This window comes from Nothobranchius furzeri, chromosome 10 (assembly GCF_043380555.1).
Source record: "Nothobranchius furzeri strain GRZ-AD chromosome 10, NfurGRZ-RIMD1, whole genome shotgun sequence".
Lineage (NCBI taxonomy): Eukaryota > Metazoa > Chordata > Actinopteri > Cyprinodontiformes > Nothobranchiidae > Nothobranchius > Nothobranchius furzeri.
The window spans coordinates 55,514,750-55,586,838 of NC_091750.1; the positions used below are offsets into that span (position 1 = coordinate 55,514,750).

The following is a 72,089-nucleotide window of genomic DNA, read 5'->3' on the forward strand; positions in this document are numbered from 1 at the left end:
GTGCAGAGCTAAAGATAATATCTTAAGCCATACTGAACAAAACATTTGATAATCATAGGGTTGCAAAAAATAATTTTATGTCGGGTAAAGAGAAAGGGAAACAATACTTGTATAAAAAGTTGATAAATTTTGTTCGTTCCTTCACATTTTTATAACAATAGGTTTTTCCATTGTTGAAACTTCAGAGTAACTTCTAGGAAGGGGAAATTGACCGGCAGATAAGATGTCCCGGTCCTCTCAGATGTTGTGTCTCCATAGAAATTCAGCTCTTTCAGGACTTTGAGCAGACATCAGCATATCTCGACTACTTCGGCAGTGAGTGATATCACTGATCAGTGCCAAAATGCATCCACAGAAACGTTAATAACATTAATTATTACATTAATTCTGTAGAAGTATGGCACAATTTAATCCGTGATGTAAAATGTGGCCTTCAATGACCACAAAAAGCTGAGTTTTTTATGGTGCCGTGTTTTTTGGGGTTGAGAGTTTAGCAACGGCAATTTTAAGGCCATGCTATGTAACATTTTCATACTTGTGAAATAATTTTCTTGAGCCAGTATGTGCTAAAATGACCCTTTACAGAGTTATTGAAATGTCACTCAGACCCCTACTCAGCCCTCTGTGGCCAGAATGTCGCACTTGCAACTTCGGAGTGCCGATCTAGACCTTGTTGGACTTAGAAAAGGTGGAGCTGACATACATGGCACTGCAGTCTGCATCCAGCACATTTTAGATCATAAACACAGCTGATTTGTATGATTTAGTGATAAATCCTGCCTGTAGAAACTCATGAAGGCTGAGGAGATATTTCAGCTGTTAGATTAAACTGTTAACCCTTTAAGCGCCAAAGTCGCAGAATTGCAACAAGCAGCAGTGTTGGATTTAATAAGCCACAGCAACTGAAATGAGCCCTCATGCAGTTAATACATTACACAGCGGTGTGGCAGAGACCTGTAACTTCAATCCAAGCAGCATTTGTGGGTGTGTTACTATTGAAACTTTTGGAGTATTTAGATCTTGAACCCCGCCCACCAGTCGCACATTCGCGGGGGTTGTCCGAGCAGTCAGATCGAGTGAGAGCGAGCGAGTGGTAGAGGAAAAAAAACACAATGCCGAGAGGAATGTTCAGTGCTGACGAAGCTCCTTGTCTAGTACTGGCAGATTCGGATTCGAAGGAAGAATATTTCCTTTCCGAGGATGATCTGCGGTCTTCTAGCGAGACGGAAAGTGTGGCTTGGCTTCAGCGCGCAGCAACAGTTAGTCAGACGACGCGGTTACACAAGCAGCCCATCCAGCCCTTACCTTGTCCGATGTTCCGTGTCACCGTGTCCGTGGTCGGGGAAAGAGACGTGGCGGGGGGCTCGAGCAGCTCGTCCCGGGTCTGATCCTTTGCTCCACCATGGCGGGGGGGCATGTGGTGGCGGTGATGGGCCACTGAAAACTCCGCTGGTGATCGATTCAGCCCCGAGGGTGTAAACTGTGGGAATTGCAGCAGGAGGGGGAGGAACCGCGGGAAGAAAATCCCTGCTAGCAGGGGGTTGGCCCAACACAGCTTCAGTGACAATACTAATGATGATGGCTGGGTTAGTTTGGGAGAAGAGGAACAGTATTCCACGCGGATAAGGCATTTTGATGAGCCAGTTGGATACTGTGGAGACAGGGATCTGTCAAATTCAGAACACATTGATTTTCTGTCACTTTGTTTGGATGAGGAATCCTGGACCCTCATCACAACTGAAACTAACCGACATGCTCATCAGTATTTAGAGAGGGAGGACCTGAAATCTAGCTCCAGATATAATGACTGGTACGATGTAACTGTCCCAGAAATGAAAGCGTTCATTGCCATTCAGTTCTGCATGGGGCTTGTGGAAAAGCCTGAGATTGAGGATTACACACACACACACACACACACACACACACACACACACACACACATACACATACAAACAAACAAACAAAGAAAACATACATAATTTTTTAAAAAGTACCACAAACAGAAAAAATACATATCATCCCATCTGTGTTTGAAAAGGAGTAGGCTGAAGTGGAAACTTATATATCCCTACCCCTTTATACAAGTCATTTTTACTTGTTTACTTAAATCTAACACAAAACCTACATTAAAACAAACAAAATGGTACAAGTCACCAAAAAAACACCAAATTATATGGAAAAAAAACAAAAAAAGAAAAAAAAACATCTTTTTACCATTGATACAATTTACTTTTCCTTGGAATAAAGGACACCCACATAAATCATCTATTTTCCACTATATACTTGTTCAGAATATGTTTTTTATAATTCATTTTAAACACATTTATATTTGTACTTACTTTGATTTCTTCTTCTAAATTGTTCCATAATTTAACCCCTATTATTGTGATACACATCTGTTTTAATGTTGTTCTAAACTTATGTATCTTTAAGTTTAGTGTCCCTCTCAGGTTATATCCTCCTTCTCTCTCTGTGAACAGTTTCTGCATTTTATCAGGCATTAATTTATTTCTTACTTTATACATTATTTGTGCTGTTTTGTATTTAACCAAGCCCTGGAACTTCATTGTCCGTGTTTTAATAAAAAGTTCATTTGTGTGATCCAAATATCCTGCATTTGTTATTAATCTGATAGCCCTTTTCTGCATTGTCATTATTGTTTGTAAATTACTTTTGTACGTGTTTCCCCAGACCTCTACACAATAGCTCAAATATGGCAGTAGCATCGTATTGTATAATATATAAAGTGCTTTCTGATTAAAAATATACTTAGCTTTCCCCAATATAGCAATGCCCCGTGCAAGCTTCCCCCTAACATATTTGATGTGTGGCTTCCAACAGATCCTGCTGTCTATGACCACCCCAAGAAATTTTATTTCATATACTCTCTCAATTTTTACATTATTAATTACTATATCTAATTCATTGTATCTACTTTCATTACCAAACAACATAAATTTTGTTTTCTCTAAATTTAGTGACAGTTTATTTAGATCAAACCAATTTTTTAATTTATTTATTTCCTGTGTGACCACATCCAGGACCTGTTGCAATTCCACACCCGAGCAAAAAACATTTGTGTCATCTGCAAACAATACAAACTTCAATACTTGTGAAACCCTACAAATGTCATTTATGTACATTATGAATAGTTTAGGTCCTAAGACTGATCCTTGAGGTACCCCACATTGTATCTCTCTTAGTCCTGATTTATGTTGATTTATTTGCACATATTGTTGTCTATTTGATAAATAACTTTTTATCCAGTCCAATACTATACCCCTGAAACCATATTTTTCCATTTTTCTCATCAATACATCATGGTTTACTGTATCGAAAGCTTTCTTCAGATCTAAAAACAACCCTATTGCATGCTTCTTTTTGTCAATGCATTCTGTTATTTCCTCATTAAGATCAATCAGTGCCTGGACTGTCGACCTGTTATTCCTGAAGCCATACTGGCATTCCGTCAGCAACTCACATTGATCAACAAAATTATCGAATCTTTTAACAAACAGCTTTTCTAATATTTTGGAAAATTGTGATAGTATTGACACAGGTCTATAATTTGTAAATTGATGCTTATCTCCTGTCTTGTAAATAGGAATTACCCTTGCTACTTTCATGTGATTCGGAAAAAACCCCTTTTGAAAAGAAAGATTACAAATGTGTGTTAATGGTTTTACAATGCCCTCAATCACACATTTCAGTGTTTTCATATCAATATCGTTCCAGTCTGTACTGGTTTTATTCTTCATATTTCTAACTATCTCATAAATCTCCTTCTCATCAACTGCTCTTAAAAAAACAGAATTTTTATTTCTTTCAACATACTCTGTGGCATCCGTTTGTATCTCATCAACTATTATTTTTTCCTCCAATTTACATCCTATGCTTACAAAATATTTGTTGAATTCATCCACTGCTTCATTCATGTTTGTAATATTATTTTTTCTCTCTATAAAATGTTGTGGATAGTTATTATTCCCTGTCTCTTTCCTAATTACGCCATTTAATACTTTCCAGATGCCTTTTATGTTGTTTCTATTGTGCTCTAACTTTTTAATAAAATATTCACGTTTACACCTTCTCATTATATTTATAAGTTTGTTTTTATATCTTTTGTACTTTTGTTCTGCTTCTGTCGTTCAGTTTTTTATAAATTCTCGGTAAAGTGTGTTTTTTTTATTGCATGCATTTTGTAGTCCTTTTGTCATCCACGGTTTTTCTTTATACTTATTCCTCTGAATATTTTTGATAACTGGACAGTTTCTGTCAAATTGACTTTTAAATATATTTAAAAAGGTATCATATGCTTGGTCTACTTCATTTTTTTCATAAACAATATTCCAATCTTGTTCTAATAAATCATTTTTAAGACTATTTAACCTCTGGTCAGTTTTCATTCTTTTATACATATAGTTAGTTTCTTCTGTTTCATTTTTATAATGACAGTCATAAGAAGCAAAAACTGGTAGATGGTCACTCATATCGCTTATTAATAACCCACTTTCCACCTTTTCTTCCATTATATTAGTGAATATATTATCTATTAAAGTAGTGCAGTGTAATGTTATTCTAGTCGGTCTGGTTATCAATGGAAATAAACCTAGACTGGACATTATATCAGTAAATTCCTCTGTACTTTTGTTTTTATTTGGATTTAGTAAGTCTATATTGAAATCTCCACAAATAAACACTCCCTTCTGGTACAAATTTGTAAACATCTCCTCCATTTTATTCTTAAATGTTTCAATCTTAGAGCCTGGTGTTCTATATATACAGCTTACTAATATGTTCTTCTTCTTTTTCATGCTTACACATACACATACACACACACACACACACACACACACACACACACACACACACACACACACACACATATATATATGAACAATTATAAACAAAATAAACCAAAGAAGGGATGAGTGAAATGTGTTCATGACACTGAAGCACCAAAAACAGTGTTCTTGATTGATATGCAGTAAACATAACAAAATACCAAGAAAAGTAACAAATATTATATATATAAATACATATTTATATATGTCTACATAGGAATATGTATATATGTATCATAAACAATAACAACACTAAGAAAATAAGACAAAAACATAAAAAACAACAAAAATCTGCAAATGTGTTTAAATTCAATATGGCTGCCACCTGATGACATCATAATATGCAAATTATGTGAGTGAATTTGTTCCTATCACAAAATTTGGCTCAAACTGAAGATTTTTCTAATTTACAATATTCCTCTATCTCTAACCAGCTTTAAGCTACAAGCTCTTTAAAAAGTGATATAAAAAATTCATATTTTACTGAAAAAACTATGGCGCGTAAACTGTTAAAAATACGACAAACAGACAGCAAGGAAATAGGTGTAACTTTTGGTTCTACTTAACAGACACTAAGAAGTGCTAAAAGCAAGCCAACCTGTCAAGTATACTTTAAAGCAACATGATCTTTGCTTATTTTCATTTGCTTCCATTCTACTTCACAAGCAACTGTTCTAATTTTACTAATGCTGGCTCTTTTGAAGAGCATCTGCTGATGTCATTTCCTACAGAGTTACAACCAACCAGAGTCAGTTATCCAAAAATTCCGCTCAGCAACTCCACTGGGCCATTCTGAGTATCTACCCATCTTCAGGAATTCCAAGAGTTTCAACAGCGATCGAGCGCATGCCCAAAGGTTGCTGCTCTCTGTTTGATGTTCGTGCTTATGTTTGAGGTGGGTTTTTTTTTGCATAGCAAAGCTACCCCCTCATGTTCTGCATCTGGCGTCCTCCTCATGTGTCTCCTATCACTACCTGTTCTGCGTCCTGCATCCTCCTCGTGTCTGCTATCACTCCTTGTTAGTCCCTACTTGATTTTATATTAGTTCTCCTCATCCCTCTAGTTATTAGTTGTTTATATTTGCCCTCAGTTTCTACATTTAGTATCTGTGTTTAACAGGTTAAGGTTTATCTGCCCTCCTGCTTGTTTCTTCCCCCATTTAGATTATTGTATGCACCTGCCTTCCCTCCAGCTCTCACTACTCACACCTGTCACCTGTTTCCCTGATTAGTTCCCTCAGAATCAGAATCAGAATGAATTTTATTGCCAGCACTCCAGCGATCCAGAGCATAGGAACTTGACTCCACAGTTCAGCCTGACCAAGATTACACACACACATATAGAGAGGACAGATCCAGGCAGACCACGAGAGCAGCCATGACGGTGCTCATTTCAATAGATGAAGAGGGGATTACATGAGGAGAGTTCGGGGAGGGAGAAAAAGGCATTAACAGAGTTACACTGGCAGGGTGTAGCTCTACTATGCAAAATAACACCTCTACATATAAGCACGAACGTCACAGTTCACAACGTGAGACCCGGTAGGTAGGGGGGAGGGGCTGGGACCTTGGTTTCCTCAGTGGAAGCTGCCTGTGTGGTGCTCGGCCAACTGAATCCACAGGTGGGTGGGAGGTCATGGGAAAGCACAGAGCACAGTGAGTGCCTTCAACTTGATGACCTTGATGCAGAGACCACAATCTGAAGGCCGGGGGGGGGGGGGGGGGGGGTATATATGGGTCACAGCATTTGTCTGCATTCCTTCCATCATGGTTTTTTTTTTGCATGCAACTCCAAGGCTGCTTATGGCGTTAGATTGGATAACAGAACTTTGTTTGGGTCAGGCAGAGATAATTTTCTTCTCTGCCTTAAAGTCTGTATTGATCATTCAAATCCTCCAGTGACGCCAATTTGGTCGTTAAACATCTCCACACCGTCCGGTGACCCTCTACGAGATGACATCCAATTTGCGCACTAACACTGGTAACGCAGCTAAGACATTGTTCAGCTTGCGATTCACCTCGAGTAACTTCCCAGTTGGTGAGGTCTCCGCCTGGACGATGTCGTCCATGGGTGCGGGTCGCCCTCCAATCGCTCCAGTCATCCCAATTTTTCGGAAAACCAGATATCCTCCCACTCCAATCAGAAGAAATCCAGTGATCATCAGGCCAAATAACCACACATCTTCGACGTCCTCAATGGACAGCTGAGAGAGACAGATGACATTCCACTTCTTCTAGGAATCGAGCATATATCCCGCTGCATGTGTCCCGTGAGGGCAAGCGCGAGCCCCCTCCTCCGTTCTCTGTATATAACCCTGTCTGTGACTTTCAGTGTGGTTTGATCATTGTAATTGTCTGCGTGTTCTATCCTCCTCTAGTTACCCTAGTTTGTGCTCATGAGTGAGCTTCTGTTTGTTTCTTCATTCAGTAAGTTTGATATTAAGTCGGGTTTGTTTTTGTGCCTCTGGACTTAGGCGCATCCGCCTTTAAAATAAAGGAAGTATTCTCTTAAATCTCTCCTGCCTTGAGTCGTTCTGGGGATTCTGCATCTTGGGTCCTAACCTCCTGCTCTAACCGTGACACCCCCTGTCGGAAGAAACTATGATTTGCCGTTTTCCCTCCCCCCTCTTATCCTCATGTAACCTTTTTCTATCTAACTGCAAATTAGTACCTTGATGGCCGCTCTCGTGGTTTGCCTGTATCTATTTTGTTCTAAAATTTTTTGTGTGTAACCTTGGCAGATTGTACTGCGAAGACAAATTTCGATGCTTCAGGATGCTGGGGCATTGAAAAAAAGTTTATTCTGATTCTGATTCTAAAAATGGCCCGTTGAGCTGGGAAGCGCTTGCTGGGAAATTCAGGTAAAATTACCCTAAAGTTCTGGAAGTAGAAACATGCCAAACGAGAATAACAAAACCAACACAGGAAAACAATAAATAGATAAAAGCATGACTGGAACCTTTTCAAAAAAATGACCCTTTAGACAAAAACAAAGGAGCATGTAGAATCAGTCCAGACTCAACATGTAATTTAATTCAATTCAATTTTATTTATATAGCGCCAAATAACGAAGTGTCATCTCAAGGCACTTCACATAATACACATTCAAATCCAGGTCAGTTCATTAAGCTAATCAGAAAAAATGTTTCCTTTATAAGGAACCCAGCAAATTGCATCAAGTAGTCAGTGACTTTACAGCAATCCTCATACTAAGCAAGCATATAGCGACAGTGGAGAGGAAAACTCCCTTTTAACAGGAAGACACCTCCAAAGGATCCTGGCTCAGTTTAAGCAGCCATCCACCACGACTCATGGGGATCGAGAAGACAGAGCAGACACACACACACACACACACACATGCACACACACACACACACACACACACACACACACACACACACACACACACACACACACACACACACACACACGTTTCATATTTCCACTGGCAAAATAGCATTTGCATTTGAAGTTGAAATTCATTTTTCATCTGTAGAATGAGAGAAGTCAAATGATTATTTGCTCTAAAGCCATTGTATAGAAGTAACAGGTCCTTTAATTTGTTGAAGAATTAATGGCAGCTGAATAGGAACCCCCTACACATACTATAGTATAATGTTTAGAATTACCTGAGATAGCATTAAAATACACATACTATAGTATAATGTTTAGAATGACCTGAAAAAGTATTAAAATACACACACTATAGTATATTGTTTTGATTTACCTGAAATAGCATTAAAATACACATACTATAGTATAATGTTTAGAATGAACAGATTTAGTTTTAAAATACACATACTATAGTATAATGTTTAGAATGACCAGATTTAGTATTAAAATACACACACTATGGTATAATGTTTAGAAAGACCAGATTTGGCATTAAAATACACATACTATAGTATAATGTTTACAATGACCAGATTTAGTATTAAAATACACATACTATAGTATAATGTTCAGAATGACCTCACATAGCATTAAAATACACACACTATAGTATATTATTTAGAATTACCTGAAATAGCATTAAAATACACATACTATAGTATAATGTTTAGAATGACCTGAAAAAGTATTAAAATACACAAACTGTAGTATATTGTTTAGAATTACCTGAAATAGCATTAAAATACACGTATTATAGTATAAAGTTTAGAATGACTAGATATAGTATTAAAATACACAAACTATAGTATAATGTTTAGAATGACCTGAAATTCTCTTCTTCCGATTCTTGGAGGGTGCAGACGCTTTTCTTCTCCTTTTCTCCATGTCTTATCCTCAAGGCCTTTGTCTGTGTGTGCTGGGTGCACAGCTGGTTCTGCATTTTTTCTGGAAACTGAAATTCACTTAAATGGATCTTGTCAGTTGGTCACTCAACACGGTTGATGAAATTTTTTCAACAATGAGAACGGAAGAAGGGGCTCTCGGATGCCCCTCCAGGACAGACCAGCTGTCTGTGGAGGACTCTGAAGATGTGTGGATATTCGTGGTGTTGGTGTCGGGTTTCCTGCCGATCGGCCTTGGAGGCTTCCTGTCTTCCTGGAAAATTAACGAGCTGTAGAGGAATATTGGCCTGATCTCCGAAGTCAGAGATGGCTTGCACTGCGCTGTGATTTAAGAGACTCACATAATTGTCGAGATGAATCATAAGCTTGGAACTTTGGCCGAGATTCATTCATTGGCACAGAAGATGGATGCCATGAAGGATAGAGTGGACGAATCAGCACGGATTGGGATAATTTAATGTTCATTATTGGGATTTTGAGAGGTTGAGGACCAACAAACTGTAAGACAGAGAGGAAATTATCTCTGTCTGGCCCCAAAACAATTTCTAATCAGAATCTGGCGCTTTTGAGTCTGCAAGGCTAAAACAAAAACTCCCCCCTCAGAAGATATGTGGAATGTGCCGTCGCTATGGCAACTCAACTCTATCTCCTATCCCAGTATACTATAGTATGTTTAGAATGACCTGAAAAAGAATTTAAATAAACATACTCTAGTATAATGTTTAGAATGACCACAAATAGTTTTAAAATACACATACTATAGTAGTTTCTTGTCCGGGGATTGGACCGCCAAGGCTCCCGCCTTGGTCTGCCACCCGATTCACATTGCACCGGACCCTTCATGTTCCTCCTGCGGGTGGTGGGTCCACAGTTGGACGAGCCCATGTATCCGGTTCGGGCTGGGCCCGGCCGGGCCCCATGGGCGAAAGCCCGGCCACCAGGCGCTCGCTCACGGGCCCCAACCCCAGGCCTGGCTCCAGGGTGGGACCCCGGTAACCCTCCGGGCCGGGTACTCCGACTCTTCGTTTTAACCGCCATGAAAGATCCTTCGAACCGTTCTTTGTCTCACCCTTCACCTAAGACCAATTTGTCATGGGAGACCCTACCAGGGGCACTAAGTGCCCCAGACAACATAGCTCCTAGGATCATTAGGGCACTCAAACTCCTCCACCACGATAAGGTGACGGTTCAAGGAGGCTCTCGATTTACCGGTCGATCTACGTCCCAATCCTCACCTATGGTCATGAGCTTTGGGTAATGACCGAAAGAACGAGATCGCGGATACAAGCGGCCGAAATGAGTTTCCTCCGTAGGGTGGCCGGGCTCAGCCTTAGAGATAGGGTGAGGAGCTCGGACATTCGGGAGGGACTCTGAGTAGAACCGCTGCTCCTCCGGATTGAAAGGAGCCAGTTGAGGTGGTTTGGGCATCTGGTCAGGATGCCTCCTGGACGCCTCCCCGGGGAGGTGTTTCGGGCATGTCCGGCCGGCAGAAGGCCCCCGGGTCGACCCAGGACACGTTGGAGAGGTTACATCTCCAATCTGGTCCGGGAACGCCTTGGGGTCCTGCCGGAGGAGCTGGTGGACAAGGCCGGGGAGAGGACAGCCTGGAGCTCCCTAGTTGGGATGCTGCCCCCGCGACCCGGACCCGGATAAGCGGAGGAAGACGAGACGAGACATACTATAGTAAAACATTTAGAATGACTAGAAAAAGTTTTAAAATACACATACTATAGTATAATGTTTAGAATGACCTAAAATGGTTTTAAAATACACATACTAAAGTGTAATGTTTAGAATAACCTGAGATAGTTTTAAAATAAACATACTATAGTATGTTTTTAGAATGACCTGATATATTAAAATACACATACTATAGAATGTTTAGAATGACCTGAAGGCTAGTTTGTGTTGGTTTGATTTATGGACAGGAATTGTCCAGAATCCAGACGCAATGTCAAGGGTGGAGAAGTATTTAGCGTATTTCACTTTTGGGAGTTCTTGTTCCAGGCGCACCATCGGCTACCTAGAAGACGGAACCTGTTTGTTGAGTTGCCTGTAGTCAATGGTTAGTCGCCACTTACCATTAGGCTTCTTTACTGGCCACAATGGAGCCGAGTAGGTGCTGTTGCAGGCTCGGATGATCTCTTTAGCCAAGAGGCTTTCAATGACTTCCTGGACTGGCCCGTTGGATGCCAGGTGAATCTTGTATGGACGCACAAAAGTCGGCGCAGCATGTGGCAGTGTAGGAATCCTGACCTCATGGATAGTGGTTTGACCACAGTCCAGGGAGTCGAGTGAAAGAAAATCTTTGTATTTTAACAAAAGTTGTCACAGTTTGTCTCGCTCGACATCGTTGGTAAGAGCATCTGCTTGGTCCACGACCTGTTCAATCTGAGAGAAAACATCAAAGTGAGTCTCTGATGGCTTTGAGCTAGGCAGTGAGTATGCGGTTCCCCCATGCTCAGAATCACCTACCGCAAGGCAGCGTGAGTCGGGGAAAAAAGGTGGAGTGAACGGCAGAGGTTTTGTAACACCTGCCTTCAGTTGCCCTTCTCCAATATTGATAAAAGCTTCAAAGTGCTTCAAAACATCTATGCCAATGAGCAGTGGCATGGTTCCACTCTCACAGATGTACACGGGGTGTGTCAAGCTCATGGGACCAATCGTGAATTGGAGCAGAGTCTTAGAAGAGCACTGTAGAATCAGAGAAAACATGGATAGTTAATGCACAGGGAATCAGTTCTGGAGGACGTACGCCTCCCCCTACATCCAAGCAGACGCCGTCGAAATAAGAACTTCTCATGATTGTAAAATCTGATCCCGTATCTAAAAGTGTGTTGCAGGGATGCCCCTGTTCAATATGACAGATACTGTGGGCTTACCACCCAGTAGCAGGAGAGGTCCCAACAGTAGTTTGTCAGGCTCAACGCCAGGGGGCGCCGGGCCACTATCCATGGAGATTTCACTTATCAATGTGGACGGAGCGATATGGGACATGTTGTCTGTTTCCTGTAGTTCAGAGCCAATCAGTACATCCGGTTGCAGCGTTTCCATCTTATCTGGAGGAAACTCAGCAGAGCACAGGGCTTGAGCCCCTCCCACCTGGGAGTCATCTCCAATGGCTTGGACTTTTGTGACTTCCTGTTGCAGATTGAAAAGTTGCATCTGCATGTTTTTCATTTCAGCAAGCTGCATATAGCTGGGTCTGCTTTTCATATTTCCACTGGCAAAATAGCATTTGCATTTGAAGTTGAAATTCATTTTTCATCTGTAGAACGAGAGAAGTCAAATGATTATTTGCTCTAAAGCCATTGTATAGAAGTAAGAGGTCCTTTAATTTTTTGAAAAATTAATGGAGGCTGAAAAGGAAACCCGTACACATACTATAATATAATGTTTCAAATTACCTGAAATAGCATTAAAATACACATACTATAGTATAATGTTTACAATGACCAGATTTAGTATTAAAATACACATACTATAGTATAATGTTCAGAATGACCTCACATAGCATTAAAATACACACACTATAGTATATTGTTTAGAATTACCTGAAATAGCATTAAAATACACACACAATAGTATAATGTTTAGAATGACCTGAAATAGTATTGAAATACACATACTATAGTATAATGTTTAGAATGACCTGAAAAAGTATTAAAATACACACACTGTAGTATATTGTTTAGAATTACCTGAAATAGCATTAAAATACACATAATATAGTATAAAGTTTAGAATGACCAGATATAGTATTAAAATACACATACTATAGTATAATGTTTAGAATGACCTGAAATTCTCTTCTTCCGGCTCTTGGAGGGTGCGGACGCTTTTCTTCTCCTCTCCTCCATGTCTTATCCTCAAGGCTTTTGTCTGTCTTTGTGTGCTGGGTGCACGGCTGCTTCTGCATTTTTTTTGGAAACTGAAATTAACTTAAATAGATCTCGTCAGTTGGTCACTCAAAGCGGTTGATTAAATTTTTTCAACGATGAGAATGGGAGAAGGGCTCTCGGATGCCCCTCCGGGACAGACCAGCTGTCTGTGGAGGACTCTGAAGATGTGTGGATATTCGTGGTGTTGGTGTCAGGTTTCCTGCCGATCGGCCTTGGAGGCTTCCTGTCTTCCCGGAAAATTAACGAGCTGTAGAGGAATATTGGCCTGATCCCCAAACTCAGAGATGGCTTGCACCGCGCTGTGAATTCAGACTCACATAATTGTCGAGATGAATCATAAGCTTGGAACTTTGGCTGAGATTCATTCATTGGCACAGAAGATGGATGCCATGAAGGATAGAGTGGACGAATCAGCACGGATTGGGATAGTTTAATGTCCATTATTGGGATTTTGAGAGGTTGAGGACCAACAAAATGTAAGACAGAGAGGAAATTATCTCTGTCTGGCCCCAAAACAATTTCTAATCAGAATCTGGCGCCCTTGAGTCTGCAAGGCTACAACAAAAACTCCCCCTCATAAGATATGTGGAATGTGCCGTCGCTAGGGCAACTCAACTCTGTCTGTCCCAATATACTATAGTATGTTTAGAATGACCTAAAATATTATTTAAATACACATACTCTAGTATAATGTTTAGAATGACCACAAATAGTTTTAAAATACACTTACTATAGTAAAACTTTTAGAATGACCAGAAAAAGTTTTAAAATACACATACTATAGTATAATGTATAGAATGACCTGAAATGGTTTTAAAATACACACACTATAGTAAAATGTTTAGAATGACCTCACATAGTATTTTAATACACATACTATAGTATAATGTTTAGAATGACCTGATATATTTAAACACACATACTATATGTAACAAGTTAAAGGACCAGGTGTCCTGACTGCAACTTCACAGACAGTGAGCTATCAGAAGTAGCTTCGACTGTGGAGCCTGAGTGTGTGAATAAAACACAGGAACCCAAAATAGAGCTCAAAATATATAGATTATGCATGGTATGAAAAATATATAGACAGATGTACAAAAACCATAACCACATACAAAACAGACAAAAAAATATGGTGACAATACAAAACAGCTTATTAAATCCCCAAAGGAGGTGGGATGAGGTTTAGTCCAGTATCATTTCAACTTAGGTGCATGGGCCTGGGATAGGTCATGTGTTAACCATTTTTAGTCCAAAGGTTTGCAAATCCTACCGCAATACAGCGGTGGTCGGGTGGCTCGCCATCCTGCGCTGATCAGGGCTGATCACGGGGAAAAAAACCCTGACCTAAACAAGGTCAAAAACATAAATGATCATTCACAGAAGAAAATAAAACAGTGTTCTACTACTATGACAAATAAATTAAATAATAGATTAAATAATATTTAAATAATTGATGCCATATGTTATACAACAATCAATGAACCAATAACCAAACAAATCATATAATCTCTTATAATGACTATCATTCAAAATACCATTACAAAATAACATCATCATGGGTCCCATCAAAGTACATCAGCAATAAAGCTAATAAGTTAATCAAACATATTCTTCTCACATAATCACAGGTGTTGCGCAACAAGTTCAATTATCTAAACGGAGTTTAACTCAATGCAAAAGTCGCATTGGCCGTTTTGGCATTTAATCAGAAACGTAACCAAAACGGACCAAACTACCAAAGCTACCAAAATCAAATACCTTGTTCAACTCTTGATACGTCAATTTAACGTTCGACCAAAGTGGAATAAACAAAAACAACAAGGTTTGATGAATACAACTAGTAGGTTTAGTTACTGTTACTAGCCTAGCATTAGCTTACCAGCATTCTAGAATGCGCGACCACGGCTCCGCACTTTCATTATTTATGACCAAACAAAACAAACAAAAAAACTCACCGTTGAGTCGATTGTGAGGTGGTGTATAAATGAATGAATCGGCCGGGTTATTGCACGCTGTCAGCTAGTATGCCGTGTAAAATCTGTCAATATCTGACAAGTACGCCACCCACAGGGAAAACAGCAGCCAGGTAAACAGGGAAGAGGCAGCTGAATTACCCGGAACTTATACAGGGTTCATTCCCGCCACAATAAAAGGATTGGCGGAAATGGGGTAAGAAGTTATTGTTGTTACATATAGTATGTTTTGAATGACCTGAAATAGAATTAAAATACACATACTATAGTATAACGTTTAGAATGACCAGAAAAAGCATTAAAATACACATACTATAATATGTTTAGACTGACCTGAAATAGTTTTAAAATACACATATTATAGTATGTTTATCATTCAAGGTACGATTATGAACAAGACTGTCGTCGACATAGATGAGGGTACCTCACTCTCGAGCATCAGGCAGGCTTTGTACAAGAAGATGTTGAACTCAGCTGGTGAGTTGGAATAACCAAAAGGACACCGAGTTGATGTGTACTGGCAGTTGGCAAAGGACAAGGCTAGTTTGTGTTGGTCCGATTTATGGACAGGAATTGTCCAGAATCCAGACGCAATGTCAAGGGTGGAGAAGTATTTAGCGTATTTCACTTTTGGGAGTTCTTGTTCCAGGCGCGCCATCGGCTACCTAGAAGACGGAACCTGTTTGTTGAGTTGCCTGTAGTCAATGGTTAGTCGCCACTTACCATTAAGCTTCTGTACTGGCCACAATGGAGCCGAGTAGGTGCTGTTGCAGGGTCGGATGATCTCTTTGGCCAAGAGGCTTTCAATGATTTCCTGGACTGGCCCGTTGGATGCCAGGGGAATCTTGTATGGACTCACAAAAGTCGGCGCAGCATGTGGCAGTGTAGGAATCCTGACCTCATGGATAGTGGTTTGACCACAGTCCAGGGAGTCGAGTGAAAGAAAATCTTTGTATTTTAACAAAAGTTGTCACAGTTTGTCTCGCTCGACATCGTTGGTAAGAGCATCTGCTTGGTCCACGACCTGTTCAATCTGAGAGAAAACATCAGAGGGAGTCACTGATGGCTTTGAGCTCGGCAGTGAGCATGCAGTTCCCCCATGCTCAGAATCACCTACCGCAAGGCAGCGTGAGTCGGGGAAAGAAGGTGGAGTGAACGGCAGAGGTTTTGTAACACCTGCCTTCAGTTCCCCTTCTCCAATATTGATAAAAGCTTCAAAGTGCTTCAAAACATCGATGCCAATGAGCAAAGGCATGGTTCCACTCTCACAGATGTACACGGGGTGTGTCAAGCTCATGGGACCAATCGTGAATTGGAGCAGAGTCTTAGAAGAGCACTGTAGAATCAGAGAAAACATGGATAGTTAATGCACAGGGAATCAGTTCTGGAGGACATACACCTCCCCTTACATCCAAGCAGATGCAGTCGAAATAAGACTTGCTCATGATTGTAAAATCTGAACCCGTATCTAAAAGTGTGTTGCAGGGATGCCCCTGTTCAATATGACAGATACTGTGGGCTTACCACCCAGTAGCAGGAGGGCCCCAACAGTAGTTTGTCAGGCTCGACACCAGGGGGCGCTGGGCCACTATCCGTGGAGGTTGCACTTATCATCAATGTGGATAGAGCAATATGGGACATGTTGTGTGTTTCCTGTAGTTCAGAGCCAATCAGTACATCCGGTTGCAGCATTTCCATCTTATCTGGAGGCAAATCAGCGGAGCACAGGGTTTGAGCCCCTCCCACCTGGGAGTCATCTCCAATGGCTTGGACTTTTGTGACTTCCTGTTGCAGATTGAAAAGTTGCATCTGCATGGTTTTCATTTCAGCAAGCTGCATATAGCTGGGTCTGCTTTTCATATTTCCACTGGCAAAATAGCATTTGCATTTGAAGTTGAAATTCATTTTTCATCTGTAGAACGAGAGAAGTCAAATGATTATTTGCTCTGAAGCCATTGTATAGAAGTAAGAGGTCCTTTAATTTGTTGAAAAATTAATGGAAGCTGAAAACGAAACTCCTACACATACTATAATATAATGTTTCGAATTATATTGGCGACTGTCAAGCCTTTGAGTCGCCGAGCAGCTGAATAGGGGAATAATGTTCACGCGCCCGCTGTTCCACTCCAAAGTCAAAGTTCCAGGTTAAAAAACTCCTTTATTTGTTATCAAAGCCTTAAAATCAGTTGAAAACAGTGATAAATAAAAGAAACATTCTAAGCTTGAGCGGTCAGCAAAAAAGTTGACTTCCCCCATCACCCACTAATTCTCCCATTCCATCACCTGCACAGGTGAGAGCAATCACTATTATTATTACCGACACCATGTGACCCAAGGCAACGCCTATCCACAACATTCCGGCCCCTAATTACTACATTCTCACAGTAATAATTACACATCCGACACCATAACTCACATGCGACATCACATCACAGACACCCAGTGAGACCACATATCATACTCAAAAGACCAGCAATGTTGTTGTCTCATTTCTTCTCTTCTCTTCTTCTGTCTGCACACTGTCAGTCAGTCATAGGCCAGAGATTACCAGCACTTAGCCTAAATATAGTCAGTCTGCGACGTACGTCTCATAATGAAATCAGTTCAAAGTTAGCCATGTCACATCGTGTCAAAAGTCACCGTCATGGGTCAGAGGTCTCCTGAAGAAGGCATATCTTTGTAACGGGTCTGCGCACATGGCTGGTTGGGGTCTTAATCCAGACCTGACGCACAAGCCCCTTTTCACCTGGTACAGCGCTGGTGACCCTCCCAATGATCCAGGAACCACGAGGTGCAGAATCATCCACTATGAGGACCACATCTCCAGGAATAAAGTTACGTTTAATCCTTCCCCATTTCTGGCGCTGCTGAAGTTGTGGCAAGTATTCCTTAGTCCATCTTTTCCAAAACAGGTCAGATATATATTGAACTTGCCTCCATCGTTTACGTACGTAGAGATCGTCCCTCCGGAACAGACCAGGTGGTAAAGATGGGTTGGACTTGAGAAGATGGAGATGATTTGGTGTTAAGGCTTCCAAATCATTTGGATCAGTGGATTCCAGCGTAATGGGTCTACTGTTGAGGACTGACTCCACTTCACAAAGAGCAGTTTGGAGCCCTTCCTCGTCCAAATGCTGTGTTTGGAGAGTGGAATTAAGGACCTTTCTGACAGAATGAATCAACCGCTCCCATGCTCCGCCGTGATGAGATCCAGTTGGGGGATTGAAGATCCATTTCACTCCCTTCAAGGACAGAGCATCAGAGATCTTTTGCTGATTCTACTCTTCCATAGCTCGTCTCAGCTCGCGCTCTGCGCCCACAAAGTTAGTACCATTGTCTGAGCTCAATTCTTGTACCTGACCTCGTCTTGGAATGAAACGTCGTAAGGCGTTAATGAAAAAGTCAGTGTCAAGAGATGAGGCAACCTCAATGTGTACTGCTCTAATTGCCAAACAAGTAAAAATAAGACCATATCGCTTCACAAGACTTCTCCCACGCTTCACTTCAAATGGACCAAAATAGTCCACTCCAACAAAGTTAAATGGGGGTTTCTCAGGGGTCACTCTGCTTTCGGGCAACTCAGCCATCCGCTGCTGTCCTGCAGCTCCATGAAACTTTCTGCATGTCACACACCTCGACATGATGCTTTGAATCAGAGTATCAGCACCAGGAATCCAATATTTTTGATGCAGCTTTGAGAGCATGTGGTTCCTTCCACCATGACCCACCTCCTTATGAACATGCTGTAGAATGAGATTGGAAATGTGAAGCTCTTTAGCGATTATGACAGGATGCTTGGAGTCTTCTGACATGACAGCCTTACTGAGACGTCCGCCAACCCGCAGCACACCATCCTCCAAAACAGGATTCAACTTGTATATGTGACTGCTTTGTTTCACAGATTCTCCCCTTTGGAGACAAGAAATTTCTTCAGCGTAACTCTTCCTCTGACAGAACTTAATTATTTGCATCTCAGCATCCTCAATCTCTCCCAATGAAAGAAAGCCATGCTGGAAATCAACCTTATGTTGAGCATCTTCAGACTGAATTGGATCAGATGCAGACTGAAAACGTATCTTCCTGCGATGCAATAACAATATCTTGAACCTCAAAATCCAACCCATCACCCTGATGAGACGAATCCAGGATGAGGCACGATGGATTAAAGGGGTCAGAGGATGATCATCATCGTGCACTTGTGAGACGTTGATGGCAGCAGACACCTTAACTTCAGGATCTTCACATGGAAGTTCTTGCAAATTTTCTGGGTTAACAGGCCAATTGTTCTCTGGCTGTGTAAGAAATGCAGGGCCACATATCCATTCAGTGTCACGCAAAAAGGTCTCAGCCTTCACACCTCTGGAGGCAAGGTCCGCAGGGTTATGCGTGGTGTTCACATACCTCCATTGGGAGGCACTAGAAGCCTTGAGGATTTCTGACACTCTGTTTGCCACAAAAACACGGAACCTGGAAGAATCATTATTTATATATTTCAACACTGCAGTGCTGTCCGTCCAAAAGAAAGAGTTTAGGAGAGGTAGTCTCAACTCCCTCTTCCACGTTCTATCCATGCAAACTGCTACCACTGCTGCCGTCAATTCCATGCGAGGGATGGTGACTGGTTTTAAACGTGCCACCCTGGATTTTCCCATTATGAAGGAACTGTGCGTCTGTGAGCAACTGTTGTGCAGCAACCAGTAGGTAACAGCTCCATAGCCCTTCTCACTCGCATCTGCAAAGTGGTGCAACTGAGCAGTGGTTGTCTCTCCAAAATCAGGAGGTTTTAAACATCGTCCGATGCTGATATTGTTCAACAGATGCAATTCTTCTACCCAGCTTTTCCACTCTTCAGCAACTGCTGATGGTATAGCATCGTCCCATCCTATCCCCCTCTGGCACAGATCTTGAAGGATCCTCTTGGCTGTGAAGATAACAGGAGCAAGGAACCCCAGAGGGTCATAGAAGGAGCTTACTGTGGATAGGATGCCTCTCCGAGTCAATGGTCTGTTTGGGATGGATATGCAGAACTTAAATGCATCTGACTGCAGGCACCACTTCACTCCCAATGCCCGCTCAACAGGTAAAAAGTCACAATCCAGGTCTAGGTCCTTAACTTCATTTTCTCTTTCCTCCTCAGGTATGACTGCCAGAACGCTGCGGCTATTGCTGATCCACTTTTGTAGCATTCAGTCAATATCGAGAAGGCCGGAACTGATGGTGAATGATGATTTATTGAGCCGTCCGTATCATCAACCAACCAACGTAAGAGCTAGGCATAAACAAAAAATGAATAAATCATAAAATAAACCATAATGCATAACTGATTACATTGGTAGTCGTTTTCACAATTAATACAATCATATAGACACGTTCCGTTTTCATAACAACATTCTGAATTATAATTACAAACCTTGTTCCCCTTATCAACTGAAGCTAGACAGAAGTATTCCTCAAACTTTCTTTGTCTTCTTCTCCGTGAACCGTTAATAGCCTATCCTTTGCTCCGTCTTTACTTCTAATTGATTTCCGTTTGCTTCTTCTGTGTTGCGCCCGTTGCGCCTCCCTACTTGGCTACGGTTGCTATGACGCTATCAAAATAAAAGCCCGTATACCTTTGCCGTTGTTAAACATAAAGAAATAGTTCACCTTTACATTCACCTTTACACTCCCACCAAATTATTTACTATTGAACATATAAACACAAATAATTTTTCCATAACAATAACAGTAGCTTAACAGATACTTTGTATAAAATTCAAAAACAAAAAATAAATAAATAAAACATTTTCCAACACTTTAAAGTATCGTAGATTCAAACATTACAGTCTTCTAACAACAAGACCAACTTATGAACAGGGCGTTCTACCACAGACATTTTGCTGACACGTTGGCCCTTGTTGTTTAGATTTTTGTCTGCAGAGGCTATTTTGACCTTTCTGACAAGTTCATCAGTGTCCTGCACAGTGTCCACGATTCGACCAAGTTTCCATTGAGAGCGTGGTAGCATGTCATCTTTGTCCATCACTATGTCTCCAATTTGCATGTTTCTTTTAGGTGTGTGCCATTTTTGTCTCACTATAAGGTTCTGAAGGTACTCTTTTCTCCATCTGCTCCAGAACTGCTCAAGAAGGTACTGAACTTGGCGCCACCGCTTTCGTGCATACATGTCCTCTTTTATGAATGTTCCTGGTGGAGGCAGAGCACTTGAAGTTTTCATTGTGATGAGATGGTTTGGAGTTAGTGGCTCCAGACTGTTTGGATCGTTAAGATTGTCCGTAGTTAAAGGGCGGCTGTTTACTATTGCAGCTGCTTCATAGAGAAAAGTCCTGAGTAAAGAGTCAGTAAGCCGACCTGGAGTGAGAGCCAATGTTGCGTTGAGAACATTTTTCACAGTCCGTATTTGTCGTTCCCATACTCCACCTGCGTGACTTGCGTGAGGTGTGTTTAGAACAAAATCACATTGTTTTTCTGCAAGGAAGGCTGATAGCTTGCCAGTGTCCATTTCACTTTGTGCTGCATTGAGTTCGTTTTTGGCACCTATGAAATTAGTACCCTGATCACATTTTATTTGTCTGACAGAGCCTCTTAGAGCGATGAAGCATCTGAGTCCATTTATAAAGGTGTCCGTAGATAAGTCCTCTAACATTTCAACATGCACTGCATGTGAATAGAAGCATGTGAAAAGGAGTCCATACCTTTTCTGTTTTTTACGTGCTTGTTTGGTCAGAAATGGTCCAAAAACATCCATACCACAGTAGGTGAAGGGTGGAGATTGTTCAGTCCTCTCTGTGGGTAAATCCCTCATTTTTTGTCCTTCCACAGGCCTTCTTTGTTTACGACAGAACACACACTGCCGAATGTAGGAGGAAACCCTTTGGCTCAATTTTGGGATCCAATAGCCACTGGATCGTATCTCATTCATGGTGAAGCCTTTTCCTTGATGATTAACTCTTTCATGAGACTGTGCGATTATCAGTTTTGCAATGTGATGTTCTCCGGGAATGAGTGTTGGCTGTTTGATTGAATTGGGCAGAGATGAAAGCTGAAGCCTTCCACCAACCTTGAGCACACCGTCTTTGTTTATGAAAACATCCAAGTTGCTTATTTTGCTGTTCTTTGGGAGTTGTTTGCCTTTTTTGAGTGTGTCTATTTCATTTTGATACACTTGTCCTTGCAAATCTTTGATGATCACAGTTTCAGCTATTTTTCTTTCAGCTACAGTGGTGAGTGTCTTTGATTTGTCTTTGAGCAGACATCGTCTGAGATGTGCTACAGCACTAACTGCACGGGACCAGGAGGAGAACTTTGTGAGGTGGTCACTGAGACTTGCATGTTTTACAGCTTGAGTGTTTAGGGTCTGCACCTTTCTCACCTCTGGGTCTCCTACTGGGAGCTCGATAGTCTTTCTTGTTGGAAGCTGTATTTCTCCTTTCCACAGAAACTGAGGGCCGGTGAGCCAGTTGGATGAAAGCAGTTCCTTTACAGAAGTGCCCCTGGAAGCCATGTCGGCGGGATTTTCATCAGTAGGTACATGAAACCATTGTTGCGGTGAGGTGTGGCTCCGTATTTTCTGCACTCTATTCGCAACAAACGTGTGGAAGCGCCTCGCCTCATTATTTATGTATCCTAAAGTGACCTTTGAATCTGTCCAAAAGAACTCTTCTACATCATCGTAGAGCAGCTCCTCCTTTAGCATTTTGCTCACTGTGACTGATACTGTGGCTGCGGTGAGTTCCAACCTGGGTATAGTGGTGACCTTTGTGGGTGAGACACGTGCTTTGCCCATGACAAAGGCACAATGAACTTCTTTGTTTTTGTTTGTGAGTCTAAGATAGGTACATTGGCCGTATCCTGCGGTGCTTGCATCTGAAAAGTGATGTAATTCTCCTTTGATCACTTCTCCAAATTCTGCAGGAGCATAACATCTGTTTATCTGGACGTTCTTTAAATTTTGCAGGTCTCCTTTCCAGCACTCCCACCGTGGCCTGAGGTGGTCTGGTATTGGGTCGTCCCAGTCTGTTCCTTGACGGCACATTTCTTGGAGAATTCCCTTGCCGTTGAGCACATAAGGAGCTAAAAATCCGAGGGGATCATATATTGCTGCAACTGCTGATAGGATGCCCCGCCTGGTTGGGGGTTGGTCCTTCAGCATGATGTTGAACGTAAAGCAGTCTTTCTCTACATTCCAATAAATGCCAAGGGCTCTTTCTGTTTGTGCCTCTTTGAATGTCAAGTCCTTTGTTTTTGTATCTGTTGCCAGCTCTGATGTTGGGATGCTGTTTAAAACATCAGTGTTGTTGGATACAAACTTATGCAGCCTTAATCCACCCTTTGCACATAGCTCACGTGCTTCCTTTACTAGTTGAATAGCATCCTCAGTTTTTTGTACGCTGGTGACTCCGTCATCTACATAGAAGTCCCTGGTTATGAACTGTGAGCCTACAGGATATGCAGATCTGTTTTCCTTAGCCAGATGTTTGAGTCCATAGTTCGCACACCCTGGGGATGAAGCAGCGCCAAAAAGGTGGACTGTCATCCTGTATGCTTGTGGCTGGCTGTTAACGTCACCATCTTTCCACCATAAGAAGCGCAAATAGTTGCGATCATCTTCCTTAACCTGAAACTGGTGGAACATTTTTTCAATGTCGCACATTAGAGCGACTTTATGCTGTCTGAAGCGCACCAAAACACCAGTTAAACTGTTGATCATGTCAGGGCCATTTAGTAAATGATCATTAAGGCAGGTACCATTGTGTTTAGCTGAACAGTCAAAAACTATGCGCAACCTGTCAGGTTTCTTTGGATGATAAACACCGTGGTGAGGTATATACCATGTCTCACCAGGTGGTCCAATATCGTCAGTTTCTTCTGCATCACCTCTTTTGATCATTTCATTCATGAATTTCATGTAATCCTCCTTGTATTTTTGATCCTTCATGAGTTTGCGTTTCAGTTGACTTAGTCTGCTTTCAGCAAGTTGTCTGTTAGTTGGCATTTGTGGTCTTTTCCTGAACGGCAATGGCATTTCATAATTTCCCTTTTTCGTTTGTACTATGCCTTCCTCAAGTTTTTGGAGGAATAATAGATCCTCTTGTGACACAGTCTTTTCATTTCTTTCAGCGTCTTTAAAGTCTCTTTCCAATGCACGTATTGCGTCTGCTGGGGTGGAAGGAGGAACCTCTTTAACGGTGCATCTGTGACAAAGCCTGGTTGTCATGTCTGTTTTCTCTTCGGGGTCTGAGTTGCCAACAATGCTCCATCCCAAATCAGTCCGAAGAGCATAAGGTTCATTATCTTTTCCTAAGATTACTTGTTTAGGTGCTAGAGCTCTAGGACAAGTATAACCTATGAGGAGACTTATCTCACAACTGAGAAGTGGAGGGATTTCATCTGCAATGGGCAGCAAGTGACTCCACTGTTTGGCTGTTTCACATGTGGGTATGTGTTCTCTGTTAGCAGGGATGCAGTCCTTTGAATATGCCGTAGGAAGCTTTATGACTGTGGCTGAGTTATAGCCTCTCACCAAGAGATCAGACACCCTTTCACTGCTTACAACTGCATTTTTTCCCATCATGGTAGTCAGTTTTAGCTTTACTGGGCAAACATCTGCCTGCAGCTCATGTGTTACATCCTGATCAATGAAGACAGTATCACTCTGCGTGTCTAATAGCGCATAAACCAGTTTTTCTTTGAGTGGGTTGTTAGCAGTTGACAGCCACACTGGAACTATCATTGATGTGCTGATTGTGTGTTCAGGTCTGGTAACATTGAGTGACATAGCCGTCGCTGCTGCAGGTGAGTTAACTTGAGTTCCATTATTTACACTCACATGTGTCTCCTTTTGCAGGCTGTTCCAATAATTGTCGTCATGAAGACAGGTAGGATGCCTCTTTGAGCAGGTGTCACAACTGAAGCGGTGTTTGCAGTCTTTGGCATTGTGACCTTGTTTTAGACAACCATAACAAAGTTTATTCTCCTTCACAAACTTTCTTCTGTTTTCTAGAGACAGTTTTAAGAAGTCTGGACACTTGTGGAGTGGATGTGCAATCTGACACAGAACACATGAAAAATCCTTTGATGTTATTATTATTGACTGTGTGTTACTTTGTTCCGTTGAATTTGTCTTAAAAACACTTGCTTTGTTCCCTTTTCGTTCTTTTGTGTTTCCTTTGTCGCTGTTAGTTTCAGAGTAACGAAGGGCATGAATGGAGGTGAATGGGTTACATGCAACTTCAGCTTCAACAGAGAGAAAGGATGCAAAGTCACTAAAACTTGGAAACTCACCACCTTCCATTAAAGTCTTTGTTACCTGTCTGTTCCATCTTGCATTTATCCAGTCTGGTAGTTTGTGCAGTAATTTTTGATTTTCCTCGCAGTCGTTAAGTATTTGCAAACCCTTTACATGAGGCATAGCGAGCATGCATGCATTTAGGAAGTCCGCAAAAGTTCTTAATCCATCAGCATCTCTGGACTGCACCTTTGGCCAGTTTGATAGCTTCTCTCTGAATGATTTCTGTATAATAAAGGGCTGGCCGTATCTTTGGTTTAACTTGTCCCAAGCGTCCTTATATGCGGCTTCATCACTCCTAAAGAAAGTCCCTTCAATGCATTTGCGAGCTGACCCTGTTACATATCTCTTCAAATAGTACAGTTTATCTGCTGCTGAGATGCCCTTTTGATCAATCAGTGATGTAAATGTGGATTTCCATTCAATAAAATGCATTGGGTCGCCACTAAAAACTGTTGGTTCTGGCGTAGGAAGTTTGTTTAATCTTATGCTGTCCTGAACTGCCTGTGCTAGCTGGGTAACACTGGAGGGAGCTTCCTGCACTGCTGGTGCCAACTCAGTAACAGTAGGGAGAGCTGTCTGCACAGAACCAAAGGAGACTGCTGGTAACGGCTGTTTAGGTGTGATGTTTGGGCTCACCTTTTCATCTATAATTGACTGTACATCACCCACTTGTAGTAAATGCCTGTCATATGCTTCAAATCTGGCTCGAGCTGCTTTCACGTCCCTTTGTGCTCTCAGGCGTTCTAACTCTGCATTTTGAACTGCCACCTGTTTTTTATGCTCTTCCTCTAGAGCCCTTATTTTTTCTTGTTGTCTTTGTTCCTCCAGCGCGACCTCATACTCAACCTCCTTTGCTGCTAGTTCTGCTGCTGCTTCAGCTCGTTTTGCTGTAAGATGGGAAGCTGAGGATCGCTGGCTGCGATTTGATGCTGCAGTTGATCCATATATGGAAATGGCGTAGTCATGCTCTAAAAGTTCACGTAAACGAGCTTTTTCACGATCTGCATCAAAATCTCCATCAACACCACTTATTCTTTCCAGAATTATCCCTATGATCTCCCTAGTTACTGCTTCACATGCATCGATCTTTCTCCTTACGTCAGATGATGGTGCCATTTGGGTTCTATTTTCTGAATATAACTTTAATATATCATCTCTCCTTTCTTCTATTATGTCAGCAAGTTCTGACATCTCCTTCACTGTTATATCTTCCTTTAATTTTTCTCTTGTTTCACGTGCCTGTGCTTTCCATTGCTCATAAAGGACAAGCATTCTTTTTTCCCTTTTGATCATTTCTTCCCGTAGATATATTATCATTTTTTCTGTTTGTACTTTAACTCTTTCAGAGCGTCTTGGCAGATCTGACGTGTTTTGAATTTTATCTTGAAGTTCACTTATCATTTGTTCTTTGCATTTGATTGAATCTTTAATGTCCTGTCTCGCATTACTTTCATCCTGAAGTGAGTCCTTTAGGTCTTGAATTTCCCTTTGCAGAGTTGTCATCTGTTCAGTTAGGGCCGTTTGACTTACTGTTGCAGCCTGTAAGTCTTCCATTTTACTTTGCCTTGATCCGTTTCAATTCCTGACCAACTTCTGCCCTCTGCTGGACGTTGCGGGTACTGCCGTTGAACCGTGAAACCACACCGTTCGGCAAGAGGGGGCGGTCAAGCTCTTACTGTAGCATTCAGTCAATATCGAGAAGGCCGGAACTGATGGTGAATGATGATTTATTGAGCCGTCCGTATCATCAACCAACCAACGTAAGAGCTAGGCATAAACAAAAAATGAATAAATCATAAAATAAACCATAATGCATAACTGATTACATTGGTAGTCGTTTTCACAATTAATACAATCATATAGACACGTTCCGTTTTCATAACAACATTCTGAATTATAATTACAAACCTTGTTCCCCTTATCAACTGAAGCTAGACAGAAGTATTCCTCAAACTTTCTTTGTCTTCTTCTCCGTGAACCGTTAATAGCCTATCCTTTGCTCCGTCTTTACTTCTAATTGATTTCCGTTTGCTTCTTCTGTGTTGCGCCCGTTGCGCCTCCCTACTTGGCTACGGTTGCTATGACGCTATCAAAATAAAAGCCCGTATACCTTTGCCGTTGTTAAACATAAAGAAATAGTTCACCTTTACATTCACCTTTACAACTTTGTTAAGTGGAAACCACCCTTGGCGCAAATGTCTCTAAGGCCTGAGTAAAGATTGATGGCTTCTTCTTCAGAGCACATTGAAGCAAGGCAGTCATCCACATAAAAACTATACAGAATGGTGTCAGTCACCTACTGGCTGAAGTATGCTTTGTTGTCCTCTGCACATTTCCACAGGGCGTAGTTATCACAGCTTGGAGAAGACGTTGCCCCAAACAAATGAACACCCATTCTGTACTCTTGCATGCTCTGATTGAAGTCACCACCAGGCCACCAAAGAAACCTCAAAAGGTCAGCATCTTCTTCTGGCACATGCACCTGGTGAAACATAGCCTCGATGTCAGACATCAAAACAATTGGCTATTTTCTGAACCTCGTCAGTACGCCAACCAAGCCGTTTGTTAAGTCAGGATCACTCAAGAGCTGCACATTAAGGGAGACACCCTGGAATGATGCTGCACAGTCAAAGATGACCCGCATCATCCCCTTGGTAGGATGGTAAACTCCATGGTGAGGGATATACCAAAGCTTCCCATCGCTGCGCTCCAATTCTGCGACTGGCATTCTCTTTGCATATCCTCTAGATATGAGATCTGTCATGAAGGCAGTGTAGTCTTTGTGAAAGTCTTTATCTCTGATGAGCCTTTTTTTCAAACCTAAGGCTCGTTGCTCAGCAATTACACGGTTGTCAGGCATTCTTATGTCTCGGTCTTTCAGTGGCAGGGCAATGCTGTAGTGCCCATCCCTCAAGGTCACCGTCTTGCTGGCCAATTCCATGAACTTCATGCCTTCCTTTGACAGCCCCATCTGTTCATCATTGCTGTTCTCAGGAAAGTCCATCTTAAACTGCTGTTTCCATAGCTTGTCCAGTGTGACAGCAGAAACTCTGTTGGCAGTAACTGTTGCCAGACATCCTGGCCTTCCACAGCATTCTTGATTAAGTAGCCCATTCACTGTCCAGCCCAGCACAGTCCTAATGGCAAAAGGTCCTTCACCTACACTCCGGATGACCTCCAAAGGTTCTAGAGCTCTGGGCATATTCATGCCATTCAAAAGCTCCACATTGGCCTTAATTTCTGGCAAATGAACATGCTTCAAATGTGGCCAGTCATCCAGGTCCTGTTGATCTGGGATGTTACCAAGATCTACAGGCATTTTATGCTGAGTGAAGAGGTTAGGCATATCACAGTACATGTCACTGTCCAATCCAGCAACTTCAAGTTCAGGTACAATAAACTGTCCACCACTTTCTCCTGTCCCATGGTGCGCAGGAGAATCTTTGTCTTCCTCCCGGCAATATTCAGCTTACCCATAAGACCCACTGTGCAAAAGGATGCTGAACTCCCTTGGTCCAGAAAGGCATACGTTTCCACTATTCTTTGACCTCTCTTGGATTTTACTTTAACTGGCACAATGGCAAGCTTACAGTCTTGTTCACCGGCCCCAGTAAGGCCACTAGTCTGGATCGTAACTGGAATGTTATCTGCCTCATTACCAGGTTTAACTTCACTTTTCTCTTTATGGTTGATATGGAGTATACTTGCATGTCTAAGACCACAGATTTTACATGAAAGGCGTTTTCTGCATTCTTTGCTTATGTGCCCAGTACACAAACAGCCGAAACAGATGCTGTTCTTTTTAAGAAAAGAAATCTTCTCATTATGAGGTTTCTTATCAAGCAGAGCACATGACTCCAGTGTGTGTCCGCCTTTGCAGAAAAAACAAACCTTCAGTGCTGCGCCGATCTTTAGTCCATGTCTGACTCTGTCTCTCGACATCAGAGACTGTTGTAGCGAAAGTACTTCCTTTAGCTCTTAGGTGTGGAGAATGTTTTTGCTGCCCTTGGCTGAAAGATGTGTCGCTGGAACGTCACATAAATTTCCAAAGACAGGATCTATTGCAATTTTAACTTGACGCTCAAGGAAGGAAACAATGTCAGTGAATGCGGCTCTGCGATGTTGCCTCTCCTGAATGTCACATGCTACTGTTCGCCATTTGTCTTTTAACTTATATGGCAGTCTTCTAATCACAGCAAGCATACTGGCGGGTGTATTTAATTCAGAGAGATCGCTAATCTCTTCCATTGCATTGCAGCATCCACGTAAGAACAAACAATATGCCTGAAGAGCTTTTCCATCTTCTGATCTAAAAAGTGGCCATAAGTGAACTTTATTCAAATAAGCAGATGCAATCACATATCCATTCCCAAAGTGCTCGTACAGCAGAGTCTTTGCCTTTACATATCCAGCACTCGCAGACATATTTTGACAGCTTTTAACAAGTTCATTGGGCTGCCCTTTGGTGTACTGTGCAAGATAATGCAGGCAGTCGCCAGCATCGCCAGTCTTTGCTTCTATGACCTGTTCAAACGAGCGCATAAAGGCCTGAAAATGTAAAGGGTCACCATCAAAGGTTTGAATCTCCCTTTTGGGCAGTGAAGAAAGACTCTGCTGATGGACCAACATACAAGTCAATTCATTTTGTTTTTTCATAATGGACAAGAGATTTTCACTGGCTACTGGATGAGCAGCTTGTGGCTTAGGAAAAGGTGGAATTGATCGAAAAGCATCAGAAGGCCCCATAAGAGCGGGTGCAGGCTTTTCCCTTTTCATAGTCTGTTGCACTGTTTTTATTTGAAGCTCTGCATTTCCAGTGATTGTGTTTCCTTTTGTAAGCATCTGTGGAAAAAAAGTCTCTGCATCCGCATCAAGAATTCCATGGCTGTTTCCCTTTGTTTTAAAATATGATTCCATTCCATTAGATTTCCGTGAAGCGACGCTCCGCATAGTGGATCCAGTTCTCAGCACGTTAACCTTTGCAACAGTTGCAGCTATATCTGCTTCAAGCTGAAGTTGTTCTTTCTTTCTCCTCAATTGTTCCTCTTGCTCTTCCAAAGAGTATTTTTCTTTCAGCATATGTTGACGTGTGAGCAAGGCAGCCATTTCAGCTTCCACCCTGAGACGTGCAGATGAAGTAGATGATACTCTTGAGCTCGACCTACTGCCTTGATTCGACACGCTGTCAGATGGCAACACATCATCATTAACATCATTCTAGGGATTAAGAGATGACTGAAGTTCTTTTCCAGGGTGCTCTAACATCTCCATTTCTCCTCCCAGGGAAGTTTCCTGTGATTGTGCTTTGTCAAATGATGGCCTCCGTGAATGTTTATCAGTTTCGGAAAGCCATATCTTAACATCCTCCATAAACCCTTTATTGTATTTGGTGATGCTTGAGAACCATGTATTTTGTTTATTTTTCTCATCAAATGAGATTAGAGAAAAAAAAAATGATTCATGCAAAGCACTGGCATCCTCAAATAGGTGTTAACTCATCAAACTGTTTTTTGACTTGTGAATGATTTGTATCATCTTTCATTAGCTCTATAAGAGATGTAATAACACTTTTCATTTTATTTACATGCCTTTTCCGATCTGTTTGGATGGTTTCAACTTTGTTTGCAAGGGCTTTCTCAGTAAGAGAAATTAATATTTTATCCTTTTCAATTTTTCCAACAACAGATGCAGCCTGTGATCCATTCATTTTAAGCATTCAACATCAGCATCATTCCAAATCCAAAACAAAGGCAACAGGATATCCTTCAAACTCAGTTGATGCCTGCAGAGCCACAGCACACACATACACCATGTCCAAGAGCAATTGAGCGGTGGGCGTGTCACAAAAACATCCTCGAATGATCAGAATCCACACTGCGTTCCAACAAGCAATAAGCAGCACAAAACACAGTTTACATACCATCATCATCTCCTCCTTATCTGTCAGACGAGCCGCTTTAATGGGTGAAGTGGCGCGGTGTGTGGGCTCGCGTCGGCGCTTATTCAACGCAGATTGCAGGCAGTTCCATTGCCTTCGCACACCGTCTATTTTTGCTGACAAATATTGGCGACTGTCAAGCCTTTGAGTCGCCGAGCAGCTGAATAGGGGAATAATGTTGACGCACCCGCTGTTCCACTCCAAAGTCAAAGTTCCAGGTTAAAAAACTCCTTTATTTGTTATCAAACCCTTAAAATCCGTTGAAATCAGTGATAAATAAAAGAAACATTCTAAGCTTGAGCGGTCAGCAAAAAAGTTGACTTCCCCCATCACCCACTCATTCTCCCATTCAATCACCTGCACAGGTGAGAGCAATCACTATTATTATTACCGACACCATGTGACCCAAGGCAACGCCTATCCACAACAAATTACCTGAAATAGCATTAAAATACACATACTATAGTATAATGTTTACAATGACCAGATTTAGTATTAAAATACACATACTATAGTATAATGTTCAGAATGACCTCACATAGCATTAAAATACACACACTATAGTATATTGTTTACAATTACCTGAAATAGCATTAAAATACACACACTATAGTATAATGTTTAGAATGACCTGAAATAGTATTGAAATACACATACTATAGTATGTTTAGAATAACCTGATAAAGTATTAAAATACACACACTGTAGTATATTGTTTAGAATTACCTGAAATAGCATTAAAATACACATAATATAGTATAAAGTTTAGAAAGACCACATATAGTATTAAAATACACATACTATAGTATAATGTTTAGAATGACCTGAAATTCTCTTCTTCTGGCTCTTGGAGGGTGCGGACGCTTTTCTTCTCTCCTACATGTCTTATCCTCAAGGCTTTTGTCTGTCTGTGTGTGCTGGGTGCACGGCTGCTTCTGCATTTTTTCTGGTAACTGAAATTCACTTAAAGGGATCTCGTCAGTTGGTCACTCAACGCGGTTGATGAAATTTTTTCAACGATGAGAACGGGAGAAGGGGCTCTCGGATGCCCCTCCGGGACAGACCAGCCGTCTGTGGAGGACTCTCAAGATGTTTGGATATTCGTGGTGTTGGTGTCGGGTTTCCTGCCGATCGGCCTTGGAGGCTTCCTGTCTTCCTGGAAAATTAACGAGCTGTGGAGGAATATTGGCCTGATCCCCTAACTCAGAGATGGCTTGCACCGCGCTGTGAATTCAGACTCACATAATTGTCGAGATGAATCATAAGCTTGGAACTTTGACCGAGATTCATTCATTGGCACAGAAGATGGATGCCATGAAGGATAGAGTGGACGACTCAGCACGGATTGGGATAGTTTAATGTCCATTATTGGGATTTTGAGAGGTTGAGGACCAACAAACTGTAAGACAGAGAGGAAATTATCTCTGTCTGGCCCCAAAACAATTTCTAATCGGAATCTGGCGCCCTTGAGTCTGCAAGGCTACAACAAAAACTCCCCCCTCAGAAGACATGTGGAATGTGCCGTCACTATGGCAACTCAACTCTATCTGTCCCAGTATACTACAGTACGTTCAGAATGACCTAAAATATTATTTATACACATACTCTAGTATGTTTAAAATGACCACAAATAGTTTTAAAATACACATACTATAGAAAAACGTTTAGAATGACCAGAAAAAGTTTTAAAATACACATACTATAGTAAATTGTTTAGAATGACCTCACATAGTATTTTAATACACATACTATAGTATAATGTTTAGAATGACCTGATATATTAAAACACACATACTATAGTATGTTTAGAATGACCTGAAATGGTATTAAAATACTCATACTATAGTATAACGTTTAGAATGACCAGAAAAAGCATTAAAATACACATACTATTATATGTTTAGACTGACCTGAAATAGTTTTAAAATACACATATTATAGTATGTTTATCATCCAAGGTACGATTATGAACAAGATTGTCGTCGAAATAGATTAGGGTACCTCACTCTCGAGCATCAGGGCAGGCTTTGTCCAAGAAGATGTTGAACTCAGCTGGTGAGTTGGAATAACCAAAAGGACACCGAGTTAAGGTGTACTGGCAGTTGGCAAAGGACAAGGCTAGTTTGTGTTAGTCCGATTTATGGACAGGAATTGTCCAGAATCCAGATGCAATGTCAAGGGTGGAGAAGAATTTAGCGTATTTCACTTTTGGGAGTTCTTGTTCCAGGCGCGCCATCGGCTACCTAGAAGACGGAACCTGTTTGTTGAGTTGCCTGTAGTCAATGGTTAGTCGCCACTTACCATTAGGCTTCTGTACTGGCCACAATGGAGCCAAGTAGGTGCTGTTGCAGGGTCGGATGATCTCTTTAGCCAAGAGGCTTTCAATGACTTCCTGGACTGGCCCGTTGGATGCCAGTGTAATCTTGTATGGACGCACAAAAGTCGGCGCAGCATGTGGCAGTGTAGGAATCCTGACCTCATGGATAGTGGTTTGACCACAGTCCAGGGAGTCGAGTGAAAGAAAATCTTTGTATTTTAACAAAAGTTGTCATAGTTTGTCTCGCTCGACATAGTTGGTAAGAGCATCTGCTTGGTCCACGACCTGTTCAATCTGAGAGAAAACATCAGAGGGAGTCTCTGATGGCTTTGAGCTCGGCAGTGAGCATGCGGTTCCCCCATGCTAAGAATCACATACCGCAAGGCAGAGTGAGTCGGGAAAAGAAGGTGGAGTGAACGGCAGAGGTTTTGTAACACCTGCCTTCAGTTCCCCTTCTCCAATATTGATAAAAGCTTCAAAGTGCTTCAAAACATCGATGCCAATGAGCAAAGGCATGGTTCCACTCTCACAGATGTACACGGGGTGTGTCAAGCTCATGGGACCAATCGTGAATTGGAGCAGAGTCTTAGAAGAGCACTGTAGAATCAGAGAAAACATGGATAGTTAATGCACAGGGAATCAGTTCTGGAGGACGTACGCCTCCCCCTACATCCAAGCAGACGCAGTCGAAATAAGACTTGCTCATGATTGTAAAATCTGAACCCGTATCTAAAACTGTGTTGCAGGGATGTCCCTGTTCAACATGACATATACTGTGGGCTTACCACCCAGTAGCAGGAGAGGCCCCAACAGTAGTTTGTCAGGCTCAACGCCAGGGGGCGCTGGGCCACTATCCGTGGAGGTTGCACTTATCATCAATGTGGATGGAGAAATATGGGACATGTTGTGTGTTTCCTGTAGTTCAGAGCCAATCAGTACATCCGGTTGCAGCGTTTCCATCTTATCTGGAGGCAAATCAGTGGAGCACAGGGTTTGAGCCCCTCCCACCTGGGAGTCATCTCCAATGGCTTGGACTTTTGTGACTTCCTGTTGCAGATTGAAAAGTTGCATCTGCATGGTTTTCATTTCAGCAAGCTGCATATAGCTGGGTCTGCTTTTCATATTTCCACTGGCAAAATAGCATTTGCATTTGAAGTTGAAATTCATTTTTCATCTGTAGAATGAGAGAAGTGAAATGATTATTTGCTCTAAAGCATTGTATAGAAGTAACAGGTCCTTTAATTTGTTGAAAAATTAATGGAAGCTGAAAAGGAAACCCCTACACATACTATAATATTATGTTTTGAATTACCTGAAATAGCATTAAAATACACATACTATAGTATAATGTTTACAATGACCAGATTTAGTGTTAAAATACACATACTATAGTATAATGTTCAGAATGACCTCACATAGCATTAAAATACACACACTATAGTATATTGTTTAGAATTACCTGAAATAGCATTAAAATACACACACTATAGTATAATGTTTAGAATGACCTGAAATAGTATTGAAATACACATACTATAGTATAATGTTTAGAATGACCTGAAAAAGTATTAAAATACACACACTGTAGTATATTGTTTAGAATTACCTGAAATAGCATTAAAATACACATAATATAGTATAAAGTTTAGAATGACCAGATATAGTATTAAAATACACATACTATAGTATAATGTTTAGAATGACCAGATTTAGTGTTAAAATACACATACTATAGTATAATGTTCAGAATGACCTCACATAGCATTAAAATACACACACTATAGTATATTGTTTAGAATTACCTGAAATAGCATTAAAATACACACACTATAGTATAATGTTTAGAATGACCTGAAATAGTATTGAAATACACATACTATAGTATAATGTTTAGAATGACCTGAAAAAGTATTAAAATACACACACTGTAGTATATTGTTTAGAATTACCTGAAATAGCATTAAAATACACATAATATAGTATAAAGTTTAGAATGACCAGATATAGTATTAAAATACACATACTATAGTATAATGTTTAGAATGACCTGAAATTCTCTTCTTCTGGCTCTTGGAGGGTGCGGACGCTTTTCTTCTCCTCTCCTACATGTCTTATCCTCAAGGCTTTTGTCTATCTGTGTGTGCTGGGTGCACGGCTGCTTCTGCATTTTTTCTGGAAACTGAAATTCACTTAAATGGATCTCGTCAGTTGGTCACTCAACGCGGTTGATGAAATTTTTTCAACGATGAGAACGGGAGAAGGGGCTCTCGGATGCCCCTCCGGGACAGACCAGCCGTCTGTGGAGGACTCTCAAGATGTTTGGATATTCGTGGTGTTGGTGTCGGGTTTCCTGCCGATCGGCCTCGGAGGCTTCCTGTCTTCCCGGAAAGTTAACGAGCTGTAGAGGAATATTGGCCTGATCCCCAAACTCAAGAGATGGCTTGCACCGCGCTGTGAATTCAGACTCACATAATTGTCAAGATGAATCATAAGCTTGGAACTTTGACCGAGATTCATTCATTGGCACAGAAGATGGATGCCATGAAGGACAGAGTGGACGAATCAGAACGGATTGGGATAGTTTAATGTCCATTAATGGGATTTTGAGAGGTTGAGGACCAACAAACTGTAAGACAGAGAGGAAATTATCTCTAATCGGAATCTGGCGCCCTTGAGTCTGCAAGGCTACAACAAAAACTCCCCTCTCAGAAGACATGTGGAATGTGCCGTCACTATGGCAACTCAACTCTGTCTGTCCCAGTATACTACAGTACGTTCAGAATGACCTAAAATATTATTTAAATACACATACTCTAGTATGTTTAGAATGACCACAAATAGTTTTAAAATACACATACTATAGTAAAATGTTTAGAATGACCAGAAAAAGTTTTAAAATACACATACTATAGTAAAATGTTTAGAATGACCTCACATTGTATTTTAATACACATACTATAGTATAATGTTTAGAATGACCTGATATATTAAAACACACATACTATAGTATGTTTAGAATGACCTGAAATGGTATTAAAATACTCATACTATAGTATAACGTTTAGAATGACCAGAAAAAGCATTAAAATACACATACTATTATATGTTTAGACTGACCTGAAATAGTTTTAAAATACACATATTATAGTATGTTTAACATCCAAGGTACGATTATGAACAAGATTGTCCTCGACATAGATGAGGGTACCTCACTCTCGAGCATCAGGGCAGGCTTTGTCCAAGAAGATGTTGAACTCAGCTGGTGAGTTGGAATAACCAAAAGGACACCGAGTTAAGGTGTACTGGCAGTTGGCAAAGGACAAGGCTAGTTTGTGTTGGTCCGATTTACGGACAGGAATTGTCCAGAATCCAGATGCAATGTCAAGGGTGGAGAAGTATTTAGCGTATTTCACTTTTGGGAGTTCTTGTTCCAGGCGCGCCATCGGCTACCTAGAAGACGGAACCTGTTTGTTGAGTTGCCTGTAGTCAATGGTTAGTCGCCACTTACCATTAAGCTTCTGTACTGGCCACAATGGAGCCGAGTAGGTGCTGTTGCAGGGTCGGATGATCTCTTTGGCCAAGAGGCTTTCAATGATTTCCTGGACTGGCCCGTTGGATGCCAGGGGAATCTTGTATTGACGCACAAAAGTCGGCGCAGCATGTGGCAGTGTAGGAATCCTGACCTCATGGATAGTGGTTTGACCACAGTCCAGGGAGTTGAGTGAAAGAAAATCTTTGTATTTTAACAAAAGTTGTCACAGTTTGTCTCGCTCGACATCGTTGGTAAGAGCATCTGCTTGGTCCACGACCTGTTCAATCTGAGAGAAAACATCAGAGGGAGTCTCTGATGGCGTTGAGCTCGGCAGTGAGCTTGCGGTTCCCCCATGCTCAGAATCACCTACCGCAAGGCAGCGTGAGTCAGGGAAAGAAGGTGGAGTGAACGGCAGAGGTTTTGTAACACCTGCCTTCAGTTCCCCTTCTCCAATATCGATAAAAGCTTCAAAGTGCTTCAAAACATCGATGCCAATGAGCAAAGGCATGGTTCCACTCTCACAGATGTACACGGGGTGTGTCAAGCTCAGGGAACCAATCGTGAATTGGAGCAGAGTCTTAGAAGAGCACTGTAGAATCAGAGAAAACATGGATAGTTAATGCACAGTGAATCAGTTCTGGAGGACGTACGTCTCCCCCTACATCCAAGCAAACGCAGTCGAAATAAGACTTGCTCATGATTGTAAAATCTGAACCCGTATTTAAAAGTGTGTTGCAGGTATGCCCCTGTTCAATATGACAGATACTGTGGGCTTACCACCCAGTAGCAGGAGAGGCCCCAACAGTAGTTTGTCAGGCTCGACGCCCGGGGGCGTCGGGCAACTATCCGTGGAGGTTGCACTTATCATCAATGTGGATGGAGCGATATGGGACATGTTGTGTGTTTCCTGTAGTTCAGAGCCAATCAGTACATCCGGTTGCAGCGTTTCCATCTTATCTGGAGGCAAATCAGAGGAGCACAGGGTTTGAGCCCCTCCCACCTGGGAGTCATCTCCAATGGCTTGGACTTTTGTGACTTCCTGTTGCAGATTGAAAAGTTGCATCTGCATGTTTTTCATTTCAGCAAGCTGCATATAGCTGGGTCTGCTTTTCATATTTCCACTGGCAAAATAGCATTTGCATTTGAAGTTGAAATTCATTTTTCATCTGTAGAATGAGAGAGGTCAAATGATTATTTGCTCTAAAGCCATTGTATAGAAGTAACAGGTCCTTTAATTTGTTGAAAAATTAATGGAAGCGGAAAAGGAAACCCCTACACATACTATAATATGATGTTTCGAATTACCTGAAATAGCATTAAAATACACATACTATAGTATAATGTTTACAATGACCAGATTTAGTATTAAAATACATATACTATAGTATAATGTTCAGAATGACCTCACATAGCATTAAAATACACACACTACAGTATAATGTTTAGAATTACCTGAAATAGCATTAAAATACACACACTATAGTATAATGTTTAGAATGACCTGAAATAGTATTGAAATACACACACTATAGTATAATGTTTAGAATGACCTGAAAAAGTATTAAAATACACACACTGTAGTATATTGTTTAGAATTACCTGAAATAGCATTAAAATACACATAATATAGTATAAAGTTTAGAATGACCACATATAGTATTAAAATACACATGCTATAGTATAATGTTTAGAATGACCAGAAATTCTCTTCTTCTGGCTCTTGGAGGGTGCGGACACTTTTCTTCTCCTCTCCTACATGTCTTATTCTCAATGCTTTTGTCTGTCTGTGTGTGCTGGGTGCACGGCTGCTTCTGCATTTTTTCTGGAAACTGAAATTCACTTAAATGGATCTCGTCAGTTGGTCACTCAACGCGGTTGATGAAATTTTTTCAACGATGAGAACAGGAGAAGGGGCTCTCGGATGCCCCTCCAGGACAGACCAGCCGTCTGTGGAGGACTCTCAAGATGTTTGGATATTCGTGGTGTTGGCGTCGGGTTTCCTGCCGATTGGCCTTGGAGGCTTCCTGTCTTCCTGGAAAATTAACGAGCTGTGGAGGAATATTGGCCTGATCCCCAAACTCAGAGATGGCTTACACCGCGCTGTGAATTCAGACTCACATAATTGTCGAGATGAATCATAAGCTTGGAATTTTGACCGAGATTCATTCATTGGCACAGAAGATGGATGCCATGAAGGATAGAGTGGACGAATCAGCACGGATTGGGATAGTTTAATGTCCATTATTGGGATTTTGAGAGGTTGAGGACCAACAAACTGTAAGACAGAGAGGAAATTATCTCTGTCTGGCCCCAAAACAATTTCTAATCGGAATCTGGCGCCCTTGAGTCTGCAAGGCTACAACAAAAACTCTCCCCTCAGAAGACATGTGGAACGTGCCGTCACTATGGCAACTCAACTCTGTCTGTCCCAGTATACTACAGTACGTTCAGAATGACCTAACATATTATTTAAATACACATACTCTAGTATGTTTAGAATGACCACAAATAGTTTTAAAATATACATACTATAGTAAAATGTTTAGAATGACCAGAAAAAAGTTTTAAAATACACATACAATAGTAAAATGTTTAGAATGACCTCACATAGTATTTTAATACACATACTATAGTATAATGTTTAGAATGACCTGATATATTAAAACAGACATACTATAGTATGTTTAGAATGACCTGAAATGGCATTAAAATACTCATACTATAGTATAACGTTTAGAATGACCAGAAAAAAGCATTAAAATACACATACTATAATATGTTTAGACTGACCTGAAATAGTTTTAAAATACACATATTATAGTATGTTTATCATCCAAGGTACGATTATGAACAAGATTGTCGTCGACATAGATGAGGGTACCTCACTCTCGAGCATCAGGGCAGGCTTTGTCCAAGAAGATGTTGAACTCAGCTGGTGAGTTGGAATAACCAAAAGGACACCGAGTTAAGGTGTACTGGCAGTTGGCAAAGGACAAGGCTAGTTTGTGTTGGTCCGATTTATGGACAGGAATTGTCCAGAATCCAGATGCAATGTCAAGGGTGGAGAAGTATTTAGCGTATTTCACTTTTGGGAGTTCTTGTTCCAGGCGCGCCATCGGCTACCTAGAAGATGGAACCTGTTTGTTGAGTTGCCTGTAGTCAATGGTTAGTCGCCACTTACCATTAGGCTTCTGTACTGGCCACAATGGAGCCGAGTAGGTGCTGTTGCAGGGTCGGATGATCTCTTTAGCCAAGAGGCTTTCAATGACTTCCTGGACTGGCCCGTTGGATGCCAGGGGAATCTCGTATGGACGCACAAAAGTCGGCGGACCATGTGGCAGTGTAGGAAGCCTGACCTCATGGATAGTGGTTTGACCACAGTCCAGGGAGTCGAGTGAAAGAAAATCTTTGTATTTTAACAAAAGTTGTCACAGTTTGTCTCGCTCGACATAGTTGGTAAGAGCATCTGCTTGGTCCACGACCTGTTCAATCTTAGAGAAAACATCAGAGGGAGTCTCTGATGGCTTTGAGCTCGGCAGTGAGCATGCGGTTCCCCCATGCTAAGAATCACATACCGCAAGGCAGAGTGAGTCGGGGAAAGAAGGTGGAGTGAACGGCAGAGGTTTTGTAACACCTGCCTTCAGTTCCCCTTCTCCAATATTGATAAAAGCTTCAAAGTGCTTCAAAACATCGATGCCAATGAGCAAAGGCATGGTTCCACTCTCACAGATGTACACGGGGTGTGTCAAGCTCATGGGACCAATCGTGAATTGGAGCAGAGTCTTAGAAGAGCACTGTAGAATCAGAGAAAACATGGATAGTTAATGCACAGGGAATCAGTTCTGGAGGATGTACGCCTCCCGCTACATCCAAGCAGACGCAGTGGAAATAAGACTTGCTCATGATTGTAAAATCTGAACCCGTATCTAAAAGTGTGTTGCAGGGATGTCCCTGTTCAATATGACAGATACTGTGGGCTTACCACCCAGTAGCAGGAGAGGCCCCAACAGTAGTTTGTCAGGCTCGACGCCAGGGGGCGCTGGGCCACTATCCGTGGAGGTTGCACTTATCATCAATGTGGATGGAGCGATATGGGACATGTTGTGTGTTTCCTGTAGTTCAGAGCCAATCAGTACATCCGGTTGCAGCGTTTCCATCTTATCTTGAGGCAAATCAGCGGAGCACAGGGTTTGAGCCCCTCCCACCTGGGAGTCATCTCCAATGGCTTGGACTTTTGTGACTTCCTGTTGCAGATTGAAAAGTTGCATCTGCATGTTTTTCATTTCAGCAAGCTGCATATAGCTGGGTCTGCTTTTCATATTTCCACTGGCAAAATAGCATTTGCATTTGAAGTTGAAATTCATTTATCATCTGTAGAATGAGAGAAGTCAAATGATTATTTGGTCTAAAGCCATTGTATAGAAGTAAGAGGTCCTTTAATTTGTTGAAAAATTAATGGAAGCTGAAAACTAAACTCCTACACATACTATAATATGATGTTTCGAATTACCTGAAATAGCACTAAAATACACATACTATAGTATAATGTTTACAATGACCAGATTTAGTATTAAAATACACATACTATCGTATAATGTTCAGAATGACCTCACATAGCATTAAAATACACACACTATTGTATATTGTTTAGAATTACCTGAAATAGCATTAAAATACACACACTATAGTATAATGTTTAGAATGACCTGAAATAGTACTGAAATACACATACAATAGTATAATGTTTAGAATGACCTGAAAAAGTATTAAAATACACACACTGTAGTATATTGTTTAAAATTACCTGACATAGCATTAAAATACACATAATATAGTATAAAGTTTAGAATGACCAGATATAGTATTAAAATACACATACTATAGTATAATGTTTAGAATGACCTGAAATTCTCTTCTTCCGGCTCTTGGAGGGTGCGGACGCTTTTCTTCTCCTCTCCTACATGTCTTATCCTCAAGGCTTTTGTCTGTCTGTGTGTGCTGGGTGCACGGCTGCTTCTGCATTTTTTCTGGAAACTGAAATTCACTTAAATGGATCTCGTCAGTTGGTCACTCAATATTGGCCTGATCCCCAAACTCAGAGATGGCTTGCACCGCGCTGTGAATTCAGACTCACATAATTGTCGAGATGAATCATAAGCTTGGAACTTTGACCGAGATTCATTCATTGGCACAGAAGATGGATGCCATGAAGGATAGAGTGGACGAATCAGCACGGATTGGGATAGTTTAATGTCCATTATTGGGATTTTGAGAGGTTGAGGACCAACAAACTGTTAGACAGAGAGGAAATTATCTCTGTCTGGCCCCAAAACAATTTCTAATCGGAATCTGGCGCCCTTGAGTCTGCAAGGCTACAACAAAAACTCCCCCCTCAGAAGATATGTGGAATGTGCCATCGCTATGGCAACTCAACTCTGTCTCCTATCCCAGTATACTTTAGAATGTTTAGAATGACCTGAAAAAGTATTCAAATACACATACTATAGTATAATATTTAGAATGACTACAAATAGTTTTAAAATACACATACTATAGTACAACGTTTAGAATGACCAGAAAAGGCATTAAAATACACATACTATAGTATAATGTTTAGAATGACCTCACATAGTATTATAAAACACATACTCTAGTATAATGTTTAGAATGACCTGAAATAGTTTTAAAATACAAATACTATAGTATAATGTTTAGAATGACCTGAAATGGTATAAAAATACACATACTATAATACAATGTTTAGAATGACCAGAAAAGTTTTGAAATACAATTACTATAGTATAATGTTTAGAATGACCTGAAATGGTTTTAAAATATACATACTATAGTATAATGTTTAGAATGACCTCTTATTGTATTATAATACACATACTATAGTATAATGTTTAGAATGACCTGAAATAGTTTTAAAATACACATACTATAGTATAATGTTTATGTGAGATTTAAGGAACTTTATGCAAAGTCCTAAATTAACATGCTTTGTATAGACAATAGAACTGTTAAAACAAAAATGAATCATAATATTTCCTCTTTGGTGATAGAATTATAATCATAATTACATGTCCTTAAGTTCTGCTAAAGATTATGAAACATCATAGTTAGTATTTTAAGTCAGATGAACTAAAGAAATTAATCACCAAAAAAAAGAAATTTCGAGGCTATTAATTTCAATGTTTGTACATCTGAAGTCCATATGCAAGAAAAACTGGCTGAACTGTCTCGGAAGATTCTTACCTCTTCGTCTTTCTCTCTGTCTAACTCCTCTGGTCACTGTATCTCTGTTTCTCTTCCTTCCTCTGCTTTCTCCACAAAGTTGTCTAATGAAAACTACAGAAACAAATATGTTAGTATGTTAATTACAAATGTAACTTCATCAATAACTGTACACCGGTTGTTCTGTTTCCTGCTTATTACATTATTAAAATGAATGAAACTGATGATAAATAAGTTAATTTAAAACAACACGTTACGCCCTTAAAACACAAGTTATAATTTTGTTTAAGCAAATAAACCTAAGACTAAAATTATCTACCATATTGCCATAGTTAGTGACACTTGAGCCCCCTTCAGACAGGCCATGAAAAACGGAAATGTTCCGGACTCTGTCCGTAAGACCTTTGTGTCTGAATACAAACATCCGGATAACGTGTTCCGGAATTTATCCGGACGAAGCTCCTAGTAACAGGTCCGGACTTGTTACGGACAGGGTGGCTGCTTCAGACTGGTGAGGTAGAGTTCCGGACAAGGGGGAGGGGGAGGAGGAGGGGACCGGGGGACGCTGTGCGCACCTAGATAGCCCGCTACTGTAGCATGCGGCGAACTACGGCAGCTTGCCTCCTACGGTACCGCCTAGACGCGCGACGGAGCGCTTCACACCGTTTCAGTAATTCCTTTAACCATTGAGCTTCATCATCCAGGTCTCTTATGCGCCTTCGTGTGCGCAGAATTATGCTTAAGCGCCTCGTGATTTTTATCTTGAGAGGCGCTATAGAAATGATATTTTCTTCTTCTTCTTAAAATGAGTCCAATTCTCTCTCCCCCCACCCCCCACCACCACCCCGCTGCCGTCAGACATCTGGAACTTTTCCCTGCTGTGTGAACGCAGCCGAAAGGACAAGTTCTGGTACAAAAGTGGTGTGTCTGAAAACACAATTCAGGTTAAAAACCAGATTGAATTGTCCACAAATGTTCCAGAATGTCTATCTGAAAAGGGCTTTGAAGTCTTATTACCAAAACATTTACTAGGAAAATTTTATAGTTCTAATAAGATGCTTTGATAAAGTAACTGGACGTTTTTTTTTTTCCAAATCAAGGTTCAAAACATTTTTGATTTAGTATACCATACCAATACTATAAAAAGATTAAAAGCTGTACAATTTTCTCCTATTATTTTAATTTTTATTATTTTAATGTACTTGTGCTTGCAAACAAGGATTTTGCCACCAAGTAATGAGTCTTTAGTTCAAACACTTATTTCACTTAATGAAATGCAAATCAGTTTCTAAAATTTGTTCAAAGTTTTTTGTTGAATTTTCCTTCTGATGTACTAACTGTCACTGTTAAAATAAACCTACCATTAAAATGTTATTGTTCTGAGACTTTTAATTTCTTTGACATTGGAAAGACTTACAAAATCAGCGATGGGTTAATTAATTATTTCCTTCATTGTATGTATTCCAGAATTCTATAATTCTATTGTTCCTGGCAGAAATGAACATTAGAGATCCACAATAATATTCGTACAGAATTAACTTTCAGATACCTGAAAGCAGGGTCCAAAAAAATATCTACCGGCCAAACATATATTTTACCGGCCAAAACGTTCTTACACAGCTATACTGAAAGCATATTATACACTCACCTAAAGGATTGTTAGGAACACCACACTAATACAGTGTTTGACCCCCTTTTGCCTTCAGAACTGCCTTAATTCTACGTGGCATTGATTCAACAAGGTGCTGAAAACATCTTTAGAAACATTGGCCCATCCAGATAGGATAGCATCTTGCAGTTGATGGAGATGTGTAGGATGCACATACAGGGTACGAAGCCCCCGTTCCTTCACATCCCAAAGACGCTCTATCGGGTTGAGATCTGGTGACTGTGGGGGCCATTGTAGTAATGAACTCATTGTCATGTTCAAGAAACCTATTTGAAATGATTGGAGTTTTATGACATGGTGCACTTTCCTGCTGGGAGTAGCCATCAGAGGATGGGTACATGGTGGTCATGAAGGGATGGACATGGTATAATAGCCTGTGGCATTTGAACGATGCCCAATTGGCACTAAGGGGCCTAAAGTGTGCCAAGAAAACCCCCCACACCATGACACCACCACCACCAGCCTGCACAGTGGTAACAAGGCATGATGGATCCATGTTCTCATTCTGTTTATGCCAAATTCTGACTCTACCATTTGAATGTCCCAACAGAAATCGAGACTCATCAGACCAGGTGACATTTTTTCAGTCTTCAACTGACCAATTTTGGTGAGCTCGTGCAAATTGTAGCCTCTTTTTCCTATTTGTAGTGGAGTTGAGTGGTACCCGGTGGGGTCTTCTGCTGTTGTAGCCCATCCGCCTCAAGGTTGTGCGTGTTGTCCCTTAACAAATGCTTTGCTGCATTCCTCGGTTGTAACGAGTGGTTATTTAAGTCAAAGTTGCTCTAATCAGCTTGAATCAGTCGGCCCATTCTCGTCTGACCTCTAGCACCAAGGCATTTTCACCCACAGGACTGCCACATACTAGATGTTTATCCCTGTTCACACCATTCTTTGTAAACCCTAGAAATGGTTGTGGGTGAAAATCCCAGTAACTGAGTAGATTGTGAAATACTCAGACCGGCCCGTCTGGCACCAACAACCATGCCACGCTCAGAATGGCTTAAATCACCTTTCTTTCACATTCTGACATTCGGTTTGGAGTTCAGGAGATTGTCTTCACCAGGACCACGGCCCTAAATGCATTGAAGCAACTGTCATGTGATTGGTTGTTTAGATAATTGCATTAAGGAGAAGTTGAACAGGTGTTCCTAAAAATCCTTAAGGTGAGTGTAAATTGTGTTGAATCCAAACAGAGCAGTGACAACATAATTAAAACATAAATATAAAAAACACATTTTTTTTTATCTTTTCTGATTATTATTTTTAGAAATATTTTAAAATGTACTTTTTCTGAAATCAAGTCAGTCTTTTTGTCCATAAAATCTACTTCTGACACCGTCTTTGTGCCACAGCATTAAGTTTGGGTCAGAGAATTAAAAAAAATTGAATAAATTCAAAATACAATTATATTTGTAGATTTTCATAACATAAATATGCATCAATGTTAATCTATATAACTTGCCTTTTTTGTTAACATTTGGTATTATTATGATTAATTAGCAATATTTCACCCCATGTATGCCCTAATAAGCCACAATTTCTTGTTGCACCAAAATATGTTGTAAGAAACACAAAAAATATTGCCACTTATTTAGAAATCTACAATATTTAGTACATATTTTAACATACCTAGGACGTGACTTTTTCCGCACACAATGCACTCTGGGGTGATGATGTATATTGGTTAAACTCGGAAGATTAGCTATTGATGCTAGTGTTTGTTTACGCACTTACCGTAATAATTAGTTGGTAAAAATGCCGCATTGTGCTGCTTTTGGGTGCAATTTCAAGTCAAAAGACAGCATGGGGAGTGATGTGACTTGACACAGCTTTCCTACTGACAAGAAGAGGAAAGATCCGACATTTTTCTCCTGATGCTTATGAGGCTTATACTTAGCCACAACTACTTAAATATTTCACCGGAGTGGCTGGGTATAAGTGAAGGCTGAAACTAAATGTTTTACTGGCCATTTTTCCACACAAGGAGCCTAAACGCCCTCGGAGAGAAAGTGAAACATGCAGTAAAAAGTGCCATAGACAAGAGACGCTGGAAGCTCTGAGCAGACAACCCACTCCTGCAGCTGCAGGTGTTATGTCGATATGTGTCCACCCCTTGAGATCTTTTTCTCTTCCACTCAGCTGCAAGTTCGAACCATTCACTCACAACAAATACGTGTCCTAACCCTTACCCCAACCCGTACCCTAACCATAACCCTAAAACAAACTAAAACAAGCTACACAGAGTACCTTCATAAATTATAATTATGCAAAACATAAATTTTTGGTGACAGGATGGTTATGGTTTGAGTACGGGTGAGGGTTATTTTTTTTAAGTGGATCATTACCACTCGCAGCCGGGTGGAAAAGAAATTGATCGAGGGGGGAACACATATCGACGTAGCACCGCTACTGTCACTTTGAGCGAACCATTGGACACACCACTTGCCACAGATGAAGCTGATAATTCACCTCTACCGTCAGTAAAACAAGCAGTAAGTGTATCAATACAGTGCTCTCCAAAATTTTACGATGCTGCCAGTCAGACAGATTCAGACATGTCAGATGCAGCGGCACAGTGGCCAGCTGATGTGCGGCAAGTTGTTACCGTGGAACACACACAGAGAAAAGTGAGTTGGATCAGTTTGGTCACAAGATAGCTTACCTTTAACTTCTGCTGACAAAAATGTGAGCTCTTGACAACAAACACTCTCCCTCTCGGTTACCATGGAGATGCATTTGCCGCACACGCACTACCGGTTTTGTCCTGCACTCGCTTCATCCTGCCCTTCTTGCTCTTCATTTTGCTGCTCGTTTTGTGAAACATGGTCAGTGATGTCCTCATTAATGTTTCACTCTGGTTCAAATCGAAAAGGCTGAACAGATGACATGTTGATGTTGCTGAACAGTCCCTACAGGATCCCAAAGCTGCAACCAAAGTACAACCAAATGACGTCACTACCCAGAGAGCATTGCGACACAAATGATGGTGACGTACAAGTTAAACTATTTTTACAATTTTTATAAAAACTAAGACATCAAGAAGGTTTTTACACCATTTTAATATAACTAATACTACCATTTGCCTTTAAAGAACCACAAGTTTTTGTAACCTGGGTTCCTTTTAAGAACAGGGACATTTCAAAGCAGCAAAGTTTTACAGGAACCTCAACTCAAGAGTCAGAAAATTGCCTTGCCTTCTTTCCATTAGCATGTATGGTATGAAACATTGTTTTAATTGTTTGCTCTGACATGGTCATTAGTGCCAACTCTGTGGGTGTGACGAGTGGAGACTCAGTTTGAACCTGGTTGGTTTTCATGTTCTCGAACATTCTTGAGCTTCGTGTCTTTTTCCAATGACAAGTGAGTTGCTACGGTTCTTCTTTCTAGCATACTGGCCATTTCAAACAGTTTTCTTTTTGAAGGCTGGCTGGATCCAGTTTAAAATTGCCACATTTCCTCCCTAGTTTTAACATGATGCTAGCTATCTTTGGTGTGTTCTTACTGTATTTAGTTTCTAATTCCATTTTTGGTTCTTTTTAAAACACAGGAAAGGTTTTTCTTTAATTTGCTGACGTACATTTCTTTTGCCGACTGCAAAACATCCTCAGGCAGTCAGCAAACGAAACGTACGTCAGCAAGGTAAAGAAAAACCTTTCCTGTGTTTTAAAAAGAACCAAAAATGGAATGATGCTAGCTAACCGCTACATCGATATATATGATGTGTATGGGGCAGGTGGAAATTATGTAGGGTGCAGTGGTAACATTTCACGTAGGGCTGTCGCAGTAACCGCAAAAAGAAAATATTGCGATATTAAGAAACCCACCGTGCTGTATGACGTGCCACCGCCATTACCGCACTTGATTGAATCTCGTGACAGCGCATGCTGAGAAGGATGGCTGCACTCGTATCTAAACGAAATGTTACTTTGCCCCTTTGGGAACATTTCGGCTTTCAGCCAAATGAAAAGGGGGAGCCAGAGAATTTAAATGAGGCAGTCTGTAAAATCTGCGGCAAAATGGTTCAAGTAAAACGAGGAAACACAACTAATTTAAGGGCTCACCTTGCGTCCTACCACCCAGCTATCAAGGCGCGGCTGCCGTCGTCTCCTGCCACACAGAGCTGCGGGGCAGCTCATGCCGGTGCCAGCCAACAGCTTGGACTCGGCGAAGCCTTTTCTCGAGTCGGCAAGTACAGCAGAGACAGTGACAGACATAAACACCTGACAGGCTGTGTTACACGGTATCTGGTGGAGGAGATGGTGCCATTTTCTACTGTGGAGAAACCTGCATTCAAGTCGCTTCTTCAGAAATTTGACAAGCAATACGAGTTGCCAGGGAAAACCTACTTCTCTGAAATTGCGGTGCCAAAAATGTACAACACAGTTAGAGCATCGGTTCAGAGTGAGCTCAAAAGTGTAGACTTTTTCTCTGCCACCACTGACATGTGGTCAAGTGTGAATATGACTCCTTACATGAGTCTAACTGTACATTACCTGACCACAGACTGGACTCTTAAATCACGCTGCCTCGAAGCAGTGTTTATGCCCCAGAATCACACATCTGACAACATCGCAGATGCTCTATGCAGCGTGCTTGATGAGTGGTCCCTGGATGAGAAGAAGCTGGCGTGCATAACGACTGATAATGGGGCAAACATTGCCGCAGCAGTGAGAAAATTGAGCTGGACTTGGCTGAACTGCTTCGGACATAATTTACACCTGGCAGTGACAAACGCAATGACAAGTGTTAAAGATCGCACATCCCGAGCAATGGGTCTGTGCCACACCTTAGTGGGTGCATTCTCCCACAGCTGGGTGAAGAGGAGGGATCTGGCGAAAGCACAAGCGGAGCTCCGCCTCCCCGCTCATAATGGTAAAATAGTTTTCAGAAGTTGTATTTAAGATCTAATTATATCCCACTGTAATTTCACTTACTAACACAGATAGGCCCAATAAGTCTGCTAAAAAATATGAATACTGTGAACGGGATTTATTTTATTTTTTGCCCGAAATTCATAAAACATATATGCAGCCTTAAATAGCAGTTGGTGGCTTTATGTGATGCTTAAAAAACATGTTTTGTTTAGAAAGAAATACACTGAAACGAATAAATATTGTTATATATTGACTTTTAATTTAAAAAGAATAGGCAGATTTAATTTCAGTTTAAATAATAATATGCCATTACTCCATCCAACCAGGACTGTCCAACAAGATGGGGTTCCAAACAGAAAATGGTGGACCGAGTCTTGGAGCAAATCCCCGCTATTAAAAGGGTTCTGGATGATCGGTGGCATCAGCATCTCATCCGCAGCTGGCAGGACATTGCAGTTTTAGAGTCGGTGAACGCAGCGTTAAAGCCAGCGGCTGAATTTACGTATCTGCTGTTTGGCGAAAGCTATGTCACGGTTTCATCTATTAAACCTTTCCTTAAACTCCTCACTGAAGAGGTTTTAAAACCATCAGACGAAGACACCACTCTGACCTCGGACATCAAGCAGAAGATGTGCGGTGTTCTCGAGGAGAAGTACAGACCAGCAGCTCTACAAAAAAAGTTGGCACGGTCCTGCTTGCTGGACCCAAGATATCGAGGCAACAATTCTGATGCTGATCGAGGAGATAGTAAACATGGAAGATGGAGGGAGCGGTGCCAGTGCGTCAGCTGCAGCCCAGCCAGAGACCTTGGAGCAGGCAGTGCTGCCACCAGCAGCAAAGAAAAAGACGCTTGGAGACCTGCTGAAGCCACGGACAAGCACGTCATCAACCGTCCCGAAGAGAGTCAGAGCCGAGCTGGAACTCACTCGCTACCTGCAGGAGGAACCCATTGACCCTAATGAAAACCCTCTGACATGGTGGCGCAACAACCATGAGATTTCCATTGCTCTCCAAAGTCGCACGCAAGTACATGTGTATTTGCGCAACAAGCGCACCATCCGAGAGGGTTTTTAGTGTCACTGGAAATGTTGTCACCCCTCTCAGATCCTCTCTCAAATCACATAAAGTTAACATGCTGGTTTTCCTTGCGCGTAACAAGGACATGACCGAGTTATAAATCACAGTTATTCTTGTGTGCGAAAGTGAAATGACAGTGCCTGGGACATCTCATTTTGTATACTTTATTTTAAACCACAAAACAAAACGGGCACTTTTTTTATTTCTGTTAGATGTTGCAGCCAAATTTGCATTTCAAAGTTAAACCTCCTGAATGTTGTTTTTAAGTTCAGTCAGAGAATGCCGTTACTGCCCTTCGATCTGCATTCAATAAAGTGTTAAAAATGTCCATGTATTTTTTTCTAACATTTTTTAAATGTGTAAGCACAATGTTTCAAAGGAAATATTGCCATGAGTTTAGTAATTAACAAACAAATTTGCTAAGTACATAAATAAAAACGAGGTGCAATAATATCGCATATCGCAATATTGAGCTGCCCTGACTCACCGCAAGGGGAATTCCTCAACCGCAACAGCCCTAATTTCACGTATGCTTGTGTACGTAACATGCAGACGGGAGAGGAGCGTCAGAAGTCTGTCAAAAAGACATAAGATAAACAGAACTAATTTGGTGCAAACATTTAGTCACCTTAGATGCAGATGGCACTCCCAATTTTCCTCGCCAATTGGAGAATTTACTCCCATTTGGCGAGTGGCGAGTGTTAATGTCAAACCCTGTCTGAAATATAATTCTTCCTAGGACAAATTATGTCACATTTCCCATTCATGTGTATGGGTATTTAGTGCTTCCTAATGACATTCTTCCTTTCTAGAATGAACATTGTCAATAGGAGAAACTATCATGTGAGATAGCTATAATTCAGTTGTTTATATTAGAAATATATTCCTGCTGTCTGTAACCAGATATCATGAAAATCTTTTTGGATATGTTAAAATACATTGTTGCTAGTCATAAATGTAATTACTGATATCTCAAAGTGTTTTTACAATTTAGAATATAAATTAAGAATATCCTCAATACAATTCTTACAAATGTATGTTTGGATATCTAAAATACAACCACAGGGAGCCTGCATTTGCAGCTATAATGAAACACAGAGGAAAATACCAGATGTCTAAAATACTTGACACAACAGATCCTGGGATTTTCAGGAGTACTGCAAAACAATTGCAGCTTTGACAATTCCATGATCATGTTGTTTGAAATTGTAATTTTGGTCCAAAGACGTAGGTTTGTTCTGCCCGAGGTTTCATCTGAGTAACAAATAAATTTGACCTACTGTGCACAAAATGTCTGAGCATTAATATATAGTTTTACTACAGCATTTTACATCAGTTTTTTTACCATTACTGTTAGCGTCAAAGGTTCAGGGATTTCCCAGATTTCCTAGGGATGAAACTGGAATTCTCCGTGTATATAAAACAGATTTGCAATTATTAGTGACTGTAAAAACTACCAAAAACCTGACGCATAATAATGACAAAATTGTCAAAAAAATACATGAATTATGTGCTGACCTCAGCAGTAGAGACAGGTTCAGGAACATCAGACTGAAGGTCAGCAAAAAGCTGAAGCAGAAAAGAACAGCAGAATTAATGAAGGACGGAGTTTTACAATGACACCTTTTTTGATTTTATACAAAACTTCAAGAATTGGACATTATTAGAATTACATTTATACATAATTAGTAGAAATTTTCAAGTTAGTTTAGTGACAGATAAGCACTATATTCTAAATATAGTTTCAGACTCCAGGGTGTTCATATATTTGGACTTCTGCTGTTAAATAACTTTGGCTCTCTTTATTTTTGAGAGAGCAATGGCGGTGCTCTTGATGAATTTAAAGGTTGCGGCGTCCTGACCATTCACAAGCTCGTGCTCTGTCTTGATGGATGTTTAGAAAAGTTTGCTCAACCCTGTCCACCCTTGCATAGCCATCGGGAAACCCTTGCAGTAACTTAAAATTAAAGTTAAAGTTAAAGTCCCATTAGTTGTCACACACACTCATGTGTGTGCGAAATTTGTTCTCCCATTTGACCCATCCCCTGGAGAAGCGGTGAGCTGCAGACACAGCTGCGCGCAGTAACCATTTGGTGGTTTAACCCCTCAATCCAACCCCTTAATGCTCAATTAATCGAGTACTCTAATAAATTACTCTTTTGCATTTTTAAACCATTATATCAAATAGCATGTTATAAAATATGAAAGACCTCTTGAAATGAGAAAGCAATTGCCAGTTATTCTTCAAGATTTATTCAAAATTAGTTTTCAAAACTTCAGCACTTCAACTTTACTTCACAGTAAACAAATGCAAGCGGCTGCGGCCCAAACAGCACCAGAACCTCTCACGGTGCATGCGCAAACATGGCTCGCCAGCTGTTTCCCTATTAACACACGTTCGTTTTAATTTCTACACTTTTTGTTGTCTCACACTAAGAAGGATTGTCGAAAGCATGTTTGCCGTGGTTATGTCAAACTATACTGATCACAAAACATTTATTTACTTTCTTTTGTTTTCCTCCGCCACTCATAAATACCTGTGTCATCCTGCAGCAATCCTGAGGGACAACAGACATCAATAACAACACAGTAAAAAGTCCGACGTGTTGTAAAAACTGCTATTTTTAGCACATTTTAAGTCTGACATGTTGCTACCAGATGTACGGTGTGAGCTGAAACTAAGTGCTACAAATGAAAAAGTTGCCCAGTGTCTGCAGATTATACAGAAATACAGGCTAAAATGCATTATCTTTTAGAGGCTCCGAGTCCGCTTGCAGAAGTGACATTTACATGTGGATGTTTCCTGGTCAGGTTGCAGCATCGAGGAATGTGGTGTTGTGGTAGGCTAAATCCGTTTTACAGTGTTAACACTGGACTATGTTTTCCGCCTTACGACGTGAAAAATGGACCCACACCTTTGACATTTTGTGTCTTTTTCGCACTCCACCGGGGTCCACGTTGTCCGCCATGGCTTAAAAGAAAGTTAAGTTGCGTTCGCTACTCGCGTGTGCATTCAGTGCAGTGTGTATGTACGTCACTTATCCGGGTCCGGGTGAAACATGACCACGGGCAATTGCAAAGCCATGAATTAATTAAACATGAATTAAACGAAGCTTCGAGGCAGAGAATTTGACTCGAGGATTTTTTGTACTCGAGTTATTCGAGGTACTCGAGGAATCGTTTCAGCCCTAATTGGGTCCCATTTTCCTAAGTCTTTGGTATGACCCGACCAGGAATTGAACCCTGATCTCCCAGTCTCAGGGTGGACACTCTACCACTAGGCCACTGAGATGGCATTGCATTTATCTGAACTCACGCAGATGGAGATGCCATCAGATAGTTTACGTTTCCAGTTAATGCAATATTCCAAAAAGCAATCGTTAACAGGTTTTTTTAATACAATTAAACATAAAGTGTAAGAAACTGAAACGGGCAGCCTTTAATGTCATTTGTTGAGCTCATCTGGTATGTTAAATATCCATCTGTTATCGCTTACTTATCCAAGGTCGGGTCGCGGGGGCAGCAGCCTAAGAAGTGAAGCCCAGACTTTTCTCTCCCCAGCTACTTGGGCCAGCTTCTCTGGGGGAATCCCAAGGCATTCCCTGGCCAGATGAGAAACCTAGTTCCTCCAGCATGTCCTGGGTCTACCTTTAGCTTCGTTCCCTTCCCATTGAACATGTTCTACATGTGTATATGTATATATATATATATATATATATATATATATATATATATATATATATATATGTATATATATATATGTATATATATATATGTATATATATATATATATATATATATATATATATATATATATATATATATATATATATATATATATATGTATATATGTATGTATGTGTGTATGTGTATATATGCATATGCATATGTGTGGGTTTCTTTTTGGATACTTTTTGAATGCTTTGGGTTGTCTATTGATTTGCTTGCATGTTCAATAAAGAAAGAAAGGTCTCCTCCCGGTTGGACGTGCCTGAAAAACCTCACCAGGAAGGCGTCCAGGATGCATCCTGACCAGATGCCCGAGCCAACTCAACTGGCTCCTCTCCATGTGGAGGAGCAGCAGGTCTACTCCGAGCCCCTCCCAGATGACCGAGCTTCTCACCCTACTTCTAAGGAAGAGCCCAGACACCCTATGGAGAAAACTAATTTCGACCGCTTGTATCTGCAATCTCGTTCTTTCGGTCACTACCCAAAGCTCATGACCATAGGTGAGGGTAGGAACATGGATCAACCGGTAAATTGAGAGCTCCTTCCGACTCAGCTCTCTCTTCACCACGACAGACCGGTCCGGTACAACGCCCACATCACTGCAAATGCAACACCAATCTGCCTATCGATCTCACGCTCCAGTTTTCCCTCACTTGTGAACAACACCCTGAGATACTTAAACTCCTCCACTTGGGGCAGGACCTCATCCCTGACCTGGAGTAGGCATTCTACCCTTTTTCTACCACTTTTCTCATCCGAGCTGCTTCACACTCGGCTGCGAACCGCTCCAGTGAAGGCTGGGGATCAGATTTTGAAGAAGCCAACAGGCCCACATCATCTGCAAAAAGCAGAGGCCTGATCCTTTTTCATTAGTCTAATATATGCTTATTTATTTAATTATTAACTGTCCCTATGAAAATCTCCTCAATTGTTCATGAGTGAGAGGACTGGGGAGTCTCTAATGGTGTTTGTTTTGTGTTTCTGTTTACGGAGAGTTAGTTCAATTCCAAAGATGTCCTCCTTCAAAAATAACCCGCTCAGTGCAGGAGTCTCTGAGGTCCTGATGGCTGCTCATACGGAGTTTGGTTCTGTTGGAGGTTTCTTCCTGTTAAAAAGGAGTTTTCCTCTCCACATTGCAAAATGCTTGTTTAGTATGGGGATTGCTGTAAAGACGCTGACACTAGTCAGTGTCTCCATGCAATCTGCTAGGTTCCTTAAATAGGAAATTTTTAAGTATTTGGCATAATTACATGAACTTAGTTGGACTGTTTTTCTTTGGGAAGTGCTTTGAGACAAATGTTGTTGTGATTTGGCTCTATATAAAATATAATAATTTATAATAATATATAATAAACTTGAATTTGATGCAAAGGAACTTGTTAAAATTAAAACTAAGCCATTATTTTTTTCACTTGATAATGTCTATCACACAATGAATTTTAAACATAGATGTTGTTTTATAAGGCTAAATTAGATCTTTATCCACCTGATTCTGTTCCTTTTAAAATCACTGAATCAGATCAGAGCATCCTTATCAATTGTAGTAATATTTAAATCTCTAGGTTTTATTTTGTTAGCTTAAATCAGGGGTCGGCAACCTGTTCCCATCAAAAAGCCATTATTACCTGTTTCCCACAGTAAAGAAAACACTGGGAGCCACAGCAGCCTCGGCATTGTGGGCGGGGCCTACCCTCAGACAGCAGAGAGCTGCTTTAACCAATCACAACAGGTGACAGCAGCCAGTACCGGTCGCTCGTGTACGTCAGAGTTAACTTTCATAAGAAGATAATCAATAAAACGATTTATAAAAAAAATGGATACAGAAGTTGTAGCCCGTCTCTGCCTACAATATTTTGATAGTTTTCACCCTGTTGGTCGTTTTACTGAGCAGGTGTCACTTTTGAACATCTTAGGTGTGTTCTTGCTGTGTCTTTCTAAATCCATTCTTTCGTTCTTTTTTAAACACAGAAACAGTTTTGTTTACCTGTTTGTAGCTACAGTTTCGCCGACAGCTGCCGGCTTCTTCAGCGTCAGCCTGAAGAAGCCAGCAGCTGTCGGCGAAACTGTAGCTACAAACAGGTAAACAAAACTGTTTCTGTGTTCAAAAAAGAACGAAAGAATGGAGGTGTCACTTTTGTCATACGTTTCTTTTTAAAACATGTTTAGACTGTTCAGAATACAAATCCAGGCTCTGTCACGTTTGATTGTTGTAATTAAACTTTGTAGGTGGGGAAGGTCAGAAAATGATCCGTTCAATTTGTTTTTCCCTCATTTACAGTGACAGAGATAACGGTGCAGTGCGCCTGACTCTGGTGTTAATCAAGTTAAATTATATCTCTTTGCAACAATTTTCACAAGAAAACAGAACAGTAAAAAGCAGGGCTTGTGTTGACCGTATTTGACCGTTTATTTTGATGGAGAAAGAATTACCCCGACGCATGCAGACGAACTGACATTTTATTCTTTACGCACATCACAGATGTAGCTAAATCACTCAAGAAAAGATTCCCATCTGAACAAGGGCGTCAGTTTGTTTTCAGAATTGCTGGGGACAATAACCATACACTTGAGTGGGGCTTAAAAATTGCTGGGGACAATAAAGTAGGCTAGCACAGGGGGCGGCAACCCGCGGCTCTGGAGCCGCATGCGGCTCCTCCATCCATCTGATGCGCTCTCTGTGCTTGTAAAATAATGAATGGATATTTAAATAAAATGCTTTATATTTTACTGCATTAATTTTACATCTGTATGCCAATTCTAAATGTAAAGATTGTCTGCGTAAACCTGAACAGGTCCAACCCGGTCTGTGAGACCGGGTTGACGCGTCACGCTTGTGCGCAATCATATGCGCTTCTGAGCTGCTTTCTGACCTTCCCCACCTACAAAGTTTAATTACAACAATCAAACGTGACAGAGCCTGGATTTGTATTCTGAACAGTCTAAACATGTTTTAAAAAGAAACGTATGACAAAAGTGGCACCTCAGTAAAACCACCAACAGTGTGAATATTGAAGGCAGAGACGGGCTACAGCTTCTGGATCCACTTTATTTAATCGTTTTATTGATTATCTTTTTATGAAAGATAACTTTGACGTACACAAGCGACCAGGCGCGTTGCAAGCTTTTCAAAAGTGTGGGGGATGTTGTCTGTGCCTAAAATAATTTCATGTTCATCTTGTTATTTTAATTTCCATAATAGCGGAGCAGGTGCGAATTTTAGACACGTCACGCATGTCTCCGTTTTAAACATGTTTAAACTGTTCAGAATACAAATCCAGGATCTGTCTCGTTAGATCGGTGTAACTAAAGTTTGTACTGAATGAAACTTTACATTAAACCATGTTGAAAAGAAAAGGATCCGATTAAATCGTTTCCCCTCATTTACAGTCAGTACAGTGCAGTGCGCGTGACTCTGGGGTTAATCAAGTTTAGTTGTTTCTCTTTGCAACAATCTTCACAAGAAGGCAAAAGAGTTAAATGACAGGTTACAGATATTTCCATTTGACTGTTTATTTTGACGGATAAACTCAAGGATGTTGGTTGATTTCCTCCCACTGAAGCGGTCTGGAAACCCGGTCTCTCTGAGGGATCTGTCACTTGGAAAATGTTATTTTTATGAAATTATGAAAGTTTGGCTGAACAGTGCTTGTTCCCGTCTCCGATATAGAGACGCATGATGCATCCAGTCGCCTCTTCAGCTCATAAAGCACCTGTAGAGACATTTGGTCACGCACAAAGTTCATGTGGAGCAGAAGCGGTCGGGCCACGGCAGGTGAAATGTTCCTAGCCTACATGAAGTGAAACTGTTTAATTGTAACATTAATGTGTTACTGGACACGCTGGTCTGGTTGGTTAGACCAGTGTTTGAAGTGGAAAACACACACAAAATAATGCTGATAGCATGGACTAGAAAACAGGTGATGGTTTACGTATTTAAATGATGATCAGACTGATGTAAAATGTAATCTCCATCCACATCCAGACACAATTATCCTCTATTCTTTCTCTATTTGCTCTGCTCTTGTCTGTGCTGATGTAGCTGGCGGTGCGCGCGGTGCGCCTAGTGGCTGTGATGCACATTTTACGCATTTGGAGAGGTGGGCCGGATGCTTTGCTTTTACTGGAAGATGTTCCACTTAACGCACGGGTGTAGACTACATATTAATGACACATGAATGAATATTAAATTGGGAGTTTTTACTTCATATTTTAGAAATAAAAATGACGGGGGAACACATTTATGACGTCTTTTTAAACGAAATTTTCTAGCGCGACCTGCCTGCTTCACTTGTCTCTGCTTATTAAGGTCCGTCCAAAATTACCGTGGCCCACCCAAAAATGAAAACCTGGCGCTGCGCCTGTTATAAACCTCTGCAGATTGGTGTTCTTCACTTGATCAAACTCAGACTTTGTACAGCTAATGTCAAGATGTAAAATTATGAATTCAGTCAACCTCTTCCGTCCCTCCATCTCCTGCTCTCCTTGAACCCGACATCGGCTGTCAGAATAGGGGAGGTGAAGAAGGAGATGAGGCAAACAGAGAGAGTGCGACCTAAAGAAACCAGACTCGTGTGGAGGTGAGCAAAACAGCTGGAAAAGTGTGGGTGTTGCATCCCCCACGGGTGCGACGCCCATGGTACCGGCTGCTGTCACCTGGTTGTGAGCAGCTCTCTGCTGTCTGAGGGTAGGCCCCGCCCACAACGCTGCGCTGCTGTGGCTCCCAGTGTTTTCTTTACTGTGGGAAACGGGTAATAATGGCTCTTTGATGGGAACAGGTTGCCGACCCCTGGTATAAGATCTGAGCTGGTAAAACAAAAATCCTCATCAGCAGGCTTTTTTGAAAGTGGGGGGGACACAGCTGCCAATTACAAATTTTGCCGGGGACATGTCCCCGGCGTCCCCGGTTAAAATGATGCCTATGCATCTGAACATCTGAGCTGGACACTGCTCAGCACAGCTCGCTGTCAGCGTGTACGTACGGTGCACAGCGAGCTGAAGATGTGGAGAGGGGCTTGGAGTGCGTCGCAGAACCAGAGCGCATGCGGGAAGATTCCTCCGACTGAAGTGAGACTTGTCACTTAGAAAATGTTCCCTGATTATGAAACTTTGGCTGAATAGTGCTTGTTCCTGTCTACAATGTGGCGACACATCCACGAGCCTGTCTGAGGAGAATCCCAGAATCTCACATCCTCTTCAGCTCTGTTCAGGTTTACGCAGACAATCTTTACATTTAGAATTGGCATACAGATGTAAAATTAATGCAGTAAAATATAAAGCATTTTATTTAAATATCCATTCATTATTTTACAAGCACAGCGAGCCGCATCAGATGGATGGAAGAGCCGCATGCGGCTCCAGAGCCGTGGGTTGCCGACCCCTGGCTTAAATAAAGGATTCACAGGTCCTGATAACAGCTGCAGGGGCTCTTTTTATCTGTGTTGAGTGCGTTATTACCCAGATTAAAACAATTAAAATTTAAGGGGCCTTTATAATTCCATCCAACATGATTGAGATATTGCTTGTGAATATTTCCCTGTAATATTCTTACATGTTTAAGTAGAAAAATGTATAAACTACTAAGGAATTTTATGACATTTCACTTTTAACTGAAGTAAAGAGTCAAAAGGTTGAAAGTTTGTATCTTCTTCCTCTCGGTTCTATATTGAGAAAGCTTGGCATTGCCTTCCACTTGTATGCTGACGACTGTCAGATCTATGTCCCTCTAAAGAAAAAAGGCAGAAATCTCATACAGCCATTACTTCAGTGTCTTGACGACATAAAGGCTTAGATGTCTGTGAACTTTTTAAAATTCAATGATAAAAAGACTGAGGTGATGATTTTTGGTAGTCCTACTGAGACCCCCAATGTGTTTGTAGATTCCTTGGCCCAGTTTGTTAAACCAACTGTCACCAACCTGGGGGTCAAAGTGGACTGTGATCTGAAGTTTGAACATCAGATTAAGGTGGTGGTAAAATCTGGCTTCTTTCACCTCAGGCAGCTGGCGAAAATAAAGCCAATTCTTTCACGGCAGCACTTTGAGACAGTGATCCACGCCTTTGTAACCACTCGGCTGGATTACTGTAATGCACTCTACATTGGGCTCAGTGCATCATGTATTAGTCACCTACAGAGGGTGCAAAATGCTGCAGCTCGTCTTTTAACTGGCACTCGAAAGTTTGAGCACATTTCCCCTGTTTTAGCTTCACTTCACTGGCTGCCCATTTCTTTTAGGATTCATTTTAAATTTCTTTTATTTGCTTTTAAAGGTCTTCATGGCCTCGCCCCCTCTTATCTCTCTGATCTGATACAGCCTTACACTCCCTCCCGCTCTCTCAGGTCTGCTGATCAGCTGCTCCTGATTGTACCCAGGACTGAGCGTAAATTTAGAGGAGATCGCGCTTTTGCTGTTGCAGCTCCAAAACTGTGGAACGAACTTCCTTTAGAGATAAGACAGGCCAGTTCCTTATCTGTTTTTAAGGCACTCCTGAAAACCCACCCCTTTACCCTGGCTTTTGATACCTTGTGAGATGTTGGTTTGTATTTTTTATTTTATTTTAGCTGTTTTAGGTGATTCAATGCAGTTTTATCAAGTTTTATCAAGTTTTTATTTTTTAATATAGGGCTATTTTAATTTTATGTATCATGTGTTTTATTTATCTTTGCTGTTTTCTGTTTAGTCAATTGTTTTAATGTATTTTCTGTACAGCACTTTGTCCCTGTGCTGGGTCTTTTAAAGTGCTTTATAAATAAAACTGGGTTGGATTGGAAAGTTTACCAACCTCTGTAGCAGTGGAGACAGGTTCAGAAACATCAGACTGGAGAACTGACGGAGAGGGAAATTAGTACTACAATTTAGGGCTGGGCGATGTGGCAAAAATAGAATATCATGATTTTTCCAATATTTTATCACGATTTCGATTTTATCACGATTTTTTATCCATGAATAGCATAACTTCAATTGCGTATTAAAGAGAAACATTGAATAAATAAACATTTACTCATATTAGGGATAATCAGCACAGTGCTAACACACTTATATTTTAAACTCACACCACAGATGATAAAAGCCCTGAGAGAAACAATTACAAAAATCAGTTTTTCTCGTTTTTCAAGTAACTTAACATAAATTAAAATCGTAAACATATTTAAAGTGCAAACATGTCAATTGCAAACGTATTGTGCAAACATTAACTTGTTCAAAATACTATGTAGCTCCCAGTTGCTCATGTAGTGGATAGTTAAGCTCAAATACGGCTCTGATGTGCGGCTGGACCAGAGATCGCTTGTGGTAGCAAAAAACTGCGCATTCTGAATATTTTCTGCAACAAGTCTCTAAATAAAGTAAAAATTTCCAGTGCAGATTGGAGACAACCCATAGAAGCACTGATTTGATCTCATTTCAGAGAAAAATAGAACAGGTTAGATGCACCTAATAAATAAAATTACTAACAAACTCAGGAATCTTTCTTTGCGTCACTGTTCTGGTGCTGAAAATATCACTAATGCGGATCAAAGGAGATACACAGATGAATGCACCTCTTATTATTTGGAAACTACATTTACTGCAGCTGGCAGAGGCAGAGATTGTTTCTATTGATACACGGAGTTTACAGAATCATTTTAAATTGTAATAGGGGGAGACTGCAGGAGGGAGCGGTAAAATACAGGGAGTCCCCAACAAAAACAAGAAACTGCGAGTCTGATGAAACCAGCTGGTTTTCCATCAGGCAGTCACGGGGCAGCTCCAGCGACCCAGTGGCCGAGCTCAGTCCAGCTCGGCAGAGGGTGGACGAGCCGAGGCGGCGTCGTGCTCTGCTTAAGAAGCGGTGTTATTTTCCTGCTTCAGAAGAAGCGTCCAACGTGGTTTTACGCTTTCTCCGAGACATGTCACGTCGCTAAGTTGTTAGCACCGCGCGCTAAGGAAACCATGCATTCCTCTTCGGAACGAAAACCTCGTTGTCGCTCAGCCGCGGCGAAGCCATGTTTGTTCACACACAAATGAAAACAAGCGGGGCACTAATATATTACTATGACTCACTCTGATTGGTTAAGGGTCAAACAAAGGCGTGTCATTCGCCTGAGGTAAGTTCCATTTTCATTCATAGGCAGAAATTCAACAGCAGAGCTGTGAATCGTGATAAAACGGTCTCTCAAAAATGACAGACCGTCAGATGTGTAGATCGTGAAACGGTCTAAAATCGTCATATCGCCCAGCCCTACTACAATTTCAATTTCAAAAGAACAATCACAACCAGCAAATCAAAATACTACACCAAGCAGCAGAAATTATACCAAAAAAATAGTTATTAGGGCTCACTATCCTGGCTCTTGCCTGTAAAGCCTGTGTTGATTTAATGTCCAGGAGAGGGCAGAAAACATCTCAGCTGTGGATGCACTGATCCACTTTTTTTACAACCAATGCTGATATCTGGTTTGATATCGATATCGATCGATATCCATCCAATACCATCACAGAAAACCAACACTGTATTACCTAATGAAATACACTAGAACAATTGGAGAAGTATAAATTAGGCTTTAGCCCCTCTAGAAGACCTCAAATCCTGCTGCTCTCTGCTTTGGCTTATTGAAACAGGAGAACCAGAGTAGTTCCCCCACAGAAAAGGGCTCAAGAAGCAATCACTTCAGATGTCCAAAACTGTTTGGAGGCCTGTGTTTTAATTGTAATTTGAAAAAAAAAAATACATTTATAGACATTTTACTGTTGGTCAGAATATTTTACAGAGGACGCTTTTCTGTCCATATTAGGGCTGCACAATATATCGAAAAATTATCGTCATCGCGATAACAGGACGTGCGATAGGCCCATCACAAAACACGGCAAAAACAGCGATAAACGTTTGGTTCAAACATTTCCATCCATGTCATACATCAACTTATTATAAACCAGCTCTGTTTTTTTACGCAGAAGTATTATTTGACCAATCAAATGTAGTCCTTCTGATATGCGGCCAATCAGATGGTTCTGTTCACGTAATACGCCCGTCCCCTACATAGACCCTTTTAGAAAGCAACACCCGAACAGTTTGCGGCGCTGCTCCCTTGTTCATCATGCTGGCTCAGAGCAAAGAACGCACTTTGTGCTGATGTTTCTGGATTCAGCGTTGCTTTCAAACGTGAACGTGACTCCGCTCGGTGTCGTTAATCATTTTTACCGGGCTGACTCCGACACGTGCCGGTGAACCAACCCACCGTTAGCCCCAGGCTCCGGTTAGCTTCCAGCTAAAAGGCTACAGCACTCTCCTCCCAGTCCCACCCTGCTGAAGAGGGCCTGGAAAAGTTCCCCCACACATCAAAGTGATTTTTCATTTATGAGCTTTTACAACCTTGTTAATCAGGATAGTTGATTTGCTGCTGCACATAAACTGCCAGTCAGAAGCTCTGCTAGCCGGTTATCTTAGTTCAATTTGTTAGCTTGTTAACAGAATCATAGTTGCAGTTTCATCATCTGAGCTGCTTTTTAAGATCTAGGTAAACTTGTTCAATTTGGGGTTAAAACCAAATGTTTTCACATATTTTCCATGTAGTTTTTTGCCAGTTCCTCTTCTGAAAGGTAGACACTTGTTTTCTCTTTCCCTCAAAAAATCTTAATATTCTCCTAGTTTGGCTCAGCACAGTTCACTTCCCAATTACAGCAACAGCCTTATATCATAACCACATAAGTGGAGAAAATGTTCAGTAGCAATGAGAGAATTTGCTGTTGCATTTAAGTGATGTTAACTATTATTTAACATTTAAACTTACTTTCTGATTTTTTTATTTATTCAAAAAACCCTGGTAAGTGATGTTTTTCTGTATTTGTAGCATCAGAAAAAGTTTGATGGTGGAGGTGATGTTTTAAAGTCACTGAGAAACTGCATGCATGCAGTTTGTTGTTTTGCTGCTAATACAGTAGCAGGTGCAGCTGCATATTTTTGCAATAAAAATGTTATGTTGTAATGGAATTCATGCATTAGTTTTTGTTAGCTTTAAACCCAGAGCAGACATCACATGCCAGACGACATCAACACTGCATACTTTAGTACTTGTTCATTTATCGTGAGTAATATCGATATTGCAATATTAAGCACTGCTATCGAATATCGCAGGTTTTCCTAATATCGTGCAGCCCTAGTCCATATGAACAACGCAACCCTGTCTCAACAAGTGCTCCTTAATCCAACCACTCCACATTCAATTTCTATAAAAAAGATGGCCAACCCCCACCAAAAGATTTCTGTGAAACAAATTGTAAGCCAAATGGGCGGTTCCCACCACCACAATCATGGCTGTAACTCATGTTATGTCAGCAAACCCCAAAAATGATCATCAAATGGTTGACACCAATCAAACTCTGAACTAATGTAGCCACAAGCTAGCCCCAAAGTAACAGAGTTAACACGGAGCTAGGAGCCAACAGGAGTTTTAAGCCAGAAAAATGCAACTGAGCGACTCAAAGCACAGCACACATCAGCTCCAAGAGTTGTTTCTGTGGTTTTTAGGTTGTTTATTTTTTGTGACGCACTATTGTATTTATGTATTTCAGGGACTTTTTAATACAGAATAATTTGTCTCTCATTCTCCTCCACCTCTTCCTATGGTCACCACCTCTAAACCCACATTTTTTGTCATGTCCATCCACGAATAAAAACGCTTGCTGTGTATCTTTGTACTTCTTCAGTCACGGGTGACAAAACATTTGACTTTCTCAGTGAGATGTTTTGTGTCTGACATTAAATAAAAATTTGGCTCACTTTTCATCCTAAGCTTGCGATCTCAGTCTCGACAGATGTTTGAACTCCGCCTGTCCTTGCGTGGCTGCAGAAGAGCCCTTGCAAAAACAGATAACAGCGTTGATTCTATCCCAAAAGTGTCAAACTCATTTTAGCTCAGAGGCCACATTGAGGGAAATCTAGTCCCAAGTGGGCCGGACCGGTAAATTAAAAAAACTTCAGATTGTTTTCTTTGTTTTAATACAATCAATATAAAACAAGGCTGGAGCCTGAGGACAGTGTAGTACAAGTACAACACGTGAAGTGTACTTGAAAATTTGAAAAAAAAAATAATAATAATAATAATAAAAAAAAAATCAACAAATAAAAAAAATATTCCTTAGTGATTCAAAGAGCTTACAGATCATATGGCTAGATCAGTTTCATGCAGCACTTAAAGTATATTTGACTCATTTTACTTTACATATTTTAGCTTTCACCAGCACACCAATATCAGAAGTCACATCCTGAGTGGCAGCCAACTTCAGGATGTGATTCAAGTTCTTGTGTGAGCCTTGAGCGCAGCTTTGTTTTGTTTATACTCGTTACAGAGAAAACTTGCTCACAATGATAAGTTTATTTTCACTCTACATTGTAAAGTATGAAAATAAAGTTTACACAACCATCTCACGGGCCGGATTTAACCCGCTTGTGGGCCGCATCCGGCCCGCGGGCCGCATGTTTGACACCCCTGGTCTATCCAAACCAATGCAGACAGAGAAGTAAAAATTAGGCTTGAATCCTTGCCTGTTTCCAGCCTGATGTGCTTCTCTTCCTCTTGATGCTGGTTTTGTCTTCTTGGAAGACTCTTCATGATATTCACTAAAAAAATGAACAAAAATCTAATCAAAAGCCAGTACTTTGTACAAGTACACACAGTAATCCAAATATTCTCCTCACAGATCACATCACCTTACTATCCTTCACTTCATTTGTACCACAACCAGGGGTGGACTGGGACCAAAAATTGGCCCTGTCATTTTGTACCACTAGTAATTTTTTTTACACCAGCTTTCTGACCCTGGTCTTCTATATTCCATATCCATCATGTTTTAATTGTTTCCTTGCTCCAGCACAAAAGCTTTATTTTTTTTTAGCTTTTCAACACAACAAAACACGATCAGGGCAAGAAAACTGCTGATATTTAGCAGCTCATTTTAGGTAAAATGAAAACAAGCAAATTTTCTAATGTATCACAAACATAAGTTGTATTCCCTAAAGATCAGTAAAATTGTCTCTCATACGCATCATATTACCAGTGTACATTATCCTGATGTCATTAGAATTACCTTGAACTTATTTGGAATACAAATTTAAAACGTGATTCTTCTCATTGATTGCTAACTTTTTCAAATGTATTTTAGTTATTTTTATTGTTGCATATTTTACACAAAACTAAAGGTCCTTGCCTTTAGTTTCCAAATCAGAAAAATCAGTTCCAGCTCATTTCTACATTTCCACTCCCAGTATCTTTAATCTGCCATAATAAATGTTTATTTTATGGGTGATCAATCAGAACTATAGAAATAATTGCACTGTTAGTAACCCATTGTTAGTAATATGGTAATGCCAACTCACAATAAAAATGATAAAAGTGGTAATCTTTGAACTTCCACTCATTAACTAAATGTTTCACAAATCACCACCTGGTATTTATGGATTCTGTTGTTACTAATGTAGAATTATCTAATCCGGTATGGCACGCCAGGGGTGGACATCAACTTCAAAACCAACCGGCCAGCCGGGCCGGTAACTCAAAATTTATCGGCCCCACAGGTCAGCTGCCAAAACGAGTCAAAATAACAACTGAACCGTTTTAAATGTAATAAACCTTTATTTAGTACACATTCACAAACATAATAACGTATTCAAGTTTGAATTTTTGTTCCCTCAACAAAACTTGATTTTGTCCTCGCATACTTCCAGCATACAACGCAGTACATCACCTCCTCCGATTTGCTGAACTCGAGCCATTCTCTGCGCCTCCCGTCTTCTTTAAACCGCCAAGAATCATTCCACCTACGCACACGCTTCTCTACTTCATACCGTTTCGAACGGTCTCGCTTCTCTTCACCAGTTTTAAAGCGTTTTGCCAGAGGTTTCATCAAGAAATCCCATCCCTGTGGTGACGCCATCTTCCTGTACGCTTGTGTGTTTCTAGCGTGGTTCCACTCCGTCTTTTATAGTGAACTTATAGTTCACATGACACGTACAAGTGCAGTACATGCAGTATGTGAATAAATACCCACAGGTTCACGTGCGCGAAACGAAAAGGGCGGCTTCCTACAGGGCGCGGCCATGATGTAGGTGAAAGCCGGTGTGCAACTGACAAACAAGGCTTGGACTCCACCCGGGCGGTAAGTCGTCAATTATTTACTGCCCGACGAGAAAATTTAGCGCCATTGGCGCTCGGGTGCTTTAAAGGTCCACCCCTGCACGCTGTTTGGCTCACTAGTCGCCCACTTTTGAACACGTTCAGGTATTTATCGGTGCCTAAATTGCCATTTTTAAACTTAAAACGCAGAAGACAGCGGCGAAAATCCCTTCAGAATGCTGTATTTTACGCCATCTTCATGGTGTCGTAAAAAACATTTTTTCTGGGCATTATGTTTAACACGTCAATGCTTCATCCAGCTCTGACCTTCAGCTCTTGCTGGGTAGGTTCGTGGCCGAATGTGAAGCGGCTGGGATGAGGATCAGCACCTCCAAATCTGAGACCATGGTTCTCGACCGGAAAAGGGTGGCTTGCCACCTCCGGGTCGGGGGAGAGGTCCTACCTCAAGTGGAGGAGTTTAAGTATCTCGGGGTCTTGTTCACGAGTGAGGGTAGGAGGGATCGGGAGATTCGACAGGCGGATTGGTTCGGCGTCTGCAGTGATGCGGACGCTGAGCCGATCTGTCGTGGGGAAGAGGGAGCTGAGCCAGAAAGCCAGGCTCTCGATTTACCGGTCGATCTACGTCCCAATCCTCACCTATGGTCATGAGCTTTGGGTAAAGACTGAAATAACGAGATCGCGGATACAAGCGGCCGAAATGAGTTTCCTCCGTAGGGTGGCCGGGCTCAGCCTTAGAGATAGGGTGAGGAGCTCGGACATTCGGGAGGGACTCGGAGTAGAACCGCTGCTCCTCCGGATCGAAAGGAGCTGTAATAAAAATGAACTTGTCATCTGTTGTATAATTGCTTTATACAAGTTATTGATCACTACTGTTTGTCAATCACACTTATCATGAGGATAATCATGGTAGAGCCGAACATAATGTGATCATGAGGATGTAATCAAGGTAATCCTGGTGGAGGTGTGCAGCTTTGCACGCACATCAGGGAATGTATAAGGAGCAGAGCAGAGCTCAGAGCTGTTAGAGCTGTTTGAAGGATTCTATTTGACGAGGTTCATGGATTACGTTTTCTAACTGGGGTGTTCAGCTCTCCACCCATAAGCAACGGTAAGAGAAATGTTTCGTTCATGATTGATAACTTGTATGAATGCCGGTTGAATAAAGCCTTGTTGTTCATCTGATATTCAAGTTGTGTTTCATTGTTTCTGGCGTCGACTTGACAACGATCCTGATTAAATAAATATAAAGTGTAAAAAGAGACTTTGAGTCTTTTAAGGTAATTAAAATAAAATAAAACATTTTATTTTAGAACATTTTTGGCGTCACGAACAGGATCAGTCAAGCTATTCCAGCAACAATGAAGTGTTTTTGGAGAAGCAAAAAGGAGCCGAGTGCTTCTGGGGAGGGAACGCCGATTCCCGTGCCGATTCCCGGCTGGGAAACGGAGGAGTTCCGAACCATTGGTGATATGTTAAGGCAGCGCGGTGGACGCCCTGGGCCGTGGGGAGAGTTAAATGGAGTGGTCAGCCCCGCCGTGGTGCTGGACCGTTTGACGCGGATAGAAGTTAAAGAAAAAGCGCCGCTGGCAGGAGTGAGAGATATGATGTGGCTTTTTGCAGAAGCATGGAAAAAACAGGAGTTAGAATTGAGCAGTTGTAGAGAGCGAGCGGCGCAGGAGAAAATCCATGCTGAAGAAGTTGAAAAATCATGCTCAGAGTTTGAGCAGAGAGTGTGTGTGATGGGGAAAGAGCTAAAGCATGCTCAGTATGTTTTGGATAAAACGCTGACTTTTGTGTCTCGAGCGCAAAGGAAGGAAAAGAAGCGACCTCGTAGAGCAGGTCCTGCTCAGATCCGGGCGTTTGTAAAGAATGTTGGTGAAGATTGGAACCCAGAGAAATGGAACGGGGATCTTTGGGGGGATGATGAGGAGGAGGAGTGGGCGATTAAACCTGACCCACCACCTCAGCCCTTGTATCCATCATTACAGGGGATAAAGATGTCAGAACAAAGACCTATTACTAGGCGTCGGCGAGAACAGCAAATTATTCCACCAATACTGGTAGATATGGTGGATGATCAGGGACGGCCGGAACTCGATGAGGCGGGTAATATAAGAAGGATGTTACAACAGCAGCCACAACCCGCCCCTAGGCTGCTAACAACGCTAGAGGATTATTCACAAGATGAATTAAATCACATGAATGGGAAGCTGAAACAGCACCCAGGCGAACCAACTGACTCCTGGCTTAATCGCCTTATGGAGGATGGCGCGTGTGATATAGCCATAGATGCCGGTGATGCCATGAGATTTTCAGGATTAAGTACTGATGCACAGATAAATGCTGAATACCGGGCTACAGTCCGGGCATTGCCAGCTGATGAAGATTTCAATGTGGGGGATGCATATGCTCTGGCATGTCATGTAATCTATCCTACCACGGCGGACTGGTCTGAGATTAAAGGGCAATGGCAGACAGTGAGAGATGCCATTCAGCGGCTCACCAGACTCACTATTAGAGAGCAAGTGGCTCGAAACGGGGGAGCTGGAGTGGTGGACTGTAACATCTCTAAGGCAACTAGAGATCACCTCATCAGACATGCCCCACCACATTATAAACCCATGGTGACCAGCTTGTTGTTTGGCGCGGCAGACCAGACTTTTGCCGCGATAAAAGATCGTCTTGGCGAACTCACCACGCTGGGTGATTGGTCTGAGACGAGGAGAGAGGGAGCTAGAACTGAAAATAAACCCAGGATTGATCCACGTTCAAGGGGTCGTAAAGGGGGGGCAATGGGCCCCTCTAGAACAGATTTGTGGAGGGCACTGCGACAAGCGGGAGTGCCGTTTGAGGAGATTGATGGATTGCCCACTAATGCATTGATGGAGAAATGCAGACAAATGGGACTGAAGGTCCATTGTCAGTTCAGACATTGTCCTGAAAAGGACGACAGGATGTCTGTGTCAGAATTGGTTGGAATGTTGCAGAATGTGATCAGGGAGGTGGCGTCGAAGCCTGCTGAACCTTCCGCCCCTCCCAAGGAATCTTCAGAGGAGGAGAGTTCAGATGAGTGTTATCAGGTGGCGGCAGTGAAGCGTAGAAAGAAAAAACAGCACCGAAGGGAACATGATGATGAATAGGATGAAGGTCAAGCTCAGGTTGTTGCCAGTGCCTCAGGATGGTCAATAAATGATATCAGACCACATGTGGAATTACAGATTTATTGGAAAAAATCAGTACAGACAGTAATGGCATTGGTTGACACTGGGGCGGAGGCCTCGGTAATTCATGGCAATCCTGATAAAATAAAGGGAAACATTGTAGAAAAAGGAGTATCAATGCTCCACGAGCAAGTGGCAGACGTTCCAGAAATGGATGAAGTGCCTTTTGAGGTAAAACCAATCCAGGATTCTCCTGTGAAACTGGGGGTAAGATGGAGCGAACTCACCCCAGAGCAGCAGGAGCGAGCCTGGTTCACTGATGGTTCCTGTCAATATGTGGCAGGAACCAGGAAATGGAAGGCTGGGGCATTTAACCCTGGTACACAACAAGTTATGGAACTCACAGGGACAGGAAAGAGTAGTCAATGGGCGGAGTTGAAAGCAGTACACATGGTAATAATGGCGGCTGGGGTGCAGGGAGTAAGTATTTATACTGACTCCTGGTCAGTAGCCCAAGGAATGTTAACTTGGATGCCAACTTGGCATGCTACACAATGGAAGATACATTCAAAAGAGGTTTGGGGAGCTGACCTATGGAAGGACATTTGGGAGAAATGCCAAAATATTCCTGTGTCAGTATTACATGTGGATGCTCATACTAATAACAATGATCCTGAATCCCTGCATAATCAGACTGTAGATAAGATAGTGAAAATTCAGGCTGTAAGACAATCAAGTCCTGGATTAGCCAAATGGGCTCACGTTACTGCTGGACATTGGGGTGTGCAGGGAACATTGAAATGGGCGAGGGACAGAGGAATAGATCTCATCATTGATGATATTAAAACTGCCATAGAAGATTGTGAACCTTGTCAACATCAGAAAAAGAGAATCCCTCGACATATACAGGGACAGATACATCGAGGTAAACAAGCGGGACAGTGTTGGCAGATTGATTTCATTGGACCATTGCCAAAAAGTAAAAACTGTAAGTATGCATGCACAGCCGTGGATACGGTGTCAGGGGTACTGGTGGTGCATCCGTGTCATAACGCCAATCAGGAGGCTACATTGAAATGTCTGTCATTAATAGAGACCTATTATGGACTACCTTTGCAGGTTCAGACTGATAATGGTACCC

General features: G+C 41.3%; 2 protein-coding genes and 1 long non-coding RNA gene across 3 annotated transcripts; all 3 read right to left on the reverse strand.

Moving 5' to 3' along the window:
• Nucleotides 1–16,498: 16,498 nt before the first annotated feature.
• On the reverse strand, nt 16,499–20,567 carry LOC139072105 (uncharacterized). The gene is made up of 2 exons (XM_070555344.1): nt 20,427–20,567; nt 16,499–20,285 (listed from the first exon to the last, which is right to left on the reverse strand). The coding sequence occupies exon 2, from the start codon at nt 20,200–20,202 to the stop codon at nt 18,295–18,297; it is 1,908 nt and encodes a 635-aa protein (XP_070411445.1). The 5' UTR covers nt 20,203–20,285; nt 20,427–20,567; the 3' UTR covers nt 16,499–18,294.
• LOC129160628 (uncharacterized) lies at nt 20,292–27,794 on the reverse strand. The gene is made up of 2 exons (XM_070555343.1): nt 27,216–27,794; nt 20,292–27,074 (listed from the first exon to the last, which is right to left on the reverse strand). The coding sequence occupies exon 2, from the start codon at nt 26,859–26,861 to the stop codon at nt 20,829–20,831; it is 6,033 nt and encodes a 2,010-aa protein (XP_070411444.1). The 5' UTR covers nt 26,862–27,074; nt 27,216–27,794; the 3' UTR covers nt 20,292–20,828.
• Nucleotides 27,795–38,677: 10,883 nt separating this feature from the next.
• On the reverse strand, nt 38,678–48,518 carry LOC139072106 (uncharacterized). The gene is made up of 3 exons (XR_011521711.1): nt 47,663–48,518; nt 43,353–43,445; nt 38,678–42,128 (listed from the first exon to the last, which is right to left on the reverse strand). It is a non-coding gene; the product is annotated as an uncharacterized lncRNA (long non-coding RNA).
• Between the last annotated feature and the right edge of the window lie 23,571 nt (nt 48,519–72,089).

Coding starts and splice junctions, on each gene's coding strand:
- LOC139072105 (XM_070555344.1), bottom strand. CDS start 20,202: ATGCTACAAAAGTGGATCAGCAATAGCCGCAGCGTTCTGGCAGTCATA.
- LOC129160628 (XM_070555343.1), bottom strand. CDS start 26,861: ATGGAAGACTTACAGGCTGCAACAGTAAGTCAAACGGCCCTAACTGAA.